The sequence below is a fragment of the Danio rerio genome, chromosome 17, assembly GCF_049306965.1.
Source record: "Danio rerio strain Tuebingen ecotype United States chromosome 17, GRCz12tu, whole genome shotgun sequence".
Lineage (NCBI taxonomy): Eukaryota > Metazoa > Chordata > Actinopteri > Cypriniformes > Danionidae > Danio > Danio rerio.
The window spans coordinates 41,317,758-41,389,846 of NC_133192.1; positions in this window are offsets into that span (position 1 = coordinate 41,317,758).

Consider the following 72,089-nt stretch of genomic DNA (forward strand, 5'->3'; position numbering starts at 1 on the left):
TGTACATTTATCACAGACGGATGAGGCAAGACTTCTAAGCTTGTCACTGTAGACAACTGGATTCTTGATTTAAATTAATGCATTTTTCATATAACTTCTAAATAAACATACATATACATATATGAATATACACATAAATAAATAAATCATGAAATCTGTAAATATTTGCCAATAATAAATCATTTTAAAATGATGTCAATAAACGATGTCTCCACGATGAACATCCAGCGCTCTCCAGCCTCCGGCGCCTAAACTGCAGCTCCACACAGAAAGTTTGGCCAGAGGAAAAATGGTCATGCCCAACAGAGCCTGGTTTCTCTCGAGGTTTTTTCCTTTACTTCGTCAATTGGTGAAGTTTTTTTCCTTGCCACTGGCTTGCTTGGTCTGGGACTTGTGGAGCTGCGCATCGATGGATTTGTTCTTCGTTGTTTGAACTTTCAGCAGTGAAATTTACACCATGCTAAACTGAACTAAACTGAACTTCAACTTTGAAATCTAGACTTTACTAGAACTTCTGTGTTAAGCGGCTTTGACACAATCTACATTTTAAAAGCGCTATAGAAATAAAAATAGAAACTGGACACACAGAGAACTTCTATAAGGTCCTTGCTATAAGGACTGATGTTTTTGATGTAAACTTTTATTCCCTTTATGTGTGATCAGGTGTTTGGCAACAAGTCTTTTGCTCATCTATTAATATTATGGTTTTAATACTTCTGCAGTTTATGTTTAACTCTAAACAAGCTCATAGATAGTTTATGTTTGATGCACCTGAAAAGCTAATTTAGTGTACTGACGATTGTTTACATTGTGCAACATAATAACATTTTACGAAACTTAAACATTTCTGGATCAGTTTACAACCAGAATACCTAAGCAAACCATTCCACTTTGAAACCAAAAGTTTAACTTCTCATTGGTCAACTTGGCTTCGGAGGGTGGGTGCAAAACCATCCTTATAAAAGCTTGTGCCTAAAACTAAGTAACAAAAGTTTACATTAATTTCAAAATTCAAATTGACGATTTCTGTCAAAGGCATTCACCCCAACAATCAATATACTCTTTGTCTTTTCAGATGGGATGGTGGGCCGAATCAAAGGTTACCATGGGCCAACTTTGGGTGTCTTTAGTATAGACTATAATTTATTTAATTATTTTAACAACAATATATATATATATATATATATATATATATATATATATATATATATATATATATATATATATATATATATATATATATATTTTTTTTTTTATTATTATTATTATGTATTTATTTACATAAATTTCTTTGGTAACACTTTATTTTGATTAGTAGACTGTCTGCTTAATATTTATTAAATATCTACTGACATTAAACAGTCCTTCAAGAGACATTTAACTGACTATAAAAAACTTTGCAAGTACATGCCAACTTACACTAACCCTAACGCTAACTCTAAACTAACAGTATAACCTACCTATAATCTAATGAGAATTGGTCGGCATGTAGATGCAATGTAACCTAAATTCAACAAACTGACCATCAAAATAAAGTGTGGCCATTTATTTACTAGTTAGACAAAAATGAAGCCAAAAAACCATTACACTGCATACTAATACATATGTGAAAGGATTCTTTGATGTTTGTTATTTTGCAAATCGTTTAACATTACAGAAGAAGCCCGCTGAAACTGGCAGGCAGTAAATGAAGGGCCAGTTATACTTGAATTATCAGCTGTAAGATTTCAGTATCCCACAGTGACGGTAATCTAAAGTAAAAAGCAGCTTATTTTTCTCACTATCTCCTGCAGCAAATAACTTCAAGTTAAATTGTGATTGCACTGTAAATTGCCCTGTTTTAATTAACATTTTTCCCCGCAGAAGGACCTCACAGGACCTGCCATTATGCTACCAACAGATGTTCTCCAATGTTGCTGTTAAGCACAAGTTGGAGGGGTTTAGAGGTTGCGTTGCACCCTCACAAATGAGCCAATTTAGCATAATCCCATATAAATATTAATTATTTGTTTCATTAGCCATCATGGCGCTTAAAACAATCTTCAAAAAATTCAGAATATCCTAATAAAAATTAGTTATTACATATTTAAATTTTCATTCATGCATAGGTGAAGCATAAACAGCAAAATCTAAAAGCATCCTTGTGCATGATAGCACTCAGAGTAACCTTTAACAAATAAGCTAGCATCTGTATGATTTCATGAAACATGCACCCCCAGAGAGTCTGAAGGAGTTGCCTTTTCAGTATCTGTCAGCTGTGAAATGTGTTTTACCACACTTTGAATGTCATCCCAGAATATATTTATATGCTGTAAAAAAATGTATTCCCACAATGTTGAATACAGGTAGACGGAGTTGTGCAATGAGACTGCAGGAAGCATATAGAAACATTGTGCTGTTACGCGCCATCTACTTTTCATAATGAACCCCGCTGTGCGCAGCCACTCCACCACACTGATTCAATTCAACCGCCGGTTCATTCAGATGAACCACGCGAGCACCGTTTTGCATAATCTGCTTTGTGTTTTTTTTTTTATAGATTTTTCACACCAGGAGATTTCTCTGTGTCAATGATGTGCTTTGATTTCAATTAGTCGCTTATTGTTCTTCTCCGATGAGTTTCTTGGCTGAGAGAATCACAGTTATTCCACTCCAGTTGTACTTTCTGAGGAAAAATCTGTGCCCGCTGTGTGCAAGAGTGTTCTGGGAGGAGGTACTTCAGGACCTGTAATGTGATGCTAATGGCGCAGGTCTGGTGAAAGCCTTTGTCTCCTTCCTTTACCGTTGCAATGCGATGGAATGCCATCGAGCATACCAATGCTCAGCTTTGACAAAACTTCCCAGATTTTGTAGCTTTGAGACGGGAAGTGAGAAGGGTAGCTACTGAGGAAAATGGAAATTCGGGTTTGAAGAAGAACTAATCGATGGATTAGGCAGTTTGCACGTTTTTATTTCAGAACTGTTCACAGAAACAGACTTGTTTTATTTAAATACACTTTTTTTTCTACTACGCTACTGTGATATTGTGAATTTCAGATTCACCCACAGTTGTTGTTTATTGTTATCACAGTGGGATTTTCATGAGACTACCCACTAATTATTTCTTTTGAACAGTTTGGTTCAATGAATAAAAATGAGAATCTAATGTAATATTATTTATGCAGCATAAACCACGAAGATATTCATTTAAGCAGACTGTTTAATGTGCTCAGAAGCGCTATAAATTAATTTAAACAGGAATTAAAATCTTTGGAATAAGAGCTTTTTAAAAAAAACTTTGGTCACTGGGGAGTTTGTTATTTAAAGACCAAATTTGTAGCCTACAGTTTTTTTTCTGCATACAGGTTAGCAGATGAAACCAGATTATTAATGCAACGTGCTTAATTACACTAAGCAGATGTTAGCAGTGTTTTTGGCTCAAACTGAGTGCTGTCATGACAACTGTTTCACGTTTGATTCACACCGAATCAAAACAGCATTCATTACCTTTTTAGAGACCCAGGGTATTTTAAGTTTGTTTTGAGTAAGGGATAATCTGCATCCAGGAGGTTGTTGTAATAGATGTGGCCGATCATACACATACTTATTTTGCTTTACTCACAAATTAATGTACATTCAACCTCTTCCACTCAGAAAGAGTGAGGGTCAATAGCCACTTTTTTCACTGTCAGACCAGTGCGAGCCAGGGCTTTTATCAGGCCGGGCCGTGCCAATGGTGCTTGAGCAGTTAGTAGCTCTAATGGAGCTTGAGCAGTTAGTAGCTCGCATTGCGTCATTCAAACCCCACCCCCAGAATGATCCCCGAATCAATCGTCACACAACACGCCCAGTTCAGCAGGAATCAGGCAGGCAGATAAGGCACACCATCGCATCATCTTGAAACTATTAAAATGAAGACAACCGAAACAAACAAATGACACGTCACAGTACAGCATTACATTGTGTGTCTATACCCACAGGTATGTGTGTTTTCATTCATTATATCTGTTTTCTCGCCGACCGACTGTTGGCATCATACATGGAGTGGTCTCGCCACAGAAAAAAAAAACCACCAAAATTTTCCGGTGATAACTCGATATAAATGTATTTTATAACATCCTAATTTTGATAAATGCCGTCAATCATTTAGCCCAAACGCTCTGGAGAGAGCTAAAAGATATTAATATTTCCATGGGCTATATGACAGTTAATAGGTAATTTATTTAAGAATAATTTAAGGACGTTGCATATTATTCGGTTATCTTATAAAAGAAACCGTTTCCGGACATGAGAGCAAGTAGTAAAATATTATAATAAAGCTCTACACTTGCAAACATATAAAACCACCTCATATAAAAACTTAAACATTGGTTTGAGGACACAGAACACATTTTTACATATAGTTTTCCCCAATTTGTTTGTAAAGCAGCAATATACTTAAAAGAATAGAAGGTAGTTTCTCGATTTGATTAATATCATCGTATTCAAATACTTTTTAAATACTATTTTAAACCTCCTCCGTTGTTAATTGTTTTTTGAAAAAAAAAAAAAAAAAAAAAAAAAATATATATATATATATATATATATATATATATATATATATATATATATTTTTTTTTTTTTTTTTTTTTTTTTTTTTTTTGTCAGACAGGTCTTTGTAAAATGAATGTTTATTATGGCTTAAAATGGTTTAAATTAAATGTATGTATTGCATATACCTACATTGTTATAGCTTTTGTTTGTTTTATATTGGTTTATTTATTTAATGTGATCTTATTATATCCAATATTTGTAATCCTTTAAATAATTACAATATAGCTTAGGCTATTTTATCAAGATATGACACTATTGTGTTGAGCCTACAAAAGTAGACACTTGATTTGTACGTTTTATGTCTTTCTGTTGTATTCATATTTGGTATAATCTCCAAAATAGAAAGAAAGAAAGAAAGAAAGAAAGAAAGAAAGAAAGAAAGAAAGACAGAAAAAAGAAACTGTCAAATGCAGTTAAAAATGTTTTTAAAACATCAAGGAGGACGCAGCAAAGAAATGTCACTTATTAAATTAAAACATTCTTATTTTCTGCAACAGACTTACATTCAAAAGGGAAACATAAGGACGATCATAAGCAAAAAGACCCCTAGCCCATAAGGTGTTTTATGGAATATGCTATCTCAAACTGAGTTATATGTTTTTATTTCCCTTATTTATTTATTTATTTATTCATTTATTTATTTATCTATTTATTTATTTGTTTGTTTGTTTGGCGCATGTACTGCAGTGTTAACAGAAAACTAGTGTAATGGCAAAACGCTATCTTTACCAGACTCAGGCAAACTCCACCTCTCTTTTCACTCTGCCCCAAAGCCCCAGCCTGTTCTCTTTGGGAGAAAAAGGCCAGCCGATGGCCCTAAGGAAGCCTCGTTTTGGCCCAATCAGGCCCCATAAGTGACAGTGGAAACGCGACTAGCCCTGGCATGCTTGCTTTAGACCTGAAAGTGGAAATGCGGCTAATGTGTAATCCGATCCTAAAGATATTTACGACACAAAAGTAATTCCTTCTTTATGTGTAATCAGGTGTTTTGCATACAGTCTCTTGCTCTTGTATACATATTATGGTTTTATTACTCCTACAATCAATGTGTAACTTTATCAAAGCTAAAAAAGATCATGGATGGTTCATGTTTGATGTCCATGTAAAGCTGCGAAACCAGAAGTCAACAGGACTAAAGTCTTTTGCTGGATCAAACTTAAATTGACAGATTCCACCCCACTCCAAGCCTCACAGGACAAAGAACCAACCACCAGCTAACCCACGTTTCAACCCAACTCATAAGGGGGAGTTCTTCTTGTCTCAAAAGCACTGCAAGTAGTGCCTTCAGACTTTACTGAACTGATGTAAATTATATGTAACCCTAAAGAAAACATAGAAGGTTTAAATTGATTCATTTGGTTTGCTCTTACAAAATCCAAAGTTTTGTACAAGATTACTCTCTCTCAAACTCTTATTTTTCTTTCTTTACTCTTCTCTACAACCTGTATGAATGTGTGTTTGTGTTATATGTTAGTTTTTGTTAGATTAGTCAATAAAGTTTCATTTTGTATAATGAAAGATGCCTGTGCATATTTATGAATCTAATGCCATAAACTTAGATCTTATTTCACTGCTTAAACATAAATGGGTTTTTATTTTGGATAGCAATAGCTGTAGTTCAAGTCAACTGTACGTTCAAATGACTGCTGGATGATTTGTTTGTTCAAATTTAAATAGTCGATTCTTTTAAAGCTCCCTTCAAATTAATCTTCAATTCACTTTGAGCTAATTCGCTACATTATTACATGCAAAGCCTGTTGTACTTTAGAAAGACTGAAGGGCTTTATTCTGTGAAAGCAACTGTCCTGAATGTACGTTATCCTGCTTATTACATGACTACTTGCCTCAAAACATTAAAATTAGACACAAAACATTGACTTGAGCCTCAATAGTTTGTTATTTCTTTAATTAAATTTGAGGCTGACAGAAAGAAAACACATGAATGGATCTTAAACTAGCCTCTGCATTATTCATTTACAAGACAGCCAGTCAAAAACTGCACCATCACAGACAAGATGATACATATGAATATGTATGTAAGCATATGGATGTGGAAGTATTCACTGACATTCAAGGTGATTCGAAGTTTGCATGTGAGCCTGTGTTATTCGATGGTTGTTAGCTCAGAATAACATACCTTGGGGTGGCGCAGTAGGTAGTGCTGTCGGCTCACAGCAAGAAGGTTGCTGGTTCGAGCCTCGGCTGGGCGTTTCTGTGTGGAGTTTTTTTGTTCTCCGGGTTTATGTGGGTTTCCTCCGGGTGCTCTTGTTTCCTCCACAGTCTAAAGACATGCGATACTGGTGAATTGGGTAAGCAAAAATTTTCGTAGTGTATGAGTGTGAATGAGTGTGTGGATGTTTCCCAGAAAATGAGTTAATGTGCTGGATAAGTTGGCGGTTCGTTCCGCTGTGGCGACCCTGGATTAATAAAGGGACTAAGCTGATAATAAAATGAATAAATGAACATACCTTGGAATATCGCGACTAACCAATCAGAATTGAGTATTCCAGTCAATTGTGTAATAATGCGGCAACTCATCTGTACACTGAATTCTGAGCAGACACAGACCAGCTTACTAGACTCGGGTGACCTTAACTCAGGTGTGTAAAGATGGCTTGACATTAATGAGAATAAGATGTCTTAATGAGAATAAAACATTAAAAAAACTATTGAACAGTAATGCACATGATACCTATTTTTTATATCAGGAGCATCTCAATAAGCTCATTAGTTTAGTTGAAAGACCAGAATTCTTAAAATAAAACTTATTATTTATGTTAAACTTGTTTGTAAGTGTGGGTGATGGCTATATCCAATTGACTTTTTTGCCAGCTTAATCAGTTTTGTGTCCATGAGAGACATGAATCCCAAGTATTTTCTTCCTGCCCCAGTCAATCCCCGCACAAGTTACAAAAGTCTTGTTATGCAAAACTATACAGTATGAAGACTATGAGTGGCATAGCCATGATTACCTTCTGCTGTGCAACCAAAAGCATTGCGTCCCCTCCTCACAAGCAAGACATGCTCCGGTGACAGACAGAAGGAAGAAAAATGAGAGGGATGTCAGCACAACGGCAGCCCAGAGCCAATTAATTGCCGCAGTGAGTGCGAGTTGACTAGTGTGGGTGTTGTGACCTTCTGACGTCTGTCTGAACTGCGCTCGCATGTCCAAAGACTGAAGCGTCACCTGAGGCCTTCATTTCTGACCCCGGCTCTCCCTGCTGCTACGGCGTCTTTGTTCCTTGTACATATTTACTAAAGGAGCTCATGATAATTAGGCAAAGTAGTTTTATTCAGTCAATTCCATTAAAATGCCCTTTGTATGGGTAATTATTACTTTTTGCCATTTAACAAGGCTACGTGATTTTTTTTTTCACTAAGTAAATTCGGAGCAGTGAATCTCATTGTGTTCTTAAAGCCCACATCTTTTCTTTTTACATAATTATATTATATTATTGTTATATTACTGTATATTATCATCATTATATTGCATAGTCATATCTAGTCTACATTGTGAGCCTACTATGTGTACATCGCATGTCTTTGGACTGTAGGGAAAACCAGAGCACCCAGAGAAAACCCATGCCAAAACGGGGAAAATATGCAAACTCCACACAGAAATGCCAATTGGTCCTGCAGGGAATCGCACCAGCAACCTTTTTGGTGTCAGGCGACAGTGTCAACCACTGAGCGACCATGCCGTCTTATTATATATTAATAATTTCGAATAAAAAGTGGATATCAAAAATAAGGAATGGTAAATAGAAATGATGTTCTAAATTAAGTCCTAATTGTGACATAAGCTGCTGTGCTCTATTATAGATTTAAAGGAAAGAAAAGAAAAACATACGGTTGAACGTAAGTGTAGAATTGCACAATCTGTTTGCTTATGTGCATCAATCAGAGTGTAAACAGTGCAAAACGGAAAGAGAGGCCAATATGAGGCCAAAATGAGAGCGGATGAATATTCTTTTCATCAGTTGGATTTATAAAGTCTGATTTACAACACACAGCATCTTCGCTTTGGGTCTTCTTTTCCGCTTAGAGCTAGTGAGAGTTGCATTTAAGGAATGAATGTTCACAACCTCGCAGGCTGAAAGATCCATCAAGGAAAATGCCAGCAAGGTCGCCCGCATTCCACAGTGCTTTCATGTAGTTTTTCATTTGTGCTCTGAAGCCATCTGCCTGAGATTAGGTAAATGATAGAGCCGCATTCATTTGGTAAATTCAGTTACACGTTATTAATGAAACTCTAAAATCGAAGTATATGCTTGGATATAGTCCTTGACTTGAACAATGCTTTAATGTACATATCTTCAAACAAACTTGAGGTGGGTGGTGATTCATAAAATTCAAGTCAAAATAAACTATCCTTATGAGAGTAAAAAAGAGATAATCTAGGAACAAAATTAAAGGGATTGTTTACCCAGCATATTGTGTTAGTTTATTCATTCTTGGGTCCTCCAAGATGTTGGTGCCTTTCTTTCTTCAGCAGAACATTACAGAATATTTTTGATGTCCTGGGTGATTATTGTATTGGCTGTCAATAGTCAGTGGCTCCCACACATTTATCATTAAAGGGACAGGAAACTATCTCAATACATTTGCGTTGCCCAGGCTGTGGATAAATGCTAAAATTATTGCAAATAAGTGCTTATACAGACCAATCGTTTGCTTTACAAGATTTCAGTGTCACCAGGAGCCCTGGCTATTGATTTGGCCTTATTTATATGTGTTTATGATTTCATTCATTAATTAATCTATTGCGAGTTAAACAAAAAAAAAATCATAAAATAATTTGTGAGTGAGTTCATGAGTTTTCTCCTATCTCAAAAAAAAAAAAAAAAGATATGTAAAGGAAAAGGAATTTTTGAGAAATAAATTTATTTATACATATATTTGAAAAACATTTTTAGAGCATAGTCTTTATAAAAAACCATCCTATCAATTGCAATGTTCATTTTGATTTGCTCTTTAGTCAACCGTCGGTTTACGAGGCTGTTTTCACTTTGCATGTTTCTGTGCATTTTACTTTGTGGCCCTGATTAGACAAGAGGCAGAGTCGAGGGAACTTGGGTGTTTACGGCAGGCCTAGACCTACTGGGCTGTAAGACTACCTCAGTGATACTGTGCTGTCCTGGGAGAAAGCCCTAAGCTCATAAGATCCTCGAGCCCTGGGTTCCCTCCTGTTTGCAAGGCAAGAGGGGAGTTTGAGCTCAGGTAGATCTTGAGAACACCCCTGCTGTTGTAGCTAATGAACAGATAGTGATTGCTCTTATAGAGATAACTACTTACAAGGAGCATGTCTATGGTGCCGGATTAGTCAGTTAACTTAAATTGCTTGTTTTTGGACAGTGGGAGAAAACTAGGGAACCTGGGGGAAACCCACGTGAGCACTTGGAGAACGTGTAATTTGCACACAGAAATGTTGGCTGGCTTAGTAAGGACTAGAACCAGTGACGTTCTTGCTGTGAGGCAACAGTGTTAACCACTGGGCCATCGTGCCACCCATCTAGGAAAGAAGGAGGAGTAGGGGTGGAAGGGGGGATTCTTGAAAATGAAGATGGCTGTTATATGGAACTTAGGGTATTTATAGTGGCTTAGGAATCATCTGTTTGGTGAATTATAAATTGAATAAAGCGGGACCAGCTTCAAGCAATCATAAGCACGTGATCCTCTTGAAATTAGTTTATAAATAAACTTCACTTATTTTTTGCTCAATACTTTTTGTAATATGATATTTTTTGTTTTGTCTTTTATTTTGCAAGTATATACATGTATGGCCCTAGATTGACTATAATTAGTTACATAAAAAAGCGACATGGAAATAAAATGCCATCAGCCTTTAATGTTTTTTTCATTAGATTGTGTGTTAGATTAGATTGTACATTAAATTAACAACACAGATTGATTTCATAGCACCAGGTTAAACTTCAATCAAATACATTAAACATTAATACAGGCCAAAACTGAACATTGAGGATGATCTCTGAGTGGCGGTCTACAAAATTAAACCAAGAATAGACTTGTGCCCACCAGTTTCATTAGGTGAGGTTAATATTAATTAAACAATATTAATAAATGACAAAAAAAAAAAAAAAAAAAAACTGTTCAAAAGAATTATTTGTTCGCAAACCAAATGTCACTCTAGATAATTTGGCTGAGGTTGAGAATCAAAGGTATGTTGTAAATGATGTTCAGCTATAAAATAGACTCTGTTTGATAAACCCCAGTGCACCGTAAGACCACAGATATTAATTTTGCATTCCCTGGTATGTTTTCTTTTTTTTTTACTTTTGTAGTGAAGGTTACCATTGACTTGCATCATATGAATCACCAAGGACCATGGTTTCATCTAAAAGCTTCTTTAATGTCCTACTGAAGAAATAAAAGTCACCTATATGATGCCCTGGGGGTGAGCAAATCTACAGCTTATTTTCAGTTTTAGTGAAACTAAACTATACTTTTAACACCATAATTGCCATCATAAACATTTGCATTGTTGTTATCATTAAAATGAGAAAAATAAAATAAAATAAAATAAATAAATAAATAAAAACTCTGAAATTGCTTGGTGTTAGGAACACAATTTAACTGAAGAAATTCATTTAAAAAAAGTTAGTTAATCTAAATTCTATCTTGCCTGATCTTATGAGAAAATGTGACAATTTAGCCTGATCTCACGTAACTATTTTACATTTTGCCATAGTGGCTATTTTGAACGAAAGTTGTACGAAAATATATATATTTTTTTAAAGGAGGTGTGGCACCCAACTCCACCCCTAAACCTAATCGTCATTGGGGAATAAGCAAATCAAGTTGTACGAATTAAATTGTAAAAGTTACGAATTGCCATGAGATAGCATTGAACTACTTTACATATTTTCTGAAAAAAGGATTCATATAATTTTATTCATATGAAAATGCAAGATTTGTAAAAGGGGCCGTGCCTTCAAACCCCACCCCTAACCTGACCCCTCATTGGTTAGTACAAAAATGGTACAAAAATGTACAGATGAGATTGTACAAGTTTATGCAAACTGCCACTAAATCAAACATTTTTGAATTGCAGTGTTTTTTTTACTTTTTGATTTTGGTTCTATCATTAAATTGAACCTCTTGTTGTTTGCAGCTTGCATGACTTTTACCAAAGCTTCTGTTTTATTCATTCATTCATTTTCCTCTGGCTTAGTCCTTATTTATCACAGTTGAATGAACCTTCAACTATTCCTGCATTATGTATGCAGTGGAAGCCCTTCCAGCCACAATCCAGTACTGGGAAACACCCATACACTCTTGTATTCACACACAAACTCAAATACTACATCCAATTTGTTTACTTAATTCAACATTATTGCAAATCTATGAGGTGAGCACCCAGAGGAAACCCACGTGAACATGGGGAGAACATGCAAACTCCACACAGAAATTACAACTGGCCCAGCAGGGACTCAAACCAGTGACCATCTTGCTGTAAGGTGACAGTGCTAACCACTGAGCCACCGTGCTACCAGCTGCTGTTTCTTATACAATAAAAGTGACTTTGGGCGCTGTAAGAAAACAGATCAGGGTACAATCAGTAGAACTGATAAAAGCACACACAAAACAAAGCTTGTTCATTTTAGTCATTTTCTAGAACAACACATACAACTCTTTAAGCAATTATTAACTAAATAAATAGATTATTGAGTTTGATTTAATAACTATTAAATATTATAATTCATTAAATCCCATCAACAAAACATGTTTTAATTAAATTAATTATACAGAAACAAAACCAAACTTAAAATAACTGAAGAACTGCATAATAGTCTGCACCTCAGAATGCTTCATTTGCTCTCTCACTCTCTCTCATAATAAGGCAACTTGTTTTGTTAAATAAAATTTTAATATTTAGTTTTAAATGTGCAATAAATAAAAAAAATAAAAAAACATCTAATGTGCTGGTAAGTTTGATTGATCTTGATTCATTTAATCAAGTTGTTTGACCATAATTAGGAAAGACAGACTTTACAAACTTGCCATTCTCAGCACTGACTGCCAGTACACGTCAGTTAAACATTTCAGACAGAAAAATAAGAGAGAAAAACGCTTCAAAAAAGGGAAGTTATGGACATTTTTAAATGCTTGCTGGATCTGTTTGTAACCTTTTTAAAGGCATAATTTATTTGTATTCTCAGATAAAATTGTTATAGAAGTACATGAAATTAACATGAAAACATCTATAGATTATTTCAATTTGGTCATGTCAAACAGAACATTTTCTGTTTGTTATCAAACTATTTAATAACTATAACAAGAGGCAATTCAATAACAACTTAATGTTAAATAACATAAAATTTCTAATCAATATGCGGCTCGTTTTGGATTTACAGAAGCTTTAGAAATTATTTAAAATGTAAACAGGAAATACGTTGGGACCATTGTTTCTGTTTACATCTCTCTAAATGGTCTATAGTAAACTATATGATATGGCACTCATAAGCTCTGTTTTGATTATGCAGTGAGGAGTTCCGCCTTTCCTCTTGCTGGGGGCCTTTGCCATTTGCGCTACACTATTGGGCACAATGCTATTTCCGTGCTGAATAGATGATGACATTTAAAACAATCCCGCCACACAGTATATAAAACGCTATAATTTTTCTGCATTTGCCACCATAAATTCGTATTATCATTTTTTTCCCTCTGCTGTCCCCGGCTGGCTGAAGCCGTAGAGTTTCTGTGCCATTTATCAAATGGTTAATAGTCACAAAATGACATCAGTTTGGAGCTAGAAAGAAAACGGTTTGAAGGAAGCTGACACTGGCTCTGCAAATATTATAAGAGTGTTAAAATAGCTCAAATAAAAATAAATCCACAACTCTTCTTCGTTGTGATATTTTCAGGCACATGATGCTGCAAATGCTATTTGACAGAGCAACAAATCTTTAAACATTATGCAAAATGAATTCCCTCTCAACTGCTTCTGACAAGGTCAGAATGATTCAGTGAAACTTGGCAAAAAAAAAAAAGAAAAGGCCAAAGCATCACTGCTTTACTTCTGGCTAAGTTTAATGCACGAGATGATAAGGAACACTCGGCTCCAGTGCTCTCTGACAAAGTCATTTGATGAAGACAGATGGTAGAATTGGCTGCCAGCTTGGTTGCTGAAATCGCATTAAAACCCTTTTTTTTCCTCCCAAGGAATGGATTATGATATATGGGAGCCCAGCCTTGAGATAGTCACCTACTGCACTGACCTTGAACCTCTACATATGGGCCGGAGCTCGTTCTCTCTAGCCTCAGATCCTCAGAGATCCGCTGAGAATTACTGTGCTTGTCATCAGTGCTTCACACTGTTGTCCTCTCCTTGAGACGAAAATGAGGAGTGAATGTTAAAGAAATAGTTCACCCCCGACCCCACCCCCAGAAAAAGTAATTTACTTTGAAGTCAAGTCAATCTAGACTTGTCTCTAAGTAACATGAAATAAGAAATTTGTATGAAAGGGAGAAAGTCTAAGGTATTTCAAAAATATTGGGTGCCTAATAGTTATTTACCTTTTCAAATATTAATATAGGAGACTGATCTCTGCTTTTGAAAACTAAAGTCTAAAAGTAACTTTTATTAATAGCTTTAGTAGATGATAAAAGTGTTTATAAGAAATAAATAAATCAGTAAAATAACAAAAAAGTACTGTCATTTACTATTATTAGTTTAATTGATGTTACTTTTCATTTGCTCTTTTAATTAATTTATTAATTTTATTATTTTTTTTATTTTATTAATTTTTTTTATTGGTTACAGTACAAGCCACTTGAATTCCCTAATTAACTTAACTAGCCATTAAATTGCACTTTAAGCTGTAAAGTACTGTAGAGTCTGAGCAAAATAACTAGTAAAAATTATGTGCTGTCATAGTTGCAAAGACAAAAGAAATCAGTTATTCAACAAAAGGTCTCTTTTAAACAGCACTTGAAAAATATATATATTTTAAATAATAAAAAATTCACAGGATGGCAAACAATTTTGTCTTCAAGTGTTTATGAGCTAATGCTAAATTTGAGCAATTTAGAGTTATGCTTTGATCTATAATCATATTGTAAAATTCAAGAGATAGTTCTGAGCATTTGAAATATTTAGGACTCGATCTAGTTGCAAAGTCTGAAGCGCATGGTGAAACAGCTTTAAGGGATGGTCCGGATCCACTTTAGCTATTTCGGCCCCTATCATACACTGTTAACCCTTACTGTAGATTATGCAGTAAATAACTGTAAAATAGCCAGTGTTTAGCTGTAATGAAAAGAAATAGTATTTTAATGTAAAAGGAGCAGGATTTGTATGAAATTCTGTAGTGCAAAGAATAAATTACAGTAATTTACTCTATGTACCATTACAGATATTTACTGTGATAAGAAATGGTAAATTACTGTTCAACCATTACTGCCCCATCTACTCTAATGCTTTATGTTCCTATTTTATATTTATTTTATCTCTGTGTTTTGTTTGGTTCCTTTTATGTTTTTAACATTGAGTATCAGGAGTCAACCAATGCCACAGAGCTTATTAAAAGGTAAGTGTAAGATATGGACGAAATGCATTTAAAGGCAAAAATATTCACACAGAGCAAAGAAATTGTCACAATAATTTTTATAACTTTGTTTACTTTTTCTATAATTAATCTAATTTAATTGCCTAGTTTGACCTATAGTTAAGATTTTAAATTTCACTTTCAACTGAATATTAGTATTTTGCTAAATAACTAGTAAAAATGTGTTATTTAAAAAAAAAAAAAAAATATATATATATATATATATATATATATATATATATATATATATATATATATATATATATATATATATATATCTTAAACAACAAGCACACACATTTTTGCAGAGACTCAATGAATTTGTCTGGAAAACTGGCAAGTAAAAGTGCCATTAACAGTATAAAGGCTTTCCTAAATAAATGTATAAATCATGATATTTGTTGTGTTTTTTATTATTACTACAGATTTGGAACGACATGAGAATCAGATTATTTATTTATTTATTTTTTTCTATGGATGAAGTTTATATTATAGTATATTTTTATTGTTTTTATTAAACGATATGTGCATAACTGTGATAAATGTAGGCAGTTGCTTTGAAAATATGCTATGCTCCAGGGGTGTCAAACTCCTGGAAGGCCACAGCCTAGTAGAATTTAGTTCCAGCCCTGCTTCAACACACTACCTTTAGATTTAGTTTGATCAGGTGTGCTTAATTAGTATATCTGCACTGTTACTCTGTAGATTGTGCAGTAAACAACTGTAAAAAACAATGATTTAGGCATCACCACATTCCCACAGGCTGTCCGTCTTATTCTAAACACAAAGGTGTTAGAAAGAGTTTTCAGAAAATGCTGGCCCTTTAAGGGAGCCAGGTGTTTGATTTGTTTACTGCTGAGTGTGCTCTATTCTCTGTCTATCAATTCAGATGTTGAGTTTGATGTTTTAGGCTTTAAATAAGAATCTAAAATGAGTAAGTAAAATGTGTTCAAATGTTTTTGTGGGTTTCTAAAATAAGGCTGTGTTTTAAGTTATATTGTTGTTATCTTGAACTGTGTACTTGAAAGCTACATTGTTAGCTAGTTAGCCTCTCCTCATATAACTTCTTACATTACTTTTGTTTAAGTATATGTATTTATTGGATATTGCATACTGCCATAATGTACAGATGCTAACAGTTGCATGTATCTTTCTGGCAACTAAGCCAAAATTAAATTCCATCACTTCAGTAAGGTAACATGTGCACATCATCACAGGGAATTACAAAAACATGATACACATAGCCATCCACACACAAAAGCTTCACTGTCAGGTCCCAGGTTGTGAGTTTGTTGCTAAGTATTTTTCAGAACAGTGTTTTCACCTATGAATTTATATTTGAAACAATAAAAAAAGTTTGTTGTCATGAGATAATTATAACAATAAAAGATTGGATCCTTTGGTTTTTCGGTGTTGCCAACTTTATTTTTGTTTTCTATAATTATTTTAAACTTTTTGAGATTTGACAGAGCTGTTAATTATTTAAAACTTTAAAATGTAAAATAATTATTTTGTGTTTTTTGCTGTTCAGTTTTTTTTTTTTTTTTTTTTTGCATGGTCAGCATTGAGGAGAGAGTAACACATTTCACTGCAGCACTGTGTGTGTGCGCGTGCGTGCGTGTGTTTATTGGATATGTGATTGTGATAAATGTTAGCAGGTGCTTTAAAAGTATGCTATATACCAGGGGTGCTTAATCCTGTTCCTGGAGATCTACCCTCCTGCAGATTTCAGTTGCTATCCATATCAAACACACCTAAACCAATTAATTAGGACCTGAACACCACGTGATAATTACAGGCAGGTGTGTTTGATATGGGTAGCAACTGAAATCTGCAGGAACGTAGATCTCCAGGAACAGGATTAAGCACCCCTGCTATATACCATGGGGGTCAAACTCCAAGTTGCTGGAGAACTGCAGCGCAGCAGAGTTTAGTTCCCACCCTGCTTCAACATTACCTGTAGATTTCTAACGAGCCTTAATTAGTTTTATCAGGTGTGTTTAATTAGTTACAGCTTAAAGTCCCGGTCACACTGCACTTCTCTCCCTTTAGACTTCCAGTCATACGCATGTGAATGCTGCAGACCTGGAATGTATGCTCATGCGACAAATTTTACAGTTTGCAGTATTGGAAAGTTCAAGCTTGGAGAACTCTGAACTGCAAAATCACATCATGTGATTGCTTGAGACTAATCAAAGATCAAACCATGACCTCTCTGAACAAAAATTATGGACCAGTTGCTTGCTTTTTCAATCTCTTAATATTTTGTTTAATCCCACTCCTTTTCGCAGAGCCATATGACATATGCATTTTGCATGCTTAAACGTTAGTTTGACTGCATCCTTGCTGTGCAGACCTGGGGCTCTCAGTAATATGTAAGATGATATTTATATCTGCTGATATCTTAATTTTGTTATACATTTTGTTTTATATTTTTTTGCTGCCAAAACAATAAAATAAATTTGTCAGAATTTACAACTTAATTAATTTAAAGAATTAATAACAGGTAAGAATACTAATTAATTTTAGTAACACCTTGACATACTATTGTGTATGCAGTATAATGCTGTGAGTTGTAACACTACAGTACAGTAATTAACTGTACACAGTTTCCAGTTAGTTACCACTATTGCTCTATTACAGTAATTAACTGGCAACACTGTTGCCAGCCACTCACTGTAATGGTTCAGTTTCAGTAATTAACTGGCAACACTGTTGCCAGCCACTCACTGTAATGGTTCAGTTTCAGTAATTAACTGGCAACACTGTTGCCAGTTACTTACCTTAACCAAACTTTTACTGTGAGTAGCTGGCAACAGTGTTGCCAGTGTTCTACTGTAAAAAAGCCTGGTAAGGTCTAACAGTGTACGCCTGGCTTAACAAGGTGCAAGATGTGCTTGTTGTGATTTGTTCTTATTTTTTAGACCAGCGGAACCCTAATTTTCACGTTTTGCACCACATTGCTTAAATAGTAAATCCATTCCATCCACGACAATTTGCATTTGTATAATGTTATTATTATTAGCAGTAATATGTATTATGTGCATATATATATATATATATATATATATATATATATATATATATATATATATATATATATATATTATAAAAACACTTTTTGATTTGTCCATCTGTCAGGTTTAGGAGATAAATGCATCATCATATGGGGCATTAAGAATAGGACGTGTGTTTGGAAATAACATTTTTTGACCACACTTTATTATTATTGTTCATTTATTAATTTGCTGGAAATTAGAACTGAATTTAGAAATAGTTTTGAAACAAACCTTTGTGCTTAAAAAATTTAATTAAATATGTAGGCTAACGGATGTCTTCAGTGGAGTGCGTACAACACCGTTTCCTTATCCACAAAAGTAAAGCACTAAAGAATAAAAGTAAAGAGAAAGAGAAAGTAAAGAGGCCGAATGAAGGCGACTCATTCTTTATCTTCGTGCTGCAGATTATCTGTTTAACTGTTATCTCGCTAGTTAAGCGTTCAGTTTTTTCTACATATAAATTCCGCTATGTGCAACACAACTGACTCCTAAAGGGAATGGGAGATGAGATTCTGATTGGTTTAATGCATGTTATGCTCAAAACACATCCATAACTTATTATGGATGTGTTGTCCTTAATATGGGTTGTCCAAACTCAGTCCTGGGGGGCTGGTGTCCTGCATATTTCAGTTCCAACCCCAATTAAACACACCTGAACAAGCAAATCAAGGTATTTCTAGGTATACTAGAAACTTTCAGGCAGGTGTTGAAGGAAGTTGAAGCAGGACCTCCAGGACCAACTTTAGACGGCCCTGTATTGAGAGAATTAATACAACCCTAGACCACGCACCAGGACGCAGAGCAAATTTTTCTGTCCTTAAAATAGCAAAAGTGGATTCAGACACACCCTTAACTCTTTTGTGCCATGTGCTTTAGACTTTGCACATAGATTGTTAAAATAGAGTCCTTAAAGGAGGGAAAAATACACTCTGTGCCACAAAGATGATAGGTGTTTGATGTCGGATCAGTTAAAGGTTGCGAATTATTTTAATAGATTTTTTATAACTGTTGCAGAGAAATTTGTTAAAAAGCTCCCAGTACAAAATGGTATTTTTAATGATATATTAGTTGTAGATTATTATGCCAAATGTGGTTTTAATTTAGGAAGTTTTGTTTTCAATAAAGTGGATGAGGGGAATATATTTAAGAAACAATTTAATATTTAACTGATTATATAAAGAGAGAAGTTGATAAAGATATGGATAAAGGATGAGTGGGATGGTTTTGTTAGACCTTCAAAAAGCATTTGATAGAGTTGACCACAGCATATTGCTTTTAAAAGTAAAAGCAATGGGTTTTAGGAACTTGGCCTGTAAATGGATAAAATCTTACCTTAAAAATAGAAGTCAAATAGTAGATTTAAATGGAGTATTATCAGATTATTCACCCATCACTTATGGGGTTCTACAAGGCAGTGTTTTAGGTCCGTTGCTTTTTTTAATATATATTAATGATTTGAAAATGGCTTGTTCAAATAAGCTTTTGTTATATGCGGATGATGCAGCTATAATTGTGTCTCATGAGAGGAGTGAATTTATTGAAAACGAAATAAGTAAACAAATTGAGGAAGTCTCTGAATGGTTTTGTCTTAATAAATTGTCCCTACATTTGGGTAAAACTGAATTTATTTTATTTAGTTCAGCTGCGAAATTAAGAAAATGTGTCGAGGCAAAGATAAAAGTAGGGGATCAAATTATTACTCCAAAACAGGTAGTGAAATACTTAGATTGCATTTTAGATAGGAATTTGACAGGTGAAAAAATGGCTGTTATAGTCCATTCAAATATTTGTTCTAGAATAAAATCTTTAGCAAGACAGGCAGTGCTTCTAGATACCCACATTTTAGCTAGTGCATTAGTACAGCCATACTTTGACTATGCTGCAGCTTTTTGGTACAGCGGTAGTTCTAAAAAAAATGAAAAATAAATAGCAGACAGCCCAAAATAAGTTGTGTAGAATTATTATGAAAGTTCCTCCACTGACACATTTAAATAAGGAACATTATAGTCAAAGTAATTTTTTAAAAGTTGAGAAGAGGGTAAAGCTTTTAAAATTAGTGATGGTTTTTAAGATAAAAAAAAAAACGGTCCCAAAATATTTTCTTAATTATTATGTTTTAGTCAGCGAGGTGCAAAGTCATTCTACAAGAGCACGCAGCAGGCATATTTACCTATATAGACTCAAGAGTAAATTAGGTAGAAATTCTTTTTTTGTGTACGAGCTCTGCTGCTTGGAATATTTTGCCCACCGTTTTTAAAGAGATTCAAATTGAGAGTGTTTTTAGAAGGGAAATTAAAAGTGGTTGTTTTAAAGTTGAAGTTTTTTCTTGTGCTGAGTTGCTGAGCTGTTGATGTTTGCACTCCATTTATGATTTGCTCGACAATTTTTTAAGAATATCGGGGACCACAATGGAAATAAGCCTGTGGCTTTTTTGTGTATTTTATCCTCGACAGCTTTTAAAATATGTATGAATTAGTCTAACTGGACTTGTTTGTATATTTTTGGTAAAATTGTGAAATAAAATCAATCAATCAATCAATCAATCAATCAATCAATCAAAGTGGCCCAAATGGACTTGCTATTTGAACAATGTGGCGCAAAACGTGAAAATTAGGGTTGTGCTGGTCTTTAAATAGCAACAAATCGTGACAAACACGTCTTGGGCCTTATTGCGCCGGGTGTATGATAGGGCCCTTAGAGTCAAAATGTAGGATTATGAGCTATAAAGTTTCAATTATCAAGAGAAGTTGCAAATATAAAGTAACACTACTTTGAGTTACATTGTAAGACATGCTGTAATATCAGTGTAATATCAGTTCACACTGAGGAAAAATTATGATTCTACATTTCCTAAAGTTTTGTATGTAGCAGAGTATATATATATTATGCAGAAGCAGAGTCTAAAGCGTAGGTTGCTATAAATATATGAGCACAAGGTTATTGACTGTGTATAACTGAACATCTGTAATTGTATGTCTCGTATAGCATCTCTGCACAAATCTCTCTCATAGGGCGCATGCACAAACCTGCATGTTTCCAATGCTGAAATAAACATGCATAATTCAGCACGAGCGGGTTTTTTTCAGGATACAGTGGATCCCAAGCTATTATTTCTTTACATGCAGCAGGAAAAGAACGGAACAATAAATCAATCTCCACAAGTATTAAAGCACATGTTCATTATTGATGCCTGAAGCTGCATTGTATTCTAGTCAGTATTTGGCTCCTTTACGAACAGCTCCCACATAGAGCTCCCACACATTAGGTTAATATTCATTTACATGAATAATAACAGCGCGATAGGAGGATAGTCTGGCTTGTCTGAAGTGATTAGAGAAAAAATCATAAGGAGGGTTTCATTAGGGCCCAATGATTTTTCCATGGTGTGTATATATAACCTTCACATTAATATTTTACCTGTTTCACCCTGTGCTGGAGGCATTTCGATGTCCGTTTTTTTTCCCAAGCCTTTTAATAAAGAGAGGCAGTTCTAGTTCAGGATAATTCATGATACAAAGTAGAAACATCACAGTGAACTGCTGCGCCATGCTAGAAGAATGCATTATTGAAGCTCTTAGAAGCGGCCCTGCTATTGATGAATTATGAAGCACGACTAAAACTAGAATTTTGTAACTTTTCAAATTTATGATATCTGAAGTTTCAATGGCAACGACTTTATGTGTGTCATCCTGTGTGGCTTCCTCATTAATGACATTTTGAACTGTTTCTTTCGCACTCACTACAGAGTTACGCAACTAGGGTACGCCGAGTATGCACTATATAAAACAGCTTTGTATTGAAAGTGCTTGCCATCCTCTCATGCTTAAAGTTCCTCAGACTGAAGTCACAGCTGCTAAGGTACATTTTCAAAGGGGTTTCTAGTTGTAGTCTTTAGATGAGTGCTGGGTAAAGGAATGAAACAATAAAAAAGGTAAAAAAAAAAAAAAAGCACAACAGAAAAACATGTCAAAGCTAATGTAAATAAAATAAAAAATAAATGTATATAAAAAGATTAAATAGAAAAAAATGTAAATATAAAATAAAATGAATTTATATATATATATATATATATATATATATATATATATATATATATATATATATATATATATATATATGTGTGTGTGTGTGTGTGTGTGTGTGTGTGTGTGTGTGTGTGAGGAAGAATTATATTTCAGTAAACTTTTTCTTTGCTTGAAGGAATAAACTTTGAAACATTTTTTCTTCCATCTAATATTTCAGAAATTTGTGCCATATACACAATAATTTTGGCATACTTTCATAACACTTACATAGCTGAATTTAGATAAAAAATTATCGCTTCTTCACCTCACCTCCGAATCTGTTTTTGGAAAGCTACATCATTGTCACATTCAGTGTTTGATTTCATTTGCTTTCTTTGCGCTTATATGTAGTGTTTGTTTGTTTTCAGATTATGTTCACCTGTGTCTAGTTTAGTTTTTCTTAAACCTGCGTATTTATATATCTTAAATTTGAACAGTTTTTGTAAAGCCACTAGATATAAATATACAAAACACTTACCTGCATTTTACCTGCATCATTTTGTAATGTCAAATCAAACGTTTGGGATCAAAAAAGAAAAAAAGTGAAACAAATTATAAAGAGAAGCAGACAAGCCCCCAATTACGCTATGGTCCCTACTTAAATACGACTCATGATCCTAGGACATGGGTGTCCAAACTCGGTCCTGGAGGGCCGGTGTCCTGCAGATTTTAGCTCCAACTTGCCTCAACACACCTGCAAGCCTAGTAAGAGCTTGATTAGTTAGCCCAGGTGTGTCTGATTGGGGTTGGAACTAAACTTTGCAGGACACCGACCCTCCAGGACCAAGTTTGGACATGCCTTTCCTAGGACAATGTAACAAAAATAAACAACAGCCAAAGTTTAATTAAATTATTCATTAACATATTACAATCAGCTAAATCATTTGCTTTTTTTTGTACTCTTATGTAGTGTTTTCTTGTTTTTCAGATTATGTTCACCTGTGTCTTGTTTAGTTTTTCCTAAACCTGTGTTTTTATATATCTTAAGTTTTCACTAATTTTGTGAAGCCGCTAGATGTCAATTAGCAGTATAACACTTCCAACAGCTCATTCTGAAAACGTAGTCCCGCGTTTATTTTTTTCAAGCGAACGCTGCGGGGCGGTGTGACGCTGTTCCCTTTGGCGCTTGCCGGCCGACCGCTTACCTCCTTGTGGAGGGCTTTCCCACTGCAACCCGTTTGTCCACTCAGCTCATCGTGTACGTCGGCAGGCTCGAGATGCAGAGAGGAGTTGACCACGGCAACCGGTTTCGAGCCCGGGGAAGAGCGGTTCCAGCAATCAGGTAAAACAGAATCCCAAAAATTAAGTGAACGAGTTTCGTAATAGGGTGAGAACGCTGTGAAATCCGAAAATGCAGTATAAAAAAAAAATCAGGGCTTTTATTTTTTTGGACGGCTTTTGTAAACTGTTGGCGGGTTTAGGGAAGCAAGCGGGCGGGCGGGTCGATCGGAAAAATTGGTTGGGTTCAGGGAAGGAGGAGGGCGGGTCCGCCGATTGGCCGGTCTCGCAGTCAATCTTCCGGTCAGCCAGACAGCGGCCTCTGGTGGGTTAACGGGAGAACAGCGCGGGCGTGAACCACACTCGCGAGAGGCATCTGAGGTGTGAAAAAGGGCACAACACCGGCCTCTCGTGGATTCGCAAAAGCAAAACTGCAGCCGTATGTACCCGCCGGGACGTATTCCGCGGTCTCCAGAAACGTCCGCGGGACTACGTTTCCACAATGAGCCTGGGTTGAACCACTTCACTTATCTGCATTTCCAGCAAGCTTTGTCATGCAAACATGTTGATAACAAAGCAAACGAAACACAATGTTCACAAACAAGCACACGCTCCGGTGTGACATGCTAAGCAGGATTCCTTTTGATGCAAAATTCCTAATTCCCCAGTACCAAAGTACTATTACGGTATGTACTATTACAGTATTTCGTAAAGTTAAATCAAAAGTTTGGTATCGAAAAAGAACTAAGTGAAACAAATTATGAAGTGAAGTGGACAAGCCCCCAATTACTGTCCGTTACGGTCCCTACATAAACACGACCCGTGATCTTAACGTAACATAAATAAACAACAGCCAAAGTGCTCCAACTAAATTATTTATTATTGTGGTGGTCCAGAGTGTACTGAAGGCTTGGTTGTGCTTATAACATGCAAAGCAATGTGTGCTCATACTTCATTTGTAAAAAAAAAAAAAATCACATTCTTTTTTTTCATATATCTTACTTTGATAATATATTGTTACTCAGCTAACATGAAAACTACTGTCATATTTCCTAGTTCCTCCTATAGGTCCGCCCTCAAGAGGCTCTGATTGGTCAGCTAAGAAAATCTGCTGTTTTTTTACGGATCGGCTGCATGTCAAAAGGAAAATCATCATGCACCTTCAAGCATGCGTTTTTGTGCTGTGCAAACAAAAAATGTTTTTATAATCCTCTGGAACATAATTAAAATAAAATTGTAAGCCTAATTACAGAAACAGAAGAATCCCTGTAAAAATAGCAGCATTTGGATGGCATTTTAGCTTTCTCTGCAACATTACAGCATTTCAGCACCTCTGACCACGCCCCTTTGCTGCATGGTGAATGCGTGTAACCATAATCGCTTGTGATCTCACTAGCCCGGATGTATTTTTGTAGTTCCCAAATTTCGTTCTCTGTAGACTTTGCTAAGCTAACTCTGTAAAGGCTAGGGTCTCCCTTTGCATTGAACCTTACATTCAGATATGTTTTTTATGTTCACACAGCTACATTACACATCAACCAAAGTTTAAAATATGATATCAGAGTGAACCACCACTTTACATAAAGTAATCAGCAAAACAATCCAAAACGACAAAAGATGGAGAGCCAAACAACATAATAAATAACAACCAAACAAACAAAGCAGGTTGGGACTCTCCACTCCAAACAAATGTCAAAAAGGGAAAGTATAAAGGAGAACACATCAATTAGGCCAACAGAAACTGTGGTTGCGTGAGGAATGAGCGAGAGCCAGAAGTCCTTCTGTTTTGAAAGTCTGACGTCCCCAAATCAACCAATCGAAAACTACGGGCAATTTAGTTCTAAAATTATGTTTCATTATTTCATGATAGCTGATGCTAAATGTATGATTCAGCAGGCAGAGACAGTCAAATTAGGTATAGTGGTAGTTTTCATTCATTTATTTTCGGCATAGTGATTTATCAGGGGTCGCCACAGCGGAATGAATCACCAATTATTCCAGCATATGTTTTATAAAGCGGATGCCCTTCCAGCCGCACATAAACACCTTCTCGCATTCACACACACACACACACACACACACACACACACACACACACACACACACACACACACTTGTACTATATGCCCAATTTAGTTAATCCGATATACCTATAGCAGAAGTGTTTGGACTGGGAGAAACCAAAGCACCCAGAGTAAACCATCGGCAACACAGGGAGAACATGTAAACACACAGAAATGCAAATTGGCCCAGCCAAGACTTAAACTAGCAACCTTTCTTCTGTGAGGCAACAGTCCTAACCACTGAGCCACTGTGCCACTCTTCTGCTGCGTTCTTTGTTTTTATATTTCTTTATGTTCATTCATTCATTGATTTTCTTTTTGGCTTAGTCCCTTTATTAATCAGGGGTCACCACAGCGGAATATACCGCCAACTTATCCAGCATGTTTTACGCAGCGGATGCCCTTTGAGCTGCAACCCATCACTGGGAAAATTTCTTTATGTTTACTTAAAACATTAAATAATAATATTATTTTATTGCAACCGTAAGGTAATGCGTTACCACATCTTGTCCATATTAGATGCAATGTAAGCGGGACAGTCCAAAGACATGCAGTATAGGTGAATTGAATAAACTAAATTGAACCTAGTGTATGAGTGTTTCCCAGCATTGGATTGCTTATGGAAGAGCATCCACTGCGTATAAAAAATATGCTGGAAAAATTGGCAGTTCATTCCGCTGTGGTGACCCCTGATTAATAAAAGGACTAAGCCGAAGAGAAAATGAATGAATGAATATCATGTATATAATCTGATCATGTTCTGTTTGCAATGTATTTGGTGTGCATTTTCATTTTACACCTAGTCCTATAATAGCCCAATTATCGAAAATACATGCCAGCAGTTTTTTTATATATATTTCCCCTGCCATTATATGCAAATCAATACAACTACAATTCCTCCATTTTTGTTGGTTATATATAATCAAACATCAATTTTCACATAGCCGTGAGCATGATTTTGTGAACAAAATACGACTGGGGTAGGAAAATGACTGTGTTATTGACATGACACAACACGACAGAAAACGAGAAAGTGACATGCTTCCATTCTGGCTTAGCATACAGTTCAATTTAAGTTGAATGGTCATGCGGCTACGAATGCAGAAATGCTTCTTAGATCCTTGAGGATATGAACAGAATATGGATGTTGATATATTGGGATTTTGAATCTAAGGTGCGTTTTGTAAGTATTTATGGTACATAGATTTAGTCAGATGTCTTTAAGCCTGGAGCCGTATTTAGGAAACATCTCAAAGGATCCGGTTCCTGTTTGAAGCCGTCTCGCGCTGAATCACAATCTCCAGACTGTTCCAGCAGCAGCTATTCTTCCAGAATGTGCCTTGTGAGGTTTTCCCTCTTTAAACAGCGGTGTACAGCTGCTATTTGTTCAAGCTGAACAGAGGAAGAAAGATGGAGGAGATGTGCTCTTTGTGACATTTCGATGGGGGGAGAAAAATGGGCCCCCTGTTGTTTTTCTCTGTAATTAAAATGTTTATTTCATTCAGGGACCCTCTCCCCCACCCCACAACCAACCAGCCAGCCAAACAAACACCTCTGCTCTGCATATGTTTAGAATGAATATTCTCAAAGCTGAATAATAGATGGTGTTTTCTCCCTTGAAATTTTGCGTCAGAAATAACAAAGACGGAATGTTTCTGAGACTAATTGAGATGGATTGCCGATCTATGGACCAATAAGCGTCATACTCAATTAAATATGATTATGATTTCTGTTGGAGTATGCTCTTGTGACACATTAGAGCGATTGTGCTAATAAGGATGCAGTTTTGAATCTGGCTCGCTTCATAATCAATTCCATCACCTACTTTTTTCTGGTCTGTGTTTTTTTTTTTTTAGTGTTGATACGCAGTAGATATTTTGAATTTGTTGTTGGTGTTATTTACTTCATGACTGAAATCTCCAAAATTAGATTCATTTGGCAAGCTTAAAACAATGCACTTGTAGAATGAAGCTGAATACCACAAAACTGTAAGATTTTCTTTAAAAGAGAGAAAAAGGTTGCAGGGTTACTATATGTAACAATGCTTGTTAACACATCAAAAAACCCAGCAGGCACACAACATCATAAGATGTTAATATTAGGTTAGATTTAGGTCATCACATCAGCAAACCAAAATTCAATGTCTAGCCAGCGTCTAAAGACAACGCTATTTTGACATGCAACAACATCGTCAAATGAAGTTGATATTTTGCTGATTTTAAGTTATGTTAGTAAGAGACCAAAATCCAGAGTCGAGCCAACATCTTAAACCAACGTCATATTGATGTCAAATACTGACATTTATTCATCAGGTATTGCAACCGTAGGTGTCTGATAGATGTCATAGGTGTAACGTCCACACAAATTCAAGCTAGACCATCATTAAACATCGATATTGAAATTGACAAACCCATCATGAAACAATAATAGGTGCAAAATTTAAAATAAAGCAGGAAACAAAAGAGAATTGCGACATACAAGACATATATGACTTACAAAAAGGCAGCAATGGATGTAAAAAAAGAGAGAAATTAACTTACACAAAAAAGAAATTACACAACATCATAAGACTATAAGGTATTTTAGAAGAAAAAAAAAAAGACTTGATCCCACATTTCATCAAATTTCGCAGAGTTCCCCGAGGTGGTATATTAATAAATAATTATTGTGGCCAATCAGTTATACTAATAGAGATGACTCCAGATCCACATCTGTTTTTACATTACTGTGATGGTTGGGTTTAGGGTTGGGGTAGACGTTAATAAAATACAATTAATGGAAAATTTAATAAATCACATAAACAATTCTTGTTAACTTCTGATCGCAGCTGTGATCTATAGCTGATTAACCATGTGAATGGATGATAACAGCCTTCTGAGCCAACCACTACAGGTCCATATCGATCAGCTGATAACCACCGATAACGGCCATTCAATCGAGTGATAACACTCCTGTTGGCTGGTTGATTTTAGGTTAAACTTTGGACATTAACGTCGGCCTGACATTGGATTCTAACATCAACTCATTTATCATTTCCAATCAAAATACAGCATCCCCACAATGTTGGGGTACAACATCAATCTGAAGTCATGTTGATGTCCAGTGCCTGCTGGAAAATTTAATATTGATTTTAGCTGCACTCTGAAAACTCAAAAAAAATTTCAGGACCCAAAAATGGCACTGTTGTGTAAATGATATTTACAAAAATATAAAACATATCACAGTCACACAAAGAACTTTTTTAATCACTTAAGCTGTTGGTCAGTTAATACAAGAAAAAGGCAGGCTACAATGAAAAAATAGAATATGCAATTTAAGAATATGCAAAAAAAAAGAAAGAAAGAAAATAGATTTTGCATAATACTGTTGTTAATAAAAGTAATCAGCCTCTAAATGTAGCCTTTCGATCAATAATAAAGCTGCATGAAGTAATGTATGAGCACTCTAATTGGTTTGCAACAAATTGTAGAGAATATTAAAACAATTAAATAAAAAATATCATGATTAATATAAAGATTTTATACATTTTTATGTTACAAAATTATCATTGATTAATGTATTATCACTACACCCATTAAAATAACAGCAGGCAGTAGTCAACAGTAGGGTACTTTTGTAATATGAGCACTTTAAGCTAATTGTATGCCATAGAATGCACGTGCAACCACTTCACGCTGTCATCTTACTGTTTTCTTTTATGTTTTCCCCCAGAATATGGAAACTAATCTTTCTGTTTTCATGTATTTGTGCAGCTGTTTTCCACAAACTTCACACATTATTTAGAGGCTAGAGCAGTAGCTCCCATTGTATCCGGACAGCAGAAAACAGCCATTAGTGCAGCTGTCATCCCGCATAGTTTCTTCCACTGAGACTAATGATGCATTAAGGAATATGCTTCAGGGAGCAAGAAACTAAATTCACCATCTCCTAAACTCGAAATGAATTTCTGTAAATGAAAACTCAGCAGAGTAGCAGGATCTAATGTGCAGCAGAGATCAAAACTAGAGAACAACTTACACTTTCCTAAACTTATTGCTCAGTCCTATTGAGGTTAACAGGAATAAAGGTTCTAACAGGAATACAATGATAGTTTTCTAAGCATGCATCATCATTTACATATATTATGAACAGTATTTAAAATGTAAATTAGATATTTTAAAAAAAGAACACTGAAGACTAAATCCTCCCAGTTAATGTTAATCTGACACATGGTGGTACATTCAAAAGCTATTAAAGAAATTGTTTATAGGACAGATTCACTTTCCTGTTTTCAATAGCTTGTTGGAAGTTGTTTACACAGCCATATAGATGACCCTTTCAGCTATTTTAAGATTAGTTGGCCATTTTAAATCAAATGTTTTTTTATTATTATCATCATTATTATTAATTGCTATTTAACAAAGATAAGGCACACAGAGCAGGGTTAACATTAAACTTATACATACATATGTATATATGTAGAGATGTTAGTGTGTGGGTGTTATGGGCATTGAATATACAGTGTAGACGGAAAGTATTTAAAGCTCTTCAGTTTTTCAACATTTTTATGTTTCAGCCTTGTTCCAAAATGGCTTAAATTTATTTATTTTCTAAAAATTCTACAAAAAAGTACCACATAATGACAATGTAAAAAAAAAGATTTTTTGAAATCATTACAAATTTATTATAAAATAAAAAATAAGTATTCACAGCCTTTGCTTAACACTTTGTTAATGCACATTTGGCAGCATTACAGCCCATTTTTGCCAATTGCTCTTTGCAGTCCCTACCAAGCCCTATCAGGTTGGATGGGAAGCAATGGTGTACAGCCATGTTCAGATATCTCCAGAGATGTTAAATAGGATTTAGGTCTGGGCTCTGGCTGGGCCGCTCAAGGACATTCACAGAGTTGTTGTGAAGCCACTTCATTGATATTTTGGCGAGTCTGAGGCCAAGAACACTCTTAAGAAGGTTTTCATTCAGGATGTCTCTGTACACCCTCTATCCTTCCAGTTCCTATTGCTGAAAAACATCCTCACAGCATGATGCTGCCACAACCATGCTTTACTGTAGGGATGGTATTAGCTTGGTGATGAGCAGTGCCTGATTTTCTCCAAATGTAAAGCCTGGCATTCACTCCAAAGAGTTCAATTTTAGTTTCATCAGACCAGAGAATTTAGTTCCTTATGATTTGAGAGTCCGCCAGTTGCCTTTTGGCAAATTACAGGCAGGACTGGCTTCCGTCTGGTCATTCTACTATATACAAGCCTGATTGGTGGATTGCTGCACAGTTGGTTGTTTTTCTGTAAGGTTCTCCTCTCTCCACAGACGAATGCTGAAACTCAGACAGAGTGACCATCAGGTTATTAATCACCTCCCTAAGACCTTTCTCCCCAGATCACTCAGCTTAGATTCCCGGCCAGCTTTAGAAAAATTCCTGGGGCCTAATGTACGAAGACTTGCATGGAAATCATACCAAAACATTGTGTACGCACAAAGCTGAATATGTGCGTATGCAGAAAAATATCAAATGTATGAAACACTGCGTACACCGAATCCCACGCATATTCTTTGTACATTCGAATGAACGTGAAACTGAGCGCAACATGCACGAGCACAAAACCCCTCCCTGCCTCCTCCCCCGTATGACTATGCTAATGACTCTACTTTGGCAAAACCCAACAAAAAAGCAATGGCAAAAGCAAGCAAAAAGAGAAACTTTGATCAGAATGTGATTGGAAGGTGCTGCTTTCGGAGGTAGACCAGAGAAAAACTGAGTTATTTGCAAGTTTGTTCTCTGGAATTAATAACAAAAGGAAAAAAAATAGAGTGGGAGAGTTTAGCTGATGCGGTTAGCACAGTTAAGTCTGAACATCGCACTGAGTGGATTAAAAAATAAATAGTGTGATTTATAGGTGTAAAATGTTGCAGCGTTGGTAACAGCGTGAGTGGCGTAGCTTGATTCAGCGCATAGCAACATGTTTTGATACGTTTGAGCATGAACTCGGTTTGAATCCAGCGTCTGATGAACTCATTCTTTTTTCCCCCCCGCTGCATGTCAAAATTTGCCTATACTCTTCATCATGAGGAAGACAAGTAGTAATCATTAATAAGTCTGTGCATCATATTTTATTTGCACATTTATTGAATGGAAATGTTTTTGATTCACATATGCAAATTCATCTTCAGATGGTGCCTTTATAGCAATTTGTGTGCAGTAGATCGCTCCGATTACACTGGGTGATTATGAGCGTGAAACCTGGCGCACGCAAAGTTTTTGTGCGTTTACAGCGTTGATACATGAGGCCCCTGGTGGTTCCAAACATCTTCCACTTCCAGCTGCTGAAACATCTCAAGAATGATGAGTGGCAACAGAATGTACCTGAGCTCAATTTAGAGCTTCATGGCAAAGGCTGTGAATACTTATGTGCATGTGATTTTTTCAGTTTCTTCATTTGTAAAAAATTTGCAATAATTTAAAAAATATATATTTTTTTTTCACATAGTCACTATGGGGTATTTTGAGTAGAATTTGTGTAGGAAATAAATTAATTTAATCCATTTTGGAAAAAGGCTGTTACATTTCCATAAAATGTGGAAAAAGTGAATCGTTATCAATACTTTACGGATGCACTGTATATCTCTAAATTATGTATGAGTATTGAATTTGAAAAGGAGTAGTTAAAGAGATGAGGAAAATAGAATAAAGACTGAAAAAAGCATAATAATGACAGAAAGCAAGGTTGTGTGTGAAAGAACGAGTAGAAGAGTCTTTGAAATTTATGATTACTAGAATATTGCATATTTACACTTGCATTTTCACTAACTAAATTCAAGTCCCATGGAAAGACAAAAACACTAATGAAAAAGAGAATAGAAAATGTGAAGAAACTTAATGGTCAATCAGTTCAATACTGCAGTTGAAATTGTTCATCAGTTCAGCACTGAACAGGGTGCATATCTGCAAACAAAATCCCAATATTTAAAGGGATGGTTCACTCATATATAAAAATGCTGTCATCATTTACATACCCTAGTTTTTTTTTTCTTTTGTTGAACACAAAATAAGATCTGTTGAAGAATAGTAAAAACCTGTAACCCTTGACTGCCATAGCATTTTTTTTCCTACTATAGAAATCAATGTGTTGTAGCTTTCTTCAGAATATCTTATTTTGAGATCTAAAGAAGAAAGAACCCCATAAAGGTTTGGAACCACACGAGGATAAGAAAATATTGAGTAAATAAAAAAAAAAATTGGCTGAATTTTTCCTTCAATAGAAATTATATAAGCTCTGCAGTACAGCTGTGCAATTAAATGGAATTTAATTTTGATTTTGATTTGATTGATTGATTGAATGATTATGAAAAAACAATAATCAAAATAAAATGATTGTTCTGTCATCTCCCGCCCCCCTTTCTAGCAGTCAGTAAAATCATGTGCTGTGCATTTTGCAGCATGGGACGTTCTTGATTTATTGATGTGTATGTGTAGAAAAAGAGAACTCGTGATGTTCTGTGCACATGCTCAGCCTCAGAGACTCAACTGATCAAAAACATATCAACTCAAGATATTTTTTACCTAAATAGTTTTATAGTTCATCCAAAAAAAAAAAAAAAAAAAAAAAAAGATTAATTTTTACTCATCCTCAAGTGGTTGTAACATTGTGGCTTTTCTTTTTTCTGTTGAACATAAAATAAGATATTTTGAACATGTAACTAGACATATATATATATATATATATATATATATATATATATATATATATATATATATATATATATATAGATATATAGATATATATAGATATATATATAGATATAGATATATATATATATATATATATATATATATATATATATATATATATATATATATATATATTAGGGCTGTAACGATACATCAAACCCACGATTTAGTTCGTATCACGATATTTTTTTTCGTGTGGGGTGGGAAAAAAAAGATTTTTAAAACTATTTTTTATTAAATAACATTTGAAAAATCTTTATAAACTAAACATCAAAGAACAATATTAACTATGCAAATTATTAACAATATAAATAGCCATATATAAAATAAATAAATAGCCAAAGCTATATCACTTCTGTTTTCTTTGTAACAAAATACTGTTGAAAAACCAAACAGAACTCTATTGTGTAGATGGTTCAAGCATGTTGAAAATTCTTTTTCAATCAAGTTCTCTTACATAGAAAAAGTAAATTAAATGGCTACTAGGGATGCTCATTTCGGTTAATTTTGCTAACCGACAACCGCCGCTCATTAATCGGTTATTAACGGTTAACTGGTCAGATTACTAGGCTATTAATTTTACATTAAACAAATTGACGTGTCTATTTTGTGTCTGACACATTAAATATTGCATTTTAAAATACTGATTTATTTTTAAATGCTAGCATATTAATAACAGAACAGAACAACTGAGCATCTTCACAGAGCATCTTAGGACTGCCCTAAATTATTTTTACTTAAATAATTAATTTATATTACAAAACAAAAATACTGACTGATTCTTTTTAATAACCGGCATAGGCTGTTTTTTTCCAATCATATGTTTTTTCTTCCGTCAAATAAAAATCGCAGACTTCCTCAAATTGCCCGCTCCACGGAAAATATGCATTTATTTCATGCCCCGCTGTTATTACTATAATCACAAAACCTTTTTACATTTTTAATAGAAATCATTATTTTAAAGATTATGTCTTGCTATATGGTTTCCTCTCTCTCCTCGCGGTTCAAGTGCACGCTGTGTGATAAAAAGAAAACAACGCGCGCATATGTTGACTTTTTGTAAACAGTTTTGTTGCTTAAATATGATATTGCATTAATGTGCATACATGCTTTATAAGCTGTAAAATAAAAAGTAAAGCCTATTTGTTGCGTTTATTACGCAGATCCAGGTCAACATCAGCGCTGGTTAGCATCACCACATCTGTATCAAACAGCAATATTCTTCTTCCATTTTGCTTCTTTGGCAAATATGTCTGTAGGCACGGGTTATACGTTATCATCCCGCAAGTTATGCCTTGCAGTTGAACAAGGGGCCGAAAACAAGGCGCATCTCACTGCCTTTATGTTGACAAGGAAAAAAGAAGAGAAGAGGTCCTCTTATGAAACGACTGAATCAGGGTATCGATTGTGCAAAAGTGTTGCTGTCTGTGTTGTTACAATTGTAATATTTAATACTATTGTGATATTCAAGATTTGTACATTCATCCAGCTCTGGATAACTTAAAACAGCGATTAGACCTTCAGAGCGGCATTAATGTGTCCTGAAGTAAAGCGAAACGGCTATAAACTCCAGCAAGATAGAGTGATTATATACCATATACCATATACCATATACCTTTATCTATAAATAAAGTATAACTATAGAAACTGTGTTTATCTTAACTGAAAGCTTCGTCCTGTTTCCTGGCCTCACACATCGCGCACCTGTCAGTCAGCATGTAACGTTAACTCCCAAAGGGTTAAACAGAAAGCGCACAGCACGCTTACAGAAAAGTTTCCTCTGCAGAGGAGTCGGGGCATCTGGTGACCGCCCATCCCTCTTTGCGCAGCCACAATAACAACAATGCTTTGACACCATTGCCAATATTTCTGCCGTTGTCTGTTGTCAAGCGGGGTTACGTTGGTTTTGTTTTTGATATTCCTGACACATTCAGACGGTCCCTTACTAAGAGCTTCGTGCGAGCTCTCCCGGTTAAACGCATATTGCGAGGGCTTAAACGGAGCAGTGCTCGTAATGTCGAGCAAAAAAAACTGTTTCCTCTTGTTCTTCTTCAACTAGCTCAACTTTTGCAGGCACGCGTGACGTTATTGGAAAGGTAGTCACGGGGTGTGTCGCGATTGTCCCTTATCACACTGCGACACAGGATTGTAGATCTGAGTGTTGTGATTTCGATTTCATATCGTGTATCATTACAGCCCTAATAATATATATATATATATATATATATATATATATATATATATATATATATATATATATACAGGTTTCCAAGTAACTAGTAAAGGTTTAGTAAATGATTTTCATTTCAGAGTTTTCATTTTTGGGTGAACTATCCCTTTAAGCTGCATGCCTAAATCATTAAATACATGCTAAAATGGGTTGTTAGTAGATCAGACATGGTTGCGGCCAGAAGTTAATGAAAATAATTTATATTTTATTTAATTGTATTTTATTAACTTCTACCCCACTCCAACCCTAAACACAGTAACATAAAAAAACAGTAGTTGTACTGAGTATTATTTACGGTATCTATTAAATTACCCAATAAATTGTATTTTTAGGTGTCAACCCCCACCCCAACACTAAACCCAGCCGTCACAGTACTGTAAAACTGTAAATTATTATTATACAGAGTCATAAAAATGCTGCTATATTTATGTGCATATCGCACTTCTGGCCGGCCATGTATCCGATCTAGACTTTACCACCAAAATGTGACCCTGGACCACAAAACAAGTCTATGTTGTTTAGACATGAATATAATAGGCACAAACACTTTGAACTTGTCAAAAATTTATATAATATTATGTAAAGATCCTGTTCCATCAAGATATGTTGTAAATTCCCTACTGTAAATAAATCTAAATGTAATAATTGATCAGTAATATAGAGTTAACTTGTTACCAAAGGTTCGGCAGCAGAACCATGCCTTACTTCGCCTCCTTAACCAATCACCTGCTCCCTAAAACAGAGGCAGACCAGACCTCTAGCACTGTTCTTCTCATTCTCTTGAACCCACCCTCCCTTCCTCCCTCTATTTCCTTGCCTCCCATTAACAATCCTTATAACTCTCTCTTCCCTCCCAGGTTGAATCAGGGGGTCCAATCACTCTACGAAAATAATACAGAGACGATAACCCCACTCTGAGACTCTGGCCATCATCATTATGCCTGATCAACCTATTTACCTGTTCACTGTTTATATTCTTACTTCCCTTCCCCTTCATCCCACTGTTTTCTTACCATCCCTTTCATACCTACAATAAAGTCTAGCTCAACGTGTGACGTGATCCATGCTGGTGAGTATGCATTGCTATGAGCTTTATTTGGACAACATTTAAGCCAATTTTCTCTAAATTTCGATTATCTTGATTATTTATTATGCACAACTAAAACTCCAATTAATAAACAGTGAACATTTTATTATTTCAGAAAAAAATCAAGTGTCAAATTGTTTTCAAATTTTGAACTCCACAATAGAAAGATCTACGAATAAAGAAGAGATTCAAATCATATTTGAATCAAGCAAGCTCAGTTGCCATACCTACATGCAATTTTCCTCTTGCTGAAAACATTCCTGACGCAATAGTTTCTCTACAGCTCTTGGTGTGGAAATTAACACTATGCTTTGACATGTCGCTTCTAATTCGGTCTAACCAACCAAATCATCTCAGCATGAGTGAGGAAATTGTTTTTGAATTAAAATTAGAGTACTTGATACCTGTCTGTTTAATTGTTTCTTTGTGCAAAGTATGTGCTATATTTGCCATACTGTGACAGGAAGGAGCACAGAATCCTTCGCTATGATCCTTGAAATGACAGCGGTGGATTGTGGGAAATGTCAAGGATTTTGAGTGCTTATTGCTGGAGTAAAAAAAAAAAGTGTTCCTTTCTGGTAAACATCCAGTTTGGCAGCCGATGTGAAGTCGAACACCTGCGGTGAGCCGTGACAAATCAGGCCGAGAGAACGAGAGCGAATGTATGCAGGGCTTCCAGACAATGTTGGCTCGGCAGGTTAATCCTGTTCATGAGCCTTGTGCTTCTACAACATGGTTTCAGTCTGTGCAAAATTGGCTAATCTTTTATTTACCTGAATATGTAAAGATGTTTTCAAATGCTGAACTAAGCTGTGGTTGAATGCATAGATTTAGGCCTCTCAAAGGAACACTGATGTTTATTTATTCACTGTGGCATCGATTGGTTTAGGAACCTGTGTGCTGATGTCTTTAATAGAAGCAGTATTTGATGAATAATATTTATGAAGATATTTTTTTCACAGGAGGAAGGGGAGAAAGAAATATCACAACAAATAATAAAAGTGAATACGAAAGACAGAAAAGGGCAATGACAGGAATGAGTGAACAAATAGGTCAATATAAAATGAAATATAAAAGCAATAACTATGGACAAACACAGTAAACTAATAATAATTATAAATGCAAATAAGCATAATAAAAGAGAAATTAGACAATGAGCAGAAAGAAATAGACAAGGAGCACACTAGACACACAAGAATGGATGGATGGATGGATGGATGGATGGATGGATGGATGGATGGATGGATGGATGGATGGATGGATGGATGGGTGGATTGATAGAAAGTAGACAGTCAGAAATAATAACTAAAAAGAAATAAAAATACAAAACAACCAATGAACAGATGAATAAATGTAAGAGGGAGGGAGGGAGGGAGGGGATGGTTGGATGGAAAAACAGACAGACAAAAATAACAAAAACGAAAAAGTACAAAGCAATGAATGAATGAATGAATGGGCAAAAAACAGACAGAAAAAAATATAAAAATAAGCAAAATAAAAATGCAAACAAGGAAGGAAGGAAGGAAGAAAGGAAGGAAAGATTAATGATGGAAGGAAGGATGGATGGGTTAAGAAATAGACAAATAAATAACAAAAAACTGGATGGATGGATGGAAAACAGACAGAAAAACTAACAAAAACTAAATAAAAGTACAAAATGAATGAATGAATGAATGAATGAATTAATGAATGAATGAATGAATGAATAAATGAATGATGGATGATGGATGGATGGATGGATGGATGGACATGGATGGAAAAAAAAGACAGAAAAAAAACTAAAAAGTACATTTACATTTACATTTAGACATTTTATATTTAGTCATTTAGCAGACGCTTTTATCCAAAGCGACTTACAAATGAGGACAAGGAAGCAATTTACACAACTAAGAGCAACAATGAATAAGTGCTATAGGCAAGTTTCAGGTCTGTAAAGTCTAAGAAGGAAAGTATTAGTTTTATTAGTATTTTTTTTTTTTGTGGTACAGTTAGTGTGATATTCAGAGAGGCAATTGCTGATTAGGAAGTGAAGTGGAGACTAAATAGTTGAGTTTTTAGTCGTTTCTTGAAAGTAGCGAGTGACTCTGCTGTTCTGATGCAGTTAGGGAGTTCATTCCACCAACTGGGCAGATTGAGCGTGAGCGTTTGCGGAAGTGAATTCTTGCCTCTTTGGGATGGAACCACGAGGTGACGTTCATTCACAGAATGCAAGTTTCTGGAGGGCACATAGATCTGCAGAAGTGAGAGCAGATAAGAAGGAACAAGGCCAGAAGTCACTTTGTAGGCAAACATCAGAGCTTTAAATTTGATGCGAGCAGCAACTGGCAGCCAGTGCAAACGGACTAGCAGCGGAGTGACATGTGCTCTTTTAGGTTCATTGAAGACCACTCTGCTGCTGCATTCTGGCGCAGTTGAAGAGGCTTGATAGAGTTAGCTGGAAGCCCAGCTAGTAGAGAGTTGCAGTAATCCAGTTTGGAGAGAACAAGAGCTTGAAAAAGGAGTTGAGCTGCATGTTCAGATAAGAAGGGTCGGATCTTTCTGATGTTATAGAGTGTGAATCTGCACGATCGAGCAGTTCTAGAAATGTGGTCAGAGAAGTTTAGTTGGTCATCAATCGTTACTCCAAGGCTTTTCACCATTTTGGATGCAGTAATGGTTGCCCCATCCATCTGGATTGAAAAGTTATGGTGTAGAGTCGAGTTGGCAGAAACTACAAGCATTTCCGTTTTTGCGAGGTTCAGCTGAAGATGATGATCTTTCATCCAGTGTGAAATATCCAACAGGCAGGCTGAGATGCGAGCTGGAACCGAGGGATCATCAGGATGAAAAGAGAGGTATAGCTGGGTATCATCAGCATAGCAGTGGTAGGAGAATCCATGTCTCTGGATGACTGGTCCTAGAGATGATGTGTAGATGGAGAAGAGAAGTGGCCCAAGAACAGAGCCTTGAGGTACCCCAGTGTTTAGATGCTGTAGGTTGGACACCTCTCCCCTCCAAGACACCCTGAATGACCTGTCAGAGAGGTAAGATCTGAACCATTGTATAACAGTGCCCGCAACGCCCAGTGACTCGAGCGTAGATAGCAGGATCTGGTGGTTGACAGTGTCAAAAGCAGCTGACAAGTCCAGCAAAATGAGGACTGATGATTTAGAGTCTGCTTTAGCCAGTCTGAGATCCTCCACGACCGAGAGCAGGGCAGTCTCAGTTGAGTGGCCTTTCTTAAAGCCGGATTGCTTGTTGTCCATGAGATTGTTTTGAGTAAGAAAGTCCAGAACTTGATTAAACACTACTTTCTCCAGAATCTTGGCCATGAATGGAAGCAGGGATACTGGTCTGTAGTTTTCAAGCGGCGTATGGTCCAGGTTGGGTTTCTTTAGCAGTGGGGTTACCCTAGCCTGCTTAAATGAAGTGGGGAATAAACCAGAGTCAAGAGATGTGTTAATTATGTGAGTCAGTGTTGGTATGACTGCAGGAGAGATGGCTTGCAAGAGATGAGAGGGAATGGGATCAAGTGGACAGGTGGTTGCATGGCTAGATAGCACGAGTTTGGACACCTCAGACTCAGAGAGTTGAGAAAAAGAGGTGAGTGTGTGTGGTGTTGGTGGTGTACCTTGCGTGTTTGTTGTAGGTGCAGCAAATTGAGCACTGATTTTTGCAGTTTTGGTGCAAAAGAATGTAGCAAAGTCATCAGTAGTAAGTGTGGAGGATGTGGGTGGAGGAGGAGGATAGAGGAGGGAGGAAAATGTTTTAAAAAGTAGGCGAGGATTAGTGGCATTGTTGATTTTCAGACGGTAATATGTCTGCTTTGCAGAAGTAACCTCAGCCGAGAAAGAGGACAGAAGAGTTTGGTATGTTAAGAGCTGTGCAGGATTTTTAGTTTTCCGCCAAATTCTCTCTGCAGCCCGAAGTTTTGAGCGATGCTCACGGAGAGCATCCGAGAGCCAGGGTGCAGGAGGACTGGCACGGGCTGGCCTGGATGCAAGAGGACATAATCGGTCTAGACATGATGCTAGAGTGGAGCAGAGTGTATCAGTGGCACTGTTTGAATCAAGTGCAGAGAGTTTGCAAGATGGAGGAAGAGAGTCTGAAACCATGGTGGATAGTCTATTGGGTGAGAGAGATCGTAGGTTTCTGCGAAACGTAACCAGTGTTGGAGTGTGTGGCGGCTCATGAGTAATGTGGATGTTGAGAGGAAATGATCGGATATTTGTAGTGGAGTTACTATTGTTTGATCAGTGAAGCAGTGTCGTGTGTAAATAAGGTCTAGCTGATTACCTGATTTGTGGGTAGCAGAAGTAGGTGCTCTTTTTAGGTCAAAAGAGGCAAGCAGAGTCTGAAAGTCTGCAGCTTGCGGTTTGTCAACGTAAATGTTAAAGTCACCTAGCACCAACAAGGGAGTGTCAAAATTAGAAAAAGATGAGAGAAGAACATGCAGTTCATCTAAGAAGTGACCTAATTTACCTGGTGGGCGGTAGATAACAACCACATTTATGTAGAAGGGGTGGATAATGGTGACTGCATGGAATTCAAAGGAGCTGATTGTTGGCAAGGACGGTATCAGAGTAAATTTCCATTCTTTGGAAATTAGTAGTCCAGTCCCACCTCCTCTCCCTGTCTGACGAGGAGTGTGGGAAAAAGAGAAATTAGCAGAAAGAGTAGCATGTGTAGCAGTGTCCTCCGGCCTTAACCAGGTCTCAGTTAGAGCCATGAGATTATAGTCAGAATATGTAGCTATGGAGGTAATAAAATCTGCCTTGTTAACAGCTGATTGACAATTCCAGAGGCCCACAGAGAGAGAGAGTTGTGAAATAGCAGATACATGTATTGAACGAAGGTTGTGAGGATTATGCCTGCAGCGTACCTCCCGTGTTTTGCGAGTGTTAGTAACAACAGGAATTAGAAAACACATAATTAAAGTGCACTGACAACAAAAAAAAAAAGTGTAAAGATAAAGTAAAACAAGAAAGTAAAGTACTCAAGTGCTTTGTCGGTGTCTTTGCTCGGTGGAGTCGCGCAGGTAGAGTCGATGGTCTTTACACTCGTCGGTCTTCACACGAGGCTGCCGCGGTGAACTAGTTGTTTATATAACCCCAAAGCACTAGACGATTGAATTCAGCTGGACACGCCTCGAGACTGAGGCGGACGACGCGAAACCGTCTGCGTTCGCTACACAAGCTCTTATAGTAACCAAGGAAACAGTGGCTAAACACTTCTAGTATTATACACAACTGAAAGCAAGTTTAAATGTCCTACAACTTAACACAAACAGCTGAAAACAAGTCCTCAAACCATACACAACAACTGAAACAAGTCTTAAATGTACTTACACACTGCTGGTCTCAATGGTAAAGTGCTTCTCCTAAGTACAAAGCAATGAAAGAAAGAAAAAAATAATGAATGGATGAATAATATGTAGAAACCCAGACAAACAGAAAAAAAACTAACACAAACTGAATAAAGGTACCAAACAATGAATGAATGAATGAATGAATGAATGAATGAATGAATGAATGAATGAATGAATGAATGAATGAATGAACGAATGAATGAATGGGCAAAACAGACAGAAAAAATAACAAAATAATCAAAATAAAAATGCAAACAAGGAAGGAAGGAAGGAAGAAAGGAAAGAAAGATTAATGATGGAAGGAAGGATGGATGGGTTAAGAAACAGACAAATAAATAACAAAAAACTGGATGGATAGATGGATGAAAAACAGACAGAAAAACTAACAAAAACTAAATAAAATTACAAAATGAATGAATGAATGAATCGATGGATGGATGGATGGATAGATGGATGGATGGACATGGATGGTAAAAACAGACAGAAAAAAAAACTAAAAACTAAAAAGTACAAAGCAATGAAAGAAAGAAAAAAATAATGAATGAATGAATGAATGAATAATATGTAGAAACCCAGACAGACAGAAAAAACTAACACAAACTAAATAAAGGTACCAAACAATGAATGAATGAATGAATGAATGAGGGATGGATGTATGGACGGATGGATAGAAAAAACAGACAGAAAAAAACGAAAAAGTACAAAGCAATGAATGAATGAATGAATGAATGAATGAATGAATGAATGAATGAATGAGGGATAGATGGATAGATGGATGGATGGGAAAATATACAGAAAGAAAAAAGAAAAGAAAAACTAGTGCAAAACAATGAATTAATGAATAATGGATAGAAAAACAGACAAACAGAAAAAAAAACTAACAAAAACTAAGTGAGGGTACAAAACGATAAATGAATGGATAAATGAATGAATGAATGAATGAATGAATGAATGGATGGATGGATGGATGGATGGATGGATGGATGGAAGAAAGGGAAGGGGAATGGATGGAAGGAAGGAAGCAACTGTTACAGCTACTGTTAAATCTTGAATCTCTTTTCTCAGACTTTCTACGTTTGCTTTCCACCAAAGAAAACAAAGCAACCAAATTAAAAGCACAAGGCCCGAAACAACATGCAGGCGAGTAAATAATGACAGATTTTTCATTCTGAGTATGAACTAGAGATGGTAAAATTGGAAAAGAGTGAGTCATGTTGTGCTCGACTGCCATCAGGATTATTTCTGTCTCTCTATACTGACTAGAATTGGCTGGGACGTAATCTTTCTGACAGTTAATGTTGTGCGAGTACTGAACATTTCTTGATTAAGAAAAACACAAAGCACGCTTGACATCTCCTGATCATGCAGAACAATTTCATGCAATTTCATTGTGTGCGCGTCTTATCAAAGTACAAACATTCACCAGTGAAATGGAAGCCCGCGCAAGCAAACGCATGCAAAATAAAAAACCTTGCCTTGTCACTGAATTACAGTGGCTTTGAGAGCTTTGGGAGACCATAATAATCCAGACTCCATCTGCACTCGCTGTGATATGCAACATTAATGCAGCAGTAACCTGATCCGAACTGTAAGCAAGCATAATTCAGCCCATCTGGCCATCATTCACAATGCCTGCCGCTGATCCCAAAATAGCAAAACAAAGAAAATCACCCAAAGACCCACAGAGACATCAATATGGGCATTAATCTGGATGAAAGTAAGGCTGGAGGTTCAAGTAAACATGATATAATGTTGACATTTCTGTTTTACTCTTTACAATCTGCTGCATTTTAGAGTGAAACAAGACAAGAAGTAGGACAAGAAGTTCTTTTATCAGTTGAGAATTGTTTAAATGATGTATATCAGGTGCTTGAATGATAATATGCAAACAATGTACATAGATGTATACATTAGATGACGCTATGCTATTGTCTATTGGAAGGAATGCGTCAACAGAGCCACCATTTTAGTACAGCGCTCCTTTGAAATTAATGTGGTTCAAGGTGTAGTGGAGGACTGTCCATCCAAAGCCAGATATATTTACACATATATACATATATCTATAATTGGGAGTTTTCCCAGTAGTCATTATGCAAATTATTATTTTCAATGATGAAAATTATAATTTTACATCACTTTTTTTACCCCACGGCATTGCCGACAAAGAGCATGTGTTTGTGTGCATGGAAATGTATTATCCTCCCTACCTGTTAAATTTGATCTTATCCATGCCCTGACACACACCCCTTCTCCTGCATACACTTCTTAGAGGGAGCGATTCATTTGTGAATGAATTCCTGTTATGAACGACTTGTTCACCTAGCCGACAATAATACAATAATATTTTTTTTTTTTGCACCACAGCATCTTGTTGTCATATTTCATTTACATTGTTTGCTGATTTTATTTAACAAAACTAGCATAAGCCTAGTATTTAGTGTGAGTTGGTTGCCTTATGGTTAGTGCAGTAAGTGACTGTATTATAATCATAACGTTACAAAGATTTGTAACATACAAAAACGTTAAAAAAAAAAAAATACTAAATCTTACCTATATGTGATGAATTAATTGTGATGAAAAAAATGTTTAAAAAAAATGTTTAAAAAGTGCTAAAATCCAGCATTTTCCCAATGGCTTAGTCTTGACAAGTGCGGTTGAATGACTGTTCCTGGGAGCACTGTACAAATGTGGCAGCGCTATTGACACATGCTCAGGGTCCGTATGCGATACCTAGTGTATATATCTATGAACAATGTATTGTTTCATCCCAAATGGTACACTATGCACTCACACATTCAACAGCATAGTAAATGAATGTAGTGTCATCCTAATTGGAACACTAACGTTTTTTTTTTGTTTTTTTTTTCCAAGCGGTAATTCAAACCGTTTCCCTAATGATGTTTGAAGGTTGATGTACTGAAATAAGTGACCAAATTACCAAGTAATACCTGCCATGAGTATAACCATCAGAAGGTGCTATAATTACTGTCGTAGGAGAATTTTGCTTTCACAATCCAAAATAAAAAAAGTAATCCAACATCAGTGGTTGATAGCTCCGCTCCTTCCGCTACATAAGAAAAGTTGCAGCCGTGGAGTGTGTGAAGTGTCCGACATTCCACACTTCATTTTAACGACTGAACAAGTGCATCATCCAGGTATTTAACCTGAACTTTTTTGTTTTTTTGTTTTTTTTTAGAGTTTTTACAGTGAATGCACTACTTACACTATCTATACTACATATGGTGTAGAACAGTGCACAAGTATGCGATTGGCACGCATCTTATATATTTTACTGATTGGTTGACACATTTAAAATAGCACACTAGCTTCTACTGCAGCATTTAGGACAGTTCATTCTTATCTCTCAACAATTGGATTGCATAAAATATCTTTGTTTGCTCTTTTGTCATTTCCTCTGAATATTCATATTTTTGTTTGTTTTTGAATCTCTGAAATATTTGGGAAAGAGATGAGAATGTAATATGCTAAACATCCATGTCTTTGTGCTTTTGTTACTGAGTAATTTGTAAACATATTATCATTGTTTACAAAGAATATAGAGTTTATTTTAATGGCCCATAAACTGACATTTCTACTATTTGTCATTTTAATAAGCAAGTATATATATAAAAATGGAAAACAATGAAAACCAATGAAAACAACGCGCAAAATCTGGCAAAGCAAAATAAAAGTCCATGTAAGCAAATCCAAAACCAAAACAAAACAACTACAGGAATATATAGTTGACATGTACTTGCAAAGATTCGTATATATCCAAGGGGACAATCAAAATAAAGTTTTTAATCATTCATTCATTTTCCTTTAGCTTAGTCTTTTTATTCATCAACGGTCACCACAGTGGAATGAACCATCAACTTAATGAATGAATGAACGAATGAATGAATTATTATTATATTTTATAATAATATTAATTAGTAATTAATATGTTTTACACAGAGGATGCCCTTCCAGCTGAAATCCAGTACTGGGAAACATCTATACACACTTATTCACACACGAACGGCCAATTTAGTTTATTCAATTCACCTATAGCATGTCTTTTTACTTGTGGGGGAAACCAGAGCACACGAAGGAAATCCACAAGAACATGGGGACAACATGCAAACTCCGTACAAAAATGCCAACTGACGTAGCAGGGACTCGAACCAGCGACCTTCTTGCTATGAGGCGAACCACTGAGTCATCGAGTCACCATAAAGTTATGAAGCAAACTGCATAAAATTAGATCTCTGGGGTAAGATGGGCCAGAAAAAAAATGACAAAGGACGACCCAAGAGGCTACTTGTTGTTTATGTAGTAATTAGTGTGTCTTTTAAAATATATAAATATTAATAATAACACATGGAATTTATTAAGAATACCTTAATATTAAGAATAAGTAGAATTAAATGAATAAATGATCATCATCATCATCATCTTCTTCTTCTTCTTCTTCTTCACCATCATCATCATCATCATCTGTGCGCAGAACGTGTTCTCTCCGCTCGCTCGCTGATTCTTCTCTCTGCTCGCGTGAAACTTTTTGGATTTTTGTCAGTCCAGGGGCGGGACTTGGTTTACTTGTTATCTCAAACTCTATTGGTTATTCACCATTTCCGGAAGTTAGCCAGTATTGGATGCAGGTTATGATGATCCACATTTGATCTGTATAGTATGGAAAGCTAGTTTCCCCAATAAATAAAAACATAAAGGAGATATATCTTATCATAATGTCATAAACCAGGCAAGAACCCCTGTGTGCGCGAGCTTTATTTTCCTCGCATGGCTGGTAATCTGCTCGCGGTTCACTTGTCCTCACGTGTAATCATCACTGCTGCACTCAATCAATTATGCCATCAATTGCTGCCATATGGGAGCACAATCTCATTTGAATTTAAAGCAACAGTTACCAAAATGGCACAATTTGGATCAAAGCCTAAAAGAGGCAGTTTCACATAGTTCTAAAACATTTTTATAGGATACTTTTAGCTGAAACTTCACATACACACACTAGCAAATATTTTACATCTTGTAAAAAGGGGCATAATAGGTGCCCTTTAAATTGTTTAAAATCTACAGTGCATGAAATGATTACGCATTGTTATGTAATTTCGACGCAGTGACAGTCTAACTAACGACCAGCTTGTAAGAGCAACACTTCAGACACAAAAATAGATACTAGTAAATCTCTTCTCTTTCCCTAAAAGCACCAGTCTAACAAACAGTGAAAAATGCTATTTGCACTTACAGAAATACTATAGTACAGCAGTGTTAAAATGGGCCATTCTGAATGCAATGCATGTTTAATAGTATTTTTTATTAATCTGCAAGATAACAAAGCATAAAAAAAAGATTGAATTCCTCAAAAATTCTCTCAAGCCCCGGGGTCTGATAGTTCTGATGTTTTATGTTCATGGAAATCACTATAATTTATAAACAAGAACGAATAAAAGGCTGTTTTAATGAATTCAGATGTAAATTATGAACTCAGTGGGTGAGTAATAAATACCAAACTTAGCATGACACTAGAAAAGTGGCTCCATAAAGGGAGCGTAGACATTACTAAATCTTTGATAAATGCAAATCTATGTAAATCTATGAAAGGAAGCTCTCGCTCACTGTTTACTTCCCTCACCCTTGCTTCGCCGAGGGCTGAAATACGTCTACAATCAGAAAAGAGTCACTGCCAGGCAGATCTAAACAAGGTCTCCTTGTCTGAGGCCTCCGCAGTTTTTAGTGTCAGAACATGCTGACGTTGCATATCGGTGTAAAAGACACACGCTTGGTGACAATACGTCAGAGCAGCTGTCAGAGAGCAGCTAATTTCCCATCTGTATTCATGCTGCCTGTTCAGGTGAGGAATAACTCTGAACATCCTGCCTGTGTGAGATTTAACTGCCAGCTAATTCATTTGTATGACAACAACAAACCAAGTTGTGGTTAGTTATTTGGTTGTTTGGAATAAGTAGCTAATTCATTTACAACAAAAGCAGAATGCTGTACCATTAAACAACGGAATAAGAGTGAATAGTAACTGGACAACAAGCTTGTTCAGGAATTGAAAATGCTTTCATTTCCTCTGTCAATGATATATTAGAATTATTAGCAGTGTTTGGTGTAAATAATGTTCTATTTAAAGGTTCTATTTAATTTAATTACAGGTGGTTATAATAATAAACACTCACAGGGCACTTTATTAGGTACACCTAACTAGTACTGGGTTGGACCTTCTTTTGCCTTCAGAACAGCCTTAATCCTTTTGTGGCATAAATTCAACAAGATACTGGGTATATTCCTCAGAGATTTCGGTCCATATTGACATGAGAGCATTAGCAGTTGCTGCAGATTTGTCGGCACATCCCAAAGGTGCTCTATTGGATTAAGATCTGATGACTATGGAGGCCATTTGAGTACAGTGAACTCATTGACCTGTGCAAAAAACCAGTATGAGATGATTCGGTACACTGTGGTTATAAAGGGATGGACCTGTTCAGCAACAATTCTCAGGTAGGCTGGGGTGTTGACACAACTCAATTGGTACTAAAGGGCACAAAGTATACCAAGAAAATATCCCCCACCATTACAACACCAGCCTGAACCGTTGATACAAGGTAGGATGGATCCATGCTTTCATGATGTTGATGCCAAATTCTGACCCTACCATCGCAAATGTCGCAGTAGAAATCGAGACTCGTCAGACCAGGCAATGTTTTTTCAATCTTCTATTGTCCTATTTTGGTGAGCCTGTGCGAATTGTAGCCTCAGTTTTCTGTTCTTAGTTGAAGGAACAGCACCTGCTGTAGTCTTCTGCTGCTGTAGCTCATCTGCTTCAAGGTTGGATGTGTTGTGCATTCAGAAATGCTCTTCTGCATACCTCAGTTGTAACGAGTGGTTATCCGAGTATTGCCTTTCTATCAGTTGGAACCGGTCTGGCCATTCTTTCTCATCTGACCTCTGACAAGGTATTTGCACCCACAGAACTGCCGCTCACTGGATATTTTCAAATTTTCTGACCATTCACTGGGATTTTTATGCACAACCATCTCGAGGGTTAGAGATGGTTGTGCATGAATATTCCAGTAGATCACCAGTTTCTGAAATACTCAGACCAGCCTGTCTGGCACCAACAACCATGCCACTTTAAAAGTAATTTAAATCACCTTCCTTCCCCATTCTGATGCTGTTTTGCTATTACCTAAATTCATTGGGTTGCTGCCATGTGATTGGCTGATTATACAATTTGCATGAATGAGTAGCTGGACAGATGTACCTAATAAAGTACCCAGTGAGAGCACTTGATTAAATATAGTACATAAACTTAACAGTTCTGCATAAATCAATTCAGAGCAGAGTATTTATTTATTTATTATTATTTTGCTAGAATTTAAATGTATTATCTTTTTATTCCTAAATATTTTTGATGACTAAAAAATTATTTCAATAAATATAATATATAATAAATATATTTACATTGAACAAATTACTGATAAATAAATGTTTAAATACTCATTTTTAAATTAGTGTGTTCTTTCATTATTGCAAGTTATTGTATAATGATGGTATGTTCTGTAGACTATAGAAAAAATATTGCTAAATAGGGGCTAATAATTTTTAACTAAAAATGGTTTTTAAAAAATTAAATAAATAATATATGAAATAATATAAAACAAAACAAAAAAAAAAATTTTCTCTAGAAGAAAAAATATTATCAGACATACTGAAAATTTCCTTAAAAAAAAAAAAAAATCAAAGGGGGGCTTATAATTCTGACTTCAACTATATGATACAAAGTAATTTTTAACAATTTGATATAACTATTAGATATATATTGTATAACTATTATACAATATAATATAGTATATATATATATATATATACACACACACACACACACACAAATGCATACATACATACATACATACATACATACATACATATCTAAAAATCAAAAGTTGGAGCAACGACTAAACTTAAAAGCACAAAAAAAATGAAAACCTCCTTTGGATCCTAAAATACAGTCCGCTGGTAATTAACAAATATTTATTTAAAGTGTATTCATGCCACATGACTATATTAATAGTTGACTGCACAATGAAGAAGTGAAAAACAAGTGTTAATTAATAAAAATCCTAGGGAAATCTCAGGAGCAAAAACGGAGCAAACAACATTGACAAAACAATAACTGGCTATGAACTGGAGGAAGACACAAAGCCTAAATACAAATAGGGCAATTAGAGAAAAATCGAACAGATGTGTAGAACTAATGAAATAAAAAGGCATTTAATTCTGTCAGAACAAAGAAAAAAAAATCCCAAACACTCAAATGTAACCTTTGAAAAGACTTTTTTTATCACTTTAGATAATGTGAAATGACTTTTTGTTCTGTCAATGAATGAATGAATGTAATCTGTAAAAAGTCTTAATGGCCCCAAACAATTGGGAAAAGTCTAAAATGTAATACCTCTGTTGCTATGAGTAACTCTTCATAGTTCTGCATAATGACCTCATGTACAGTAGTGCTTGCTGCTTAAAGCCAAATGAGTCTCTAAATCTCCAGTAGTAGGACGTGATCCAGTCCCTGCAGAAGGGCCTGATTAACTTGTTGGCAAATGTGAGTGGGTCACATCTCCATTTTGGAATAGTGTGTCAGTTCTGCTCTAAAGTGGCCGCTCGAGGGCAACCAGATTTTGGATGGTTATTTGTCCTGCCAGTCTCCTCAAAACTGCTATGCTGTTGAGAAACCATATAAAACGGCTCAACGCAATGGCCCTTTCCCTCTGCTAAAACACACAAGAGCCATTTAATAGTGTGTTTGCTCAATACCCTAAGTCAAAAGAGCCACAGAATATTGTTTTTGCAAAGTTATGGTTTTGAAAAGCTCTGCAAGGACCATTGACATATAGCGAAGTATATGTGACAAAATAATAGCTTGATATGAGAGAAGCTGCTTCAATCAATTCCACAATATCATCAGTGTTTCAAGAGTCAGATAATACCATGCAGGAAAAGGTAGGCTCGGGTCATAAATATCTTATTCTGTTTCTCTGACCACTTTGAAGTGGATAATGATCCAGTATATTCCAGGAAAAGAGATCGGTGAAGCAAATGAGAAATGACTCTTAAGACCCTCTCGCACTGCATAGATTGCGCCAGTTTTCATTCTGATTTTTAGAGGACATCTGGGTTTTCTTCAACTGCTAATGCATCATCGCAAACAGCATCTGAAAATGTCTGCTTTGTGTTAATGAGGATTTTTTTTTTTCTTTTAGAAATACAAAAACAACAGCTTTACTAAACCACCGAATAAATCATGCATGCTTTATTACCTGGGTGAAAGATTTGAACTTACTGGTTGACAATTGAGTTTTTAGATTCAGCAAACAAGACTCATTTTTTAAACTAATAAATATATTAACTAATATTAAGGCTTACTCTTAAATATGTATTCAAATTTTAAAAGGTATTAGATGCATTACTGAATCTCAGTGCACAAAGCTGCGCCATCCTTAATGGATTAACCAAAGATCATCCAAGGCATTTTGAATAATCATTCATTCATTCATTTATTCATTCATTTTCTTTTCGGCTAATTGTTAATGCGGAGTCTCCAGAGCGGAATGAACCGCCAATTTATCCAGCACATTTTTATGCAGCGGGTAACCTTTCAGCCGCAACCCATCTCTGGAGAACATTCACACACACACTCATTCACTCATACACTACGAACAATTTAGCTTACCCAATTGCTCACCTGCACCGCATGTCTTTAGACTGTGGAGGAAATCAGAGCACCCAGAGGAAACCAACGCAAACCAGGGAGAACATGCAAACACCACACAGAAACGCCCACTGACCCAGCCGAGGCTCGAACCAGCGACCTTCTTGCTGTGAGGCGACAGCACTACCTTCTGCGCCACTGCATCGCCCCATTTTGATTAATCGTAAAATGTTATTTGAAAGCATCATCCACCACATAAAAGAGTAGAATTAATTAAAGTTATAAGACTTAGATTTTTCCTTCAAGAAAATAAGTAAAGAAAAAACATTATCTTGTGTAGGCCATATAATTTCTGCACCAATATCACAATGTATGCATCTTGAACAGTCAAATCGCAAAATCTGCAAGGTTAAACTGCATTTATAACATACAATTTGTGTAGTCAAAGTTCAACTCTAATAAAGTGAAAGCTTTTAATTTGGATGTGTTTTTAAAGGTGTGGTGTGTAAGTTTGACACTCAGTGGTTGAACTAGGTATTACACTCAAAACACATTTTCACTCAGCCCCTCCTCTGACGACTACACGCAAGTGCAGGTTGCCAGCTTGACGACACTAAGAGGTGCGAGTTTGACTAGCGATCCTAAATGCTAATTTAAATCATGTTTTAAATAAAAGTTATGGCATGCAACAGAAAGGATATTTTTCATTTTAAAAGGAGTTTTTTTCCTAATCAACACCTAACTATATTTTAGAAACGGCTTCTATTTCTTGCAGCTGAACAACAGTAAACTGACAATGATCACCTCAGGTACACCCCATGTGCTCTATTTAGCGTTAAATGCTAATAATCAGAGTTTAAATGCCATTTTACATGACATTTGTTGCCTTACTACTGAAAGCAGCAGCAGATAGTTTGACTCAGATGTTAAAATATAATAAACCCTTTGAAATTAAACTTTAGAACTGTGACTCAGAGCAAGCCAACATATATCAGTGATCCAGCTTCTATTGTGCATTTAATAATGTTAAAGTGGTTCAATATGGATTAATTACATTATAGACCTTACCATTTTGTTGGAGTGCAGTGAGTCCACTATTCTGTGCCTCTAAATGGCTGTATTTAAATTTCTGTCCTGTTTCGTCAGGTGCAAACAGCCAATCTGCTTATCACTGCAATCTAATTACATAGTGTGTTGTTAGGACACAGGGTTACAATTTAACCTGCTCACTTAATGTTTATGTTTGTAATATGTATAATATTTGCTTTTTCATAACCAACTTATGTGGAAGTCTGATTCTGTCTCATTTTGGAGGCTGCTACTGTCCACCGTAGGTCTCATTCTGGTTGCAGACGTATACTTAGAGAGCCTTCATGACTAAATTAATAAAATATGCGGTTTTCCACCAAGGCAACCCGGGCTGCTGACATATAATTGGCTAAACTGGCATTGGGCGGGTAAAATGACCCGAACAACAACAGATATTTCCACTCGTATTGCACATTTTCAAAGCAGAATATCTGACTTTAGCATTGCTTTTCAGATAAACAAGTATGTTCATTTAGCATGTTTCTTGAAGTGCAACTATGATGAAAATCAACTTTTGTAAGTTGTTTGGACAGAACTGTGTGTGGGTATAGTGTGTCATATTGGAGTGATAAAACCCAACAAGTATGTTTTTTTTTTTTTTTTTTTTTTTTTAATTTCTGGGTGTTAAATAAAACCCAAATCCCTGTGATTTTGAGGCCCACCGCAACATGACGTAGGAGTGTGGATATACCCACCCACTAAATTGATTGACAGGTGCCATGTTTCTGTAAGAATGGGTTTTCAACTACTCGAGCCTGACTTGTAGTTCAGCCGAATGACTAAAAAGTTATCAGTATTGATGGTAAAAAACTGTACATTTTTAGTCAAACCATCCTTCTGCGATGTTATACCAAAAACAGAAATAAGGGCAGTATTAATAGCTAAAAATGTGGGAGAGCTTATATCAAAAGTAATTCACAAATACAAAAATAAAATGAAATGATTTAATGACAATAATTCTCTGGTTACAACTGCATTAGTTACAAATAACTGTCTAAAATGATAAAATATGAAATGATAAAACATATGATAATAATTGTACCCAGCTTAGATGTAAAATAAAGTTACCAGAGGTAGAAGGAGAGACAGGGGGAGGGAGAGACAAAGAGAGTAAGGCCCAATCCCAATTCTACCCCTTAACCCTACCCCTTACCCCTACCCCTCGTTTTGCGCGTGCACGCCAAGCGGTAAGGGTGTCCCAATTTTCTTTAGCTTGAAGGCGTATGGCTAAGAGGAAGGGGTGAATAGCCCTTCGAACAAAGATTTTTCAGGACCACACTTGAAACTAAGGGGTAAGAAAATTTCCCAGAATGCACCAGACACAGCGGCAGTATTGCTAAACCAGGAAGTAAGGAGATCCACAAATTAGTATTTTTTTTTGTCATTATTACGAATTTTTACGACAAACAAACATATGTTTTAATATATTCATAACCGCGTCCAAGTTTTACCGTCATGCTTTAAAAAAACGCAAAGAAATTAAAATAAATAAATAAAACACGTAAAATTTCGCGATCTATAATCCCTAATAAAAAACTCCTGTAAAGTAACACTAAAATAGAATTGGGATTGGCCCTAAGAGACCTCAAAGAGGCAGAAAAGATAGACTCCAGATCAGGAGAGGAGAGGAGCAAAGCAGAAAAGTGCAGAGCAGAAAAAGAGACAAAGTTAACCAACTATTTTGCCTCTTTCTTGATCATGTGACCAACGTCCAAATACTGAGACATTCAAACTGAACAATCAACATGTGAGAACATCGTAAAACCCTAAAAGTCCACACACCAGGCCCTGATCTTATCAGTATGGACCTCCTTTGGTGAAAAAGACATGTTTTGCCATATAAACAAATGCACATAATATTTTAGACTCTTACATTTCTATAATAATATGTATACATATATGTCCACAGAACTTTTTTTTTTTTTTTTTGCAAATAAACTGAGATTAAAATAATTGGTACAACTGTCTGTGATTTTTTATAGTGAACTCTGTGAAGTTTTATAAATTCAAAATGTTTTTAACATTTTAAATGCCATATGTGGAGACTTATCATTTCAGAAAGGCTTGAATAAACTCCACCACAAATACATAAACTTACTTGGTATTTTCGACTAATGAGCTGTATTTCAGCTTCATCTGTGTCTGTCTATATCACTGACTGCTGTTTATCTGATGCAATGCAGAAGCAAGCAGAAAGGCACATGGGTAGGGAGAAGCAGCTCATTCACATTTAAAGTCAAAGGCTACACAGACAGCTACAGTGTATTCAGACACCAAAATGGGCAGAATCAGGAGCATAAAACAAATTATCTGATGGGTGTTTTGAGTTGAAACTTTACAGACCCATTCTGGAGATACCAAAGGCTGATCTTACATCTTGTAAAAGTGGTAAAATAAGTGCCCTCTAAATATTTACAAAATTATTATAGTATTTTTATGCTTCGGAAGAGTCAAAAACTTTAAAAATTTAAGCAAAGAATTTTTGGGCACAAGCATTTATTTTATAACTAATAAAGATTAATTTTATTCAATTGTTTATACAATGCAAACTGTTCAGTATTTTTTTTTCTGATTATTGAGTTTCTGTACCTTAGTGTAATAGTCCGGTAGTCAGTATTTTTGTTCTGTTGTACTCATCTATGCTTGTAATTAGTTTATTTTATATTATGCATATGCACTCCTCTAATAAATCATCCCAATCAAAGTAAAATTAGGAATTCTTTATTGATTGCTTTAAATTGTATCCATATCACAATAAACATTGCTGAAGAACTAAATACCGCAATGTGAGGTTATTTTTTTTTCCAAATATCATGCAGATCTAATCTTGAGAGCAGTGTTCTTCCATTGCCTGGAAAAAAAGACAACACTCTGAGGAATATTAAAAATATGACAAATGTCATTAACCAACCAGCTGCCAGAATTATGAGGAAATCTTTACATTAATTGCATATCATATGAATGCAACAACTTAAGCTTGGAAATTAAATGTGTATCAGGGGAGGACTGCACTGTTAAATATGACAATTTATCTTAATTCCAGATATAATTGCCTATAAATCCTTCTGTTGCACGGTGATCTGATTTTATGAAGCAAAGTTAATTCCTCCTAACTAGCTTCAGACTGGCTTAAATTGCACTTATTGCAGTTTGCTTACTGAAAATATATTCACAGGTTGTCACAGCAAATTACAAACTGTTGTGCAGAGTGTTCTTTTAAATTGTTTGTGAGAGAAGCTACCACTGTAAAGGGAACAAATAAGAACACAAGAGGCAGAGACCACTTTGTGATTTGATGACAACATAGCAGATTTAGTATTAATAAATTTTTATTACTATCTTATTCAAAAGAACATACTTTTTTAATGTCTTGAATTAGTTGAAATTCAGATATTGTGATTATAGTACTGTGTGTGATTTTCTGACCACAAATATACAGTTAGAGTGTGCAAGCTAACAGTTGTATGCTTTGACAATATCAACAAAAATTCATTCGTTAATTTTCTTTTCGGGTTTGTCCATTTATTAATCTGGGGTCGCCACAGCAGAATGAACCACCAACTTATTCAGCATGTGTTTTACGCAACCGATGCCCTTTCCAACTGCAACCCATCTCTGAGAAACAGTATGGAAACTGTTACTCTGTACTGTACTCTCAGCATAAAACTGTAAAGGTGTGACTTCATTGTTAGCTTGCACAAGCTAATGCCTTTGTGAGCTACTTTAACTAATATTAATGTAGTATACCATGCTGCTCACACTACACTTACACAACTCACAAAAGGCCCTATGCTTTTGGTCATGTATCCAAATTAGGCACCTTACAAACTGTTTAGCACAATGTTCTAGCAAGAATTTGAAGACCTGTATTTAGCACAATTTAGCACTCATCTTAGTTAACCTGAAACTGATATTAATATTAGGTGCAAATGAGATCTCTACTTAAGGAAGCAATGAGGCAAGCTGTGATTCTTTTTAATGGTCATGTAAGTAGTTCCGCAAACAGAACATTATCCGCGGTGCTCCTCAAACAATTAACATTGTGTGCCCTTTAAACAGCTCAAGTTGTGTTTCCAAAAGTGTTGTTTTGGGTAATATCTTTTCTATGACCCATTTCGAAGCAATAAAACTGATTTATTAAAGGGCAGTGCAAAAGCGGAGCATTTCTCTGTGGCGAGCCTTGTTCGTTTCCCTAAAGGAAGAATCTATTAAACACTTAGCTTTACCTTGCCCTTCATTTCATTAATAGGAGGCACAGATGCTGTGGTCTGCTCCAGTGAGATAGGATGGGTGGCAGAAATAGCAAAAAACTACATTAGGGATTACTGGCTTTGAGGAGCTCCACACCACTCAATCTCACATTCTCTCCACGTGGCAGGAGAGACTGATCAGCGGCACTGCTGTTTTTGCAGAGCCAGCACCGGCCCCTGCTCAGGTAATATCGGTGTCGTTATTTAAGCTGACGGTGATTAATCACAGTCTCTATTAAAAAAAAGAATCAAATCTCAAGGAAGAGAACTTAAATTATCTCACCGAAGCAGATTCCTGCCTCTCAAGAATCAGCTGTGGAGAAAATTACAGCTGCCATCATAGTGAGGACACATTGCAGCAAGTCTGTAATTTTGTCCTCTTCTGATTTTCCTTTTTTTTTTTCTTGAAGTGTAGATGTGAAGAGGATATTTATAGGGTTGTCAGTCAGGAAAACAGCAATGGGCAGACATGCATTATTTGTGGTGCTTTATAATATACTGAACTCTGCGTTCAGATTTCAAGGTACTTTGCTATTGTACGAGTTGTACAAGTAGTTCTTCGTTGCCTACACTTTCATGATTTGTGACTGACTACTGCAGGTATCCCATCTGAGGCAGCCCAGACCAGTATCATAAATATCAAAAGTGTCTGATGTATTGAGTTGAGATTGGGTAGCGGTAAAATAGGTTACGTTCACATTGCGAGATAATGTAGCACCAACAAAATACAATTAACATTGCCACGTGACTCATGTCTGACTTTCTCACGACAGTGTGATCATCACAAACCCCACGAAAGCTGATATTTTAAATTTCAATTTGTGTCACTTTCATATGTGTTATTAAAATTGACACAGATCAGATGTTTTTCAAACCGACCACAGTGTAAACAATTCTGTAATTGACGTGTCATTATTTTACATTGACACATACTACAAACATCCTCTTTCCCCTTAATGTCTGCTCATTACCCCTTTGACAAGTACAGTTGAAGTCAGAATTATTAGAGCCCCTGAATTATTAGCCTCCTGTTTATTTTTTCCCCCCAATTTCTGTTTAATGGAGAGAAGATTATTTTCAATATTTTTCTAAGCGTAATAGTTTTAATAAATTATTTGTAATAACTGATTTATTTTATCTTTGCCCTAATGACAGTACATAATATTTTACTAGACATTTTGAAGACACTTTTATACAGCCTAAAGTGACATTTAAAGGCTTAACTAGGTTAGTTAAGTTAACTAGGCAGGTTAGGGTAATTATGCAAGTTATTGTATATTGATGGATTGTTGTGTAAACTATCAGGGAAAAAAATAGCTTAAAGGGTCTTATAATTTTGACCTTAAAATGGTTTGTTAAAATTTAAAAACTACTTTTATTTTAGTCGAAATAAAACAAATAAGACTTTCTCCATGAGAAAAAATATTATCAGACATAATGAAAATTTCCTTGCTCTGTTAAACATCATTTGGGAAATATTTTTAAAATAAAAGAAAATTCAAAGGGGGGCTAATAATTCTGACTTCAACTGTAGTATCACATGAGTCTTACTGCTCCCTGCAGCAAACGATCAATTAATTACAACATACTGTAGTGATGAGCTGCTAAAGTCTAATATGCTTTAAATCAACATTTCAGTGGATTAATCATTCAACATTTATTTTGTTTTCAGAAATTTAAATACACTTCAGTACCAGCACATCTAACCATTCACAGAATTACATTTGTAAAATATAAGCTAATGTGTGTGGAAAAAAGATTTTAAAATGAAATCTGACAATGTGCTTTATTCACTTTTACACATTCTGTATGTCCATGCAACTTGAAACTTTACAATAGCTATGTTTCCATCCAAAGATGTGAATTAAATGTATGCGCAAAACTGGAATATCGCATAAAACACGTGCAAAAAAAGCATAGTTTCCATACAAGTATTCAAAGAAAAATAAATTGTCACTTACATTTACATTTAGTCATTTCCTGATTAACCGGTGCCAAATACCAAAAGAAAGCACGGAATTTGCTGTGGTAGAAGAAGCTGCATAAATCTTTTCCTTATTTAATAAATTACTTGCGCCTCAGAAGACAAATGCCGACACGCAATGAATGTGTGGTGGCTTTTAAAGGCTTGAGACGCGGAGCACAGACACTCTTGACAGTTCTAGAGGTAATTAATAATATAATAACACTAACAGGTTTAAGGTGTTTTAGATTGACCAAAACAACATTTCAGATGTTTTACAATGTGCTCAAGCTGCTGGTTTGTCCATTTACACACATTTTTTATTTTTATTTTTTTCAGATTTTGGCATCTTGGCATTTTCATCAACCGCTATTTAATGCTCATATCCAAAAAGTGCATTAAATTAGGTGGTGGGAAACATAGCTATTGTCTGTATTTGTATATGCAGGTCAGTTTAGGATCATGATAACTTCATGCTGGAAATCTGATATTAGTCACATTTAAAATTATAATATGAATAGCTATGCAAAAAAAAAAAAAAAAAAAAAAAGATCTGACACAAAAATTAATAATATTTAGTACTCAAATCTGTTTTTTTTTTTTTTTTGCACTGCTGTTTACATTGTGTTTTTTTTTTTTATGTGGCCAATATCAAATTTCCAGTGTGAACAGGTCATGAACCCACCACACACACACACACACACACACACACACAAAACGACAACTACACTGCTGCAAAATACTGTAATTATGTACATAATGTGTTTACTGCATGGTGTGTATAAAGTTTAACATGATTATTATTGCCCTTTTTGTAAAATAAAATAACTTTTTGTAAAGTAAAATAAAAAAAGTAGTTTATTTTATGAACTATTAATGCTTGTTATGCTAGTACTAATGAGCTTTCAATGTCTCAAACCTAAAATAAGTCTAAAGTGATTGAAGTTGTGCTCTATGATACATGCAGCTCTCTCTGGCTCAGCACCAGTCATCATGGAGATTTGATTTTGCATCTGACCACACATGTTCTGTATACTGAACTCATCATGGGTTAATGAGCAGCCATTAAGGAGTGAACTGATATTTTTAATGATGTTGTGCTGAATAATGAAACATGTTGATTAAAAAAAAAAAAAAACAGTCACATAAATTCCGACATAACCATTCACACTGAAGTCTTATTGCAGAACATCAGATCTAGATTAAACACATATGAAAATGTCACAAAATGTAATTGAAAAGATCCAATTGGTTGATTTGCACTGTTCACGCTGTCATGGCAGAGTCACATTTTGGAAAAAAATAAAATAAATCAGATGAGTGCCACATGTGCCTGCAGTGTACAGTAAATGAATCCATATTTCGCGTACCATTAACGTAGCCATATATAGACTCTGCTAAATTTCACCATCATGCTTGAATGGATGTTTTCAAGGATGTCTGATTATAGAGCATATAGCATGTCACTGTCAATCATGATATTTGGTTTTACTCATCAGGGAGATACATTAGTTGTAACGATTTCTGTAGTATGTCTCTGCTGTCAAATACGAACACACACACACTTCCTCTGACCTTTTCCTGCAAAAGTTAAGCTGACAAGAAGTTCGCATGCAGCATTTCCACTTCAAAAAGGATTTATAGTGAAATTCAATTTTCTGCCTTCACTTTCACCATGTAACATGGTGCCGACACTGCTGACCTTGCATCTACTTTTCAATTTAAAACAGTCCATTACAATGTTTCACACTCTCACTCCGTAATTCAAGCCCTGATTGCCTAAATAAGCCCGCCATTGTATTCTACTGTTGATGTAGTTCCTTTTATTATACAAAATTGCTGTAAATCTTAATAAAATCAAGGCAGCATCAGAACATAATAGCTGTTTGAAGCTCATAGCGTTATCATAACAAACCATAGCGCCATTAAGCATAATTGTCTAAATTTCCGGGCCTGGAAATGCTTCCTTTAATTCCTAATATGATTTCTCATCTCTGTGGGGGATTACGTTTTAAAGAAATGTCTGCTTCTTTTATTGACAGCAGAAATATTTCACTTGGCTTCGAGGAATTAAGTTTTTATGTAGGAGAGATTAGGAATGCAATCATTGTGGGCTTTGAGACAATTTTGCAGCATTATTGTGTAGTAGCCTGCAGCGAATACGCCCTCAAAAAGTCTTTGGCACACAGACGGAAAGACTTTTGATACTAAAATCACTCTGTGTATGCTAATTGAAATATTACTATTACTATTAAATAATGTGACACACTGAAAGTCAAACAGTATAATTGGAAAACATAACCATTTTTGTTTAATTTACAATTTATAATAAACTGATTTTAATTTATATATATATATATATATATATATATATATATATATATATATATATATATATATATATATATATATATATATATATATATATATATATACACACACACACACACAGTATACTGTATATACACTTACTGGCCACTTTATTAGGTACACCATAGTAGTACTGGTTTGGACCCCCTTTTGCCTTCAGAACTGCCTTAATCTATTTGTGGCATAGATTCACCAGAATACTGGAAATATTGCTCAGAAATATTGACATGAGTTGCTGCAGATTTCTCGGCAGTGTACAGTGAACTCATTGTCATGTTCAAGAAACCAGTCTGGGATGATTCACGCCTCATGACATGTTGTGTTATCCTTCAGAAGATACACTGTGGTCATAAAGGGATGGTCATGGTCACCAATAATACTCAGGAAGGCTTTGGCATTAACACAATGATTTAATTGGTACTAATGGGCCCAAAGTTTGCCACGAAAGTATCCCCCACACCATTACACCACCACCAGCAGCCTGAACCGTTGATAAAAGGCAGGCTGGATCCATGCTTTCATGTTTTTGATGCCAAATTTTGACCCTACCATCCGAGTGTCACAGCAGAAATTGAGACTCACCAGACCAGGCAATTTTTCCAGTTTTACAAGTTTTAAATGTTTTTAAAACAGAGCATGTTTGAAATGGATTTTAGCAATTTTACTATCTTTACTTTATCACCACAGCCGCATGTCAGTACAATTATAAAAGAAGGTGTTTTATTCCTGGTTTGTGGACGTTAAATTAGGTTTATTTTGTACATTAACAACGGATATCCATACAGCAGTGAATATTAACCTGTCACATTTGCATACAAAGTTCAATGTGCGGGCTGTGTGTGTTTGTCAGCTGTGTGTGTGCATGCGTGAAATTTGTAACAACATTGTGTGTGACTTATCATCAACTCCACAACAAATACATTCAATAATAATCATTGTTAAAGTCCTTACTGTGGTATTTCTTACAAACGTTACTTGAGATCTGCTTCCTTCATGTCTGTCACTGTGCTGTTTATCTGACGCAGCCGAGGCGAAGATTGAGGTACACTCTCATAGGCGTGTGGGAACGGTGGGCGGGGAGAACTAGCAATAAAGGCGAAGGCAAAAAAACAGCTACATTGCTTTCACAGCAGAAGATTCTAATGTTCTGAAAGGTATAAAAAAATAATCTGATGGGTGTTTTGAGTGGAGACTTTACTTTCTGGAGACAGAAGACAAAAGACAGGCAATATAGTCTGACTACAGATTTGCACTAGTAGTTTCAGGCTTCCACGCTCGGACTTGCACGCTCAGGCAAAAACAAGCTTTCTCTGCAAGTGACGTCATTTACAATTGACCCCTGTGGCGGCTTGCATGAAAGTCCTTCGGTAATTTAACTTAAGAGTGTCCCTGAGGCGAAAAAATCTGAGGTAACGGATATCATTCACAACAAACCTCTTATCTGTCACCCTTACTCAAGTGCCTTTTTTTGTAAATGTTTCACTACTGTAGTTTCTAGTAACATAAGGCGATATAGTTACATAAACAGATCGTAACAAACCATGAATACAAGGAAATGGTTACTAAGAACTAAGGGAAAATACTTAATGGCAGCCTTAAATGGCAGCGTTAAACTCCTTAAGTCGATCTAATTTTAGTTTCGATCTAGTCGAATCTAAAATTCATTTTGCCTGTTTTTTTGTTTTTTTTTATTCGTAACTGTGGAGGAATACTTTGTGTGTCTATTTAGAAGTGATAGTTCATATAAATAAATAATAAGCTTTGTTTGCTGGTATAAATGTTAATAGTAGCCTGCTTTGGTAAATTTACATTAAAGCATTATAATCATATGATGAATGCACAAACCGCTTTCAGGGGGTGGGGGAGGGGTTCTGTCATGGTGTACAACTTAAGTACTTAGAATTATTTGACAACATCGTCACTGTCAATGCAAATGAACTGGAACTGATTTCAAGTGACATGACAGATACAGGTGTCGATTGTAAATTATGTCACTTGCATAGAAAGCATGGGTGCCGGAGCGTGCAAGCCTGAAGGTGCAAGTGCAACTCTGCAGCCAGACCCTTCTCAAAATAGGTGCCCTTTAAAGCATGATTAATATTGAAATCGGTTAATCATTGCATCCCTAAGTTCAAAGTACTAAAATGTCAATCAAAGTCACTTTGTCAAACTAGAGAGTTGAGTTTTCAACATCAAAAGTTGACAGAGCAGAGATTAGGGTCCGATAATACAATTCACAACTGTAAATAAACTTGTATACAACAAAATACAGAAACTGTTAACTAATGTATGTTTTTACAGTGCACTTCCAGTTATCAGTGTAACATAATAGTTCAATAACTTCAATATTCTGGCTTGAGAAACATCCTAAACCACTAAAGACTGGTTTGAGACTAAAAATGCAAGCAAATCTAAATAATTGTATGCATTTGCTAATTAAGCCCACCAAAATGCAATACTACAAACAGGCCTATGTAATGGAATTCTACGTATTGATTTGTCTGAAATGGGGAGCGAGTGGCGGATGTTGCTTCAGGCCAAAAAAAAAATGTTGTCTAGAGGGAAGCATTATACTTCATGTAATCAACTTGAAAGAATTTCTATTCTGTGTGAGCAGAATGTACATGAAACGGAACCAACTGGCAAACAAACAACTTTTCTTTCTTTTTGAATCAAAAGCATAACTTGACCTTTGAATAATTAAACCCTTTCTGTTTTCGGAATTCTCTGCTCCGTTTTATTCTCTTGTAAGAAGTCTGACTCTGTTTATTTGCTGTAACAGACTCCAGTAGGATCAAAGGCACAGCAGAATAAGAAGCTGTCAAGAGTTTCTGCGCTCACATAAATGATCTTTTCATGGGTGTAGATTATTGGACACGGCCTAAGGGGACATTAGCTTCATTTGCATCTCTGCCATGAATTGTGCCAGCTGAGCATGTGCAGAGGCGGAGACTGAGTTTGTCCATTTGGCGACGTTTTCTTATCACACTTCAGTGTTACAGAGGCCAATCGTGAGAGTGCATTCCATATCAAATTCAGTTTGCTCTGGAATGAACTGGCTGGAATTGAAAATACAAGAAGTTGTGATATGTAGAGATGGCTCAAGGGAATCCTCCTTATTTTGATAAGAAACAACTTCTAAGTTTTAAGTCCTGCTAGCATATGAGTGTGTGTATTCTGATGGGGGGAAATGTTTATTATTTGTTACCATAACAGTGAGCATGTTTATGCAAACCAAAATGCTGATAACTTAAAAAATAGCTTATTAAAACTTATAAGCTTATAACCAATACCTGACATTGCAAATTCAGTTTAATTTCTGTTAATGATATGAAAACTTATTCATTTGCATTTAATTTGTGTATTGTTTTTTGTTATATTGAAGAAATCATTAAAAACTTAAAAAGAGAAAAGTTTTATTTACCAAAAACAAGTTTATTTTAAATATCTTCAAATTTGAAATGTTATTAATAAAACACAGCATATAGCTCTCCCCTTTTGCCAAACTCAATGCATTTACAGTAGGCATGGTCAAGACGATCTGCTGACTTTGAATGTGGCATGGTTCTTGGTGCCAGATGGGCTTGTCTGAGTAAACTGCTGATCTACTAGGATTGTCATGCACAACCATATCAAGGGTTTACAGAGAATGGTCCAAAAAAGAGAAAATATCCAATGAGCGGCAGTTCTGTGGGTGCAAATACCTTGTTGATGTCAGAGAAGAATGGCCAGACTGGTTTGAGCTGATAGAAAGACAACAGTAACTCAAATAACCACTCGTTACAACCGATTTATGCAGAAAGCATCTTTAAATGCACAATATGTCTAACTTGGAGGGGGATAGGCTACAACAGCAGACGACCACACCGGGTGACACTCCTGATGACAGGAATCTAAGGCTACAATTCACACAGGCTCACCAATTTGACAAAAGAAGATTGGAAAAATGTTGCCTGGTCTGATGAGCCTCGATCCCTGCTGCAACATTCGGATGGACGGCTCAAAACTTGGTATCACCAACATAAAAGCATGTACCTATCCTGCCTTTTATCAGCGGCTCAGGCTGGTGGTGGTGGTGGTGGTGTAATGGTGTGGGGGATATTTTCTTGAAACATTTTGGGCCCATTAGTACCAACTGAGCATCATGTCAATGCCAAAGCCTACCTGAGTGTTGTTGATGACCATGTCCATCCCTTTAAGACCACAGTCTACCCATCTTCTGATGGCTACTTCCAGTAGGATAGCATGCCATGTCATAAAGTGCAAATCATCTCAACCTGGTTTCTTGAACATGGCCTCCACAGTCACCAGATCTCAATCAAGGAGTGCACCTTTGGGATTTGGTGGGACAGGGGATATGAATCATGGATGTGCAGCTGACAAATCTGCAGCAACTACTGATGCTATTATGTCAAAAGGGCCCAAAATCTCTGAGGAATTAAGGATTAAGGCAGTTCTGAAAGCAAAAAGGGGTCCAATTCAGTTCTAGTATGGTGTACCTAATAAAGTGGCTTGTGAGTGTAGGGGACTGGCACATTTAATTTTTACAGATTTATTTACACTAATTGCAAAGAAAGTAAGAAAAATAAACATTTGGCATTTTTTATGATGTAGAATGAAAAATTTTAAAACTTTTATTCTTAGTATTAAAATAGAATATTCCCAATTGTCCAAAACTTTGTAAGCCATATATACTAAACATTTTTGCTGCTACAAGCTTTTTTACTAGCTCAGATAAGAAATTGTTGATTTGATGTTTATTACATGAACATCTTATAATAGCTTTCTAATGGAGAAATACAGAAAGCTGTTGTCTTAGGAAAAATGTATATATACTGTATATTGTTAAGAGAATATTTGAAACGTTTTTGAAAACATGGAATTCCTTTATTGGGGATTCAATGATAGTTATAAACTGTTCTACCCCTTTGCAGAACCAACTACTAATTAACACTGCCTAAGGTGAATAAATAAATTCAGTGTGCTGCTATACGTATTTGGGCTTTTTACTTGATCAGGAGCTTTCCTTCAAAGCACAGGTAGCAAATTTGGTTCGCAACTCGAAAGTTAAGCTTGGGCTTTACTATGGAAACAGATCCTGCTTTGCTCTTAAAGCTCATAAACATTTGTTGTCCGCAACATTTTTTACCATTGATAAACTATGGTGATGTTTTATATATGAATGCTGAATATGTCATCATACGCAATCCACTAACCCGGTGGTGGACACCGGAAGTAATGGATGCCATCAAGCTGAAGAGAAATCCTAAAGGGCTTGGTTGAATTGCAGGACTCCCGAGGCAGCTGATGGTACCGACAGACCAAGCATGCTGCAGAGAGTTTGGGCAGACCATGGAGGAAAACAAGCGGTCGGCCCCAAAGAGATTCTGACAAACCATCCGGCACCTCACGAGGGGAAAGCAACTTATCATGGCGCTCTGAGGTTTGTTAAAGGCTGTTGTAGACTAACTCACCATTGTGAACTGTATGCCAAAGCTGAGTGGCCTTCTATGAATGTAAGAAAGTACACCCACTGGATGACTAAGGTATAAAGGCATCAGACCCAGAAAAGCCTTGTAGACCAATGTTTGCTTCTTCATATGTCAAAAAGCCAGATGCCCTACGTTCAAGTGAATCTTTTCATTTAACTGTTCCCAGGTTCAAACTGAAATGGACAGGCGAGCCTTTAGGGCGAACTCGCACTATGTACAGTTGCCTTGAACCGGGCCAAAGCATGGTTGTCCCTCCTCCCGTCTTCTTGACGGCCCACACTGAAATTACATTCGGGCCTGGGCACGCTTACATCATCGACGCTGTGCTGTTCAGTAAGCGCTCTTGCTCAGCACATGGGAGATTTCTTTAGTTATAGCGTTTAAGTCGTTTGATATGCAGTGACACGCTTTCAAATATTTCGCCAAACAGATCTGCCACTTTTGACGCTCATAAACAATCATAAAGTCCTTGTGCTGCAGGAATTAGGAGGTTTGCTGAAGGTGTGCAGCTGTCGTGCAGTGAGGGGTTTGCGTCTTTAATAAACTATGACTATTTGCATTCACTGAACAGTTAGAATGATTAAATAATCCATATTAAACGGTCCCTTATAAGTCACGTCTGGCTTTCAGTTTCAGGCATGTTTTGCACTCACACACAAGCGTACTGTGCAGAAGCCCAAGTGAACCGCGCTGAGCCCAATTCAGCACACTCACACTTCTCAAATGATCTGGGAAACGGGCCTGGGCACGATTCGGATAGCATAGTATGAGTACGTCCTCAGTCATGCCGACCCCTGATCCTGGAAAATTTTTCAGTCTGAACTAAAAGTTGTCTAAGCTCATCCCAATTAAATAATTTCACTCTATCCTTTATAAAAGACAACAATGTATGTTTCTCAATGGATGTGCTTTTAATATTGTAATGTGATATAGCTGAATAACTAATCTGTATTTTATATTATCTTTAATTTTTATTTATTATTATCATTATTTTTTTTTCATAAGTTGTGTGTTGGGGACCTGTTGGCCAGATCACCCTTGTAAATGAGATCTTGAGATCTTGAAAGGGTTTTATCTGGTTAAATAAATAAATAAATATTGGATTTCTGAAGAAAGCTGATACATTTTTTTTTGTTCATATAACTTGTATAATCTGCTATTAATATACCATTATTTTAATAACTTTATATTTGTATATACATTTGTTTTTTTTATAATTTAGTGTTTTTTTTTTACTTTTTACAACCAATTTCTGCAGAACAGCATCTCTGAATACACAAGATGTCCAATAAGCAGAAGAGTTATAATACAGATACTCCTGTCAGCCTTACAGCAAATGAACCTTTAGTTTCAGCTCATTTAAGTCAACTCAACAAGCCAAAGACCTTAAAATACCTTGAAACCTCCCTTTTTCAGTTCAAGTCTACCTCAGAAAGCAGGGGGTGAGTGGGCGTGGCCGACACGACAGTGCAGGGAAAAAAGAGTGGAGCAATTTGAGCGAACTGTCAGTTGGCTCATAAAATGAGACACAAACCGTGAGGAGGAGACTGATTTTATAGTTTAAAGTTTATAAGTTAAAATGTAAAGAAATAAACAGTAAATAATGTAATGCCCTGCTACATGTGCCATTCATGTCATTATTATTCTGTCATATACGCATAACCAAAACTTGTTCTATCATAATAAAGATAACCGTGTTTATATAAACCCTGTAAATGAGGAGGACTTCTCTCTTCCTCAATCCCCAGGTCTGATTGCTGACACACTGGATAGCAATGCAGGCTCTTGCCCAGTCTATTCTAACCATTTACCCAGCCGGTAATCAGGAGGGTTTTAAACATGTGTGAACACAGCAGCACGGATAAAGGCAATAATTCTCTATGCTAACCTGATGGTAAAGAACTCACAGATAAAATACAAAGTCCGCTACTCTCCATTTCTCGTACAAAGCTCCCAACAAACATGCTTAATGCTCACCCAGTCATTGGGTCTCCCAGCTTGGCAGGTCTGCTTTGATTTCAGAAAGCATGCACTCATGAATAATTAAGAAGCCGACTCTTCTCATAGGATAAGAAAACTCTGCTATGAGTAATAATGAGTAAACGATGTGTCATCACTTGCACTTGCAGTTTTGCGCTACGTCACCAATTTTGATCCCTCCCCGAAAATTATTTTAAACCCAGAAAAGCTAAAAATTATCCAGTTTTCACCACAATTAAGCTAACAGGTCCTAACATTGTCTTAACGGATGCTCACATGCAAATCTGTTAACATCTCAAAAAAGTACTCCACGGTTTCTTGATCCTTTAATCAAAACTCATCGCAATCTAAGATGTGTTGCCACTAACCTAGCAGACTTTGGCAAATTCAAAAGCATTAGATTATCTTCATCGTTTCAACCAAGTCTATCGCAAACATGGTTTTGTTTCCACGCAAGATAATCTCCTGAAATTGGGTGAATCCATGCAATCAGATCAGAGGTTGCAAGCTGGAGAAGGTAATATCCAGTTTTGTGTATACAATATCCACACGACTGTTCAGCCAACCACCCACGACACTTTAAAATCAAGTTAGTATGCTTTGCAGGACAAGTGCCTCTTACATTTCTCTCAGAAAATGAACTAATTCTTTGCTGTGCCTCAAGTAATGTTATTTATCTCAAGTTTTGTTTCCATGGCCTTGTCTATGCAGGCACTAAGGATTATAGCACAAGACTTCCATTAAAAAAAAATAAAAATCTATAGTATCTAAAGTAAATATTATAGTTTTTTGGAAATATACTACATTAAAGTACTTAAATTAATTTGCTGGAAATTCTATAGTTGTTATGGTAACACAACCACTATAGCAATATAAACAAATGACCAACGACTGTAGTTTTTAACAACTACAGGGGGTCCCACTTTACAATAGGTGGCCTTAAAAATAGTATGTACATATCAAATTAATTACAGGTGTAATTACATGCAGGTATTTAATCAATCATAAGTGCAATGTAAAAAAAAAAGTATTTGCAAAATAGGTACATTCTTTATTAAAGTGTAGGTAGAGCAGGTTAAATACGTATTGAACATGTGATGCTTGACATGGAATAGAACCAGATTTTGGTAAAAAACCCAAAACTATAAAAAATAAAGTAAAAATAAATCTGAGCAATTAGGTTTGTGTGGTAAGAATTACTGAACTACTGAAATGTATTTAATACTTTATATGGTCACACTTTACAATAAGGTTCATTAGTTAATGTTAGTTAATGCATTTACTAACATAAACAAATAATGAACAATACATCTACGACTGTATTTGTTCATGTTAGTTAACGTTAGTTAATGAAAATACAGTAGTTCATTGTTAGTTCATGTTAACTCATAGTGCATTAACTAATGTTAACAAGCATGGACTTGGATGTCGATAATGCATTAGTAAATGTTCAATTATGATTAATAAATGCTGTACATGTGTTGTTCATTATTAGTTCATGTTAGTAAATGCATTAACTAATGAACCTTATTGTGAAGGTTTCCCCTTTATATAAAAGGCTTTTTTAGTGATGGCATCTTAAAGACGCCTCTCAAATGGAGAATGAAGTCACATGAATTGCTCAGGTGTGACTTCAGAGTGTAAAAATCTTAATAGTTCTGTGTTTCGTCTATCAAATCTGATCTTTATTTTGTATTTTCTATTGAATTTAAGTCAGGTGATTGGCTGGGTCATTCTACAGCTTGATTTTTTTTTTCTCTGAAAACATCTGAGAGTTTTTTTGGCTGTGTTTTTGGATCACTGTCAAGCTGAAATGTCCACCCTGGGTTCATCTTCATCCTCCTGCTAATGAAGATGTTGGACTGAAGCAGCTGATATTAATTAACGCCGACGAAGTGCAAAGGGTACTGAAGAACTTCTGAGAGATTTTAACTGCTGTCTGGGCATTTACTGCCTTTTCACACCTCCCTTACTTCATGTGTTCAATACTTTTTCCCTGTGTTATTTCATTTTATTATGCATAACTTAATTTGTAAACTAGCTAGAATAGTTTTCTAAAATGAACAAAACATTTATTTTGTTGGTTGTCATCTTGGGAAAATTTTAGGTCTCAGGCATCTTTAGAAATATGTTTTCTGAGAAAAATGGTGACATTTTCCAATACTTATTTCCACCGCTATAGTTATCAGTTAAGACCACTTAATATAAAATAGGACCCTATAGGGTATAATATTATACTACAAAACACCATAGTTCACTGAAGTTAAAGTTGAAGTATCCCACAGTATATTTTACAGTTTATCAGTTCACTGCAGCAAATACTAGAGTATTCATAAAAACAGGTAAACACTTCAACATACGCAGCATAATACACTTTACACTCAAAAAATATGTTTGCTGCTTGTTCAAAATACTTATTTAAATTAAACTGAAAGAAATTCTTCAAATGAACTTTTTATGTTCAATCCACTTAAATTTGTAAAAACTAATAAGTTAACTCAATGGGCTCTATTTTAACAATCTACGTGCAAAGTCTAAAACACATGACACAAAAGCAATAAGAGCGTGTCCGAATCCACTTTTGCTATTTTAAGGACCCACATACCCTTACACACACATGGTCTAACAGGGTTCTGCTTATTCTCTTAATGAATTAAAGTTGTGTTTTGAGCATAACATGCATTAAACAAATTAGAGTCTCATCTCCAATTCCTTTTAAGAGTCAGTTGCGTTGCACAAAGGTGCTGTTGCTATTTACATGGCGGACTTTGTAAGAGGAAAAACTGAATGCTTCACTAGCGAGTAAATAGTTAAACAGACCATCTGCAGTGCGAGGATAAAGAACGAGCTTCATCCATTTGGCCTCTTGACTTTCTCTTTACTTTTACTCTTTATTCTTTTACTTTTGTGGATAAGGAAACAATGGAAACTCACTCAACTGAGGACATCCATTAGCTCACATATTTAATTTAGTTTGTTAAGCACAAAGATTTGTTTCAAAAATATTTATAAATTAAGTTCTAACTTCCAGCAAACAGATAAATAAACAATAATAACAAAGTGTGGTTATATCTAAAAAAAATGTCATATTGTTATGGACAAATGGTGAGGCATATGTCTCCAAAACTCAACAGGTGAACAAATATAAAATGTTTTTTAAAAAAAAATATATATATAAATATGCATATAATAAATAATACTGCTAATAATAATAACATTATGCAAATTGTCATGAATAAACTGAAAAAGTCCCCCAATGTAAAGAAAGCATGGAGGCAGTGGTTGTTATATTT